The 66896-nt window shown below is 46.7% G+C and overlaps 2 protein-coding genes across 2 annotated transcripts; both read left to right on the top strand.

Annotated features, from left to right (window-relative positions):
• Positions 1–7977: 7977 nt before the first annotated feature.
• LOC142198461 (uncharacterized) lies at positions 7978–37486 on the top strand. The gene is made up of 16 exons (XM_075269497.1): positions 7978–8011; positions 11315–11392; positions 11870–12010; positions 12137–12316; positions 12394–12517; positions 12600–12691; positions 13679–13781; positions 14839–15721; positions 15961–16099; positions 22279–22381; positions 23549–23897; positions 24145–24442; positions 32313–32460; positions 32544–32635; positions 33328–33430; positions 36204–37486. Exons 3-16 carry the CDS (start codon positions 11897–11899, stop codon positions 37319–37321), a joined length of 3846 nt encoding a protein of 1281 aa, XP_075125598.1. The 5' UTR covers positions 7978–8011; positions 11315–11392; positions 11870–11896; the 3' UTR covers positions 37322–37486.
• A 6070-nt stretch (positions 37487–43556) lies between these two features.
• Positions 43557–47699, top strand: LOC142198460 (uncharacterized). Its single transcript, XM_075269496.1, has 3 exons — positions 43557–43608; positions 45900–46384; positions 46867–47699. Exons 1-3 carry the CDS (start codon positions 43557–43559, stop codon positions 47416–47418), a joined length of 1089 nt encoding a protein of 362 aa, XP_075125597.1. The 3' UTR covers positions 47419–47699.
• Positions 47700–66896: the final 19197 nt, after the last annotated feature.

The following is a 66896-nucleotide window of genomic DNA, read 5'->3' as shown; positions in this document are numbered from 1 at the left end:
CAGCCCCATTCACCTAATCCTATGTCCTAGTGGAATGCCAAAGCTCTGCTTTGCTTCGACTTTCCACCACGGGATGCCAGAGGGGCGGAAGTGAAGAGGTATTTGAGGCAGATGTCCACCCTAAATTCCTCTTCATTTTCAGTTGTGTGAACAGCCCCTTCCTTGACCCACCATAGAAGATCTTTGATCCTTTCTCAAAATGGGATCTTCTTGAAGACGAGAAAATGTTTGTTGACCGAGAGCTGTCTCACAACTAAAGACCACATCATATCCTGAATGCGGGAAAGGGCTTGCTGTGAAATCACGAAATATGTAACACCAATAAAATGGCAGCACCTCTATAAGTTAGAGAAAGGCGTCAATAACAACCAATTGTACCAACTGACTAAAGAAGTCCAAGGAGAAAAATGGACAGATTAAAATAACTTTATTAGAATTTTCCATTATAATTCTTATTTTTGCAATTTTGTTCTTCTTTGGTGAGTTGGTACCAAGTAGTCACATAAAAGACCAAAGCCAACATTGAAAAAAATAATTAAGAATATGGTAATAAAATTGGTTTTTTATTTTTTTATTTTTGCGGGTGAACTTTATATGTGTCAATGAGAGAATTCACATGAGACAGAAAGTTTATATTCAGAACGTGGGAAAAATCTTCTGCTTTTACTGAAGTAGAAGATTTGGGAACTTTTGAAGACTTGATCAAGATGGAAATATAATAATAATAAATTTTATTTATATAGCGCAACATATTCCACAGCACTGTTAAATTTATAGGGTTTAAATACAGACAGATACATTACAAAGAAAATCATTTCACACAATGGGACTGAGGGCCCTGCTCGCAAGAGCTTACAATCTATGAGGTAGAGGGGGTGACACAAGAGGTAGCAGGGGCAGCATTGCTTATACAGTATTCAGACAATTTTGTAATAGAGGTGACTGTCATTACACAAACAAAACTTTATGAGCCATCACTAGTGGTGTCCTGTAACATGTGGATGGAGCTTGGACATATAAAGTTAGCCTGAGATGGCATCATATCATGTGGGGTAATGTGGGAGCTGGGACAGAGGAAGGTTAAATTTTGGGGATTCTAATTACACTACGGAAGGGTTTACGTTAGAAATTGTGATAGGCCTGTCTGAAAAGATGCGTCTTTAGTTTGCGTTTGAAACTGTAGAAATTGGTAGTTAATCTGATTGTCCGGGGTAGAGCATGCCAGAGAAGTGGTGCAGCTCGGGAGAAGTCTTGTATACGAGCGTGGGAGGTTCTGATAACAGAGGATGTAAGTGTTAGGTCATTGGGTGAGCGGAGAACATGGGTTGGGCGGTAGACAGAGATGAGGGAGGAAATGTATGGAGGTGCCGCATTATGTAGAGCATTGTGGATGAGAGTGATAACTTTATATTTTATTCTATAATGAATAGGCAGCCAGTGTAGTGACTGGCACAGACCAGAGGCATCGCTGTAGCATCTAGCCTGATAGATTAGCCTGGCCGCTTCATTCAAAATAGATTGTAGAGGGGAGAGTTTAGTGAGGGGAAGACCGATTAGTAAGGAGTTACAGTAGTCAAGGCGAGAATGAATCAGAGAGACAATAAGTGTCTTTAGTGTATCTGGTAAGGAAAGGGTGTATTCTGGAGATGTTTTTGAGGTGGAGGTGACATGAACGTGGGAGTGATTCAATATGAGGGGTGAAGGAAAGGTCTGAGTCAAACATGACCCCGAGGCAGCGGGCATACTGCCTAGGAGTTATAGTAAGGCCTGAGACTGCAATGGATATATCAGGGACAGATCTATTAGATGGTGGAAACAGTAGTAGTTCAGTCTTAGAGAGATTTAGTTTCAGATAGAGCGAGGACATGATATTAGAAACAGCAGAAAGACAGTCACTGGTGTTCTGTATGAGTGCAGGGGTGATGTCACAGGAAGATGTGTATAATTGGGTGTCATCAGCATAAAGATGGTACCTGAAGCCAAATCTGGTGATAGTTTGTCCAATGGGGGCTGTGTAGAGAGAGAAGAGCAGGGGGCCGAGGACCGAGCCCTGAGGAACCCCAACAGCAAGGGAAAGAGGGGAGGAAACAGAGCCCGCAAATGATACACTGAAAGTGCGGTCTGAGATATAAGAGGAGAACCAGGAGAGCGCAGTGTCGTTGAGGCCGACTGAGCGGAGCATAGTGAGGAGGAGATGATGGTCAACAGTGTCAAAAGCTGCAGAGAGGTCCAGAAGAATAAGAAGAGAGAGAAGTCACCATTGGATTTAGCCATTAGGAGATCATTGGAGACTTTAGTGAGAGCCGTTTCAGCGCGGAAGCCAGATTGTAAGGGGTCAAGAAGAGTGTTAGAAGAGAGATAGCGGATTAAACGAGAATAGACCAGGCGTTCCAAAAGTTTAGAGATGAAGGGGAGGTTAGAGACGGGTCGAGAGTTAGCAGTACAGGATGGGTCCAGGGAGGGTTTTTTCAATAGCGGGGTTATAACAGCATGCTTGAAGGAGGATGGGAAGATTCCAGAAGAGAGAGAGAGGTTAAATATTTTAGTAAGGTAAGTCGTGACAGCAGGCGACAAAGATTGGAGAAGGTGCGAGGGGAAGGGGTCACTGCTGCAGGTTGTAGGGCGAGATGAAGAAAGTAGCTGAGAGACTTCTTCTGTAACAGGTTCAAAAGATGAGAAAAGACAGTCTGAAGTGCGGTTGGTGATGGTATCAGTACTATGGTAGGTGATGGGATCAATGTCACCTGGGGCTTGGGCAGTTACTGTATATTCGTGTCTCCTCCACCACGAGGGGCTCGGCCAATGACTGGAGGACATTGGGGCACATTTATCTATTTCTCTTTGTCTTACCCGATCAATCCCGTTCACATTGTAAGAAATATTTATGAATCTGTCGTACGAAGCTCCAAAATATCATCCGACTAAACGTGTTGAGCTTCACCCGGAGACAAATTTTGTGCCAACAATTTTAGGCACAATAAAATGTAGACAAACTCGTAGACCGTACAGACCAAATATTCGATTCATGTATCAAAAACCCTACAACATAAGTAAAACCAAATCCTCTCTCACTTATTGAGGAGACAAATATGGGGCACATGACGGGAATTTCTGGCACACAAAGTAAATCGATGTAAATTCCTAAGCTTACACCATTTTATACTCGGTCTACTTTACACCAGTCTCATAAATCTGCCGTATTTTTCTGCTCTTTCTTTCCCACACTGTTCATAAACATGTCGTTAATGTCGTGCACCATAAATTTTGGTGTAAATGTAGACAAATATGGGACTTCTATTAATGAATATGCCCAAACATGTTAGCAATGTGTAATAGAGGTCAGACTTGCCTGTAGTAGTCGTGAATTTGATGGGGTGAGTATTGGCAGAATTTAAGCCCTCCATTAAAAAGGATCAGGGGCTGCTCTATTGTCAAAGGCAAGATGTGGGGGATGCAGCAGTAGCAGTTGCCTGCAGAGACCTGAAGGATTCCCTGCCATCTTATGTATGCCGCAACCCAGAGGATGAGAGTGGTAGTGATGGATGATGTGCCACCTGCTAGGACAAGTACACTCCATCAAACACTCCAGAGCTACTCCTGGGCCAGACACTGCTGACTGTGTTCTGCAGCACTACCTGACTGTGGTGGTAGTAGTTCCCCCCGGGGCACTTCCAGTTGGGTAGGGGACCTCTCCTCTCTGAGCCGGTGGGAGGTTTGTTGGGAGGTATGGGATAGTAGTACAACACTATCCAATCCCCCAGCCTTGGTTATAGGGATGTGCCAGCTCTTTGGTATACTCCACCACTGCTCCTCCTCTTGTGCCTCCCCCAGATGCTGATGATGCTGATAATAGTGGTGCAGGAGACCTGACAGTGGTCTGGTTACCTATAGACTAAGCCTGAACTTGTTCCTCTTGTCAGGGTCCTCTCTTGTTCCTCCTGGTACGGCACAGATAACATCCAATATTCTAGACAGCAGCAACTCCCTGCTGAGGCCTGTCTATAGTTTAGCCTGGGGGCAGATTATCCTCCTTGAAGGCTGCAAGGCTAGGCATTGGGCCTCAGTCCAGCTTCTGGGTGCTCTGTACTCCGTACTGCACTAAATGCTAGACTGAACTCAACTCTGAGGACCAACAGTCACTGTAGAGCAGGGGTAGGGAACCTTGGCTCTCCAGCTGTTGCAAAACTACAACTACCAGCATGCATACTTGCTCTGCTGTTTTTGGAACTCCCATGGAAGTGAATGGAGCATGTTGGAAGTTGTAGTTTCACAGCGGCTGGAGAGCCAAAGGTTCCCTACCCAAGCTCACCGAAGTCATTACTCCGGCCCTAACTCATCCCTTCAACCTATCCCTAGCCAATGGATCCTTCCCCTCAGCCTTCAAACATGCCACTGTCACTCCTATACTTAAGAAACCGTCCCTCGACCCGTCCTCTCCAGCCAACTATTGTCCCATCTCACTGCTCCCGTTCGCCTCAAAACTGCTTGAGCAACACGTCCACTCTGAACTCTCCTCCTATCTCTCGTCCAACCTCCTCTTTGACAGACTTCAGTCAGGCTTCAGACCCCAGCACTCCACTGAATCTGCCCTAACAAAAGTCACCAATTACCTAACTGCCAAAGCCAAGCGCCATTACTCTGTCCTCCTCCTCCTTGACCTCTCCTCTGCCTTTGACACAGTTGACCACTCCCTCCTGTTAGAAATTCTCTCATCCCTTGGCATCTCAGACCTGGCCCTTTCCTGGATCTCCTCATACCTCATCAACCGCACATTCAGTGTCTCCCACTCACACACCACCTCCTCACCATGCCCTCTCTCCGTAGGTGTCCCCCAAGGCTCCGTCCTAGTGTAACACTCAGGAGGGCCAGGGCTGGTATCACGGGTAATATATCAGATGTGGCCGGCTTTCAGGGGGTCCCTGGGTCCCAAATGTGCACAAAATCTCCTTTTTGATGTCCCCGACTACCCACCCCCACGTGATATCTGACAATGACAACAGACAACCAGGTTTCGGGGGTAGCCGTTGCTCTTTTACTAGCAGGACAAGGTAATATAAATGTACATATGGAGTAATTCTTCACATACAATACAGCGATCTTTGTAGGTAGTGTCCAATTAAGCAGGTGATAGAGCTTGGAGCGGGAATGCTTTGGATAGTTTAATTAATAGTTGCTTGAGTAAAACTTGTATATACTTGTAAAGATGGCCTGTATCCAGGGGGTTAGTCCTCAACAAACTGGGTACACGTATGTAGAAGAGCAAATACAATTGTCAGCAGCGGGAAACCCTCAAATTCTGCCAGACTAGCTACGGGCTTCTTAAATATAGATTTGTCCCAAAGACTTACTTGAATAGAGAGATACTTGTAGAAGTCCCAGATGTATGTATAAGCAGGTCCGTAAACTTTAGTGCTTGTAGGCTTGGAGCTTCAGAGGAAAACACTCTCTGAGGAGAATCTTGAGTACAGCGGAAAAGACATCTCTGCTTGGAGTGCCCTGAGACTTGGCTGCCATTTTCAGCTTCCCATGTGTTCGATGGCTCCACACAAAGACCCAGACAAAAGGTTCCCAACCCCCCTAGAGGGGGCTGTAACTCCTCCTCCTCCAGGCCAGTCAAGGGAGCTTGATTGGTCCTGAAGGTCACCTGATCATAATGGACACACCTTCACATTGGCAACTTAAATTACAATGGCAAGTATAGGCAGGTGTAGTTCACAAAAACATCCACAAGATGGCACATTAATAGACCCCCTGTGTGCTGGCTCTGGTAATATATAGAAGGAATGAAGGGGGAGGAAACTCTTTACCTTATATGCAAATGTCCATACCATCTCGGTCTGCAAGGACTATTAAAGGGAATGGGACGAGCAGTACTGGGACATTACAGTAGGATCCCTCCTGTTCTCCATCTACACCCTTGGCCTGAGCCAACTCATAGAATCTCATGATTTTCAATGCCATTGCTATGCCGATGACACCCAAATCTACATCTCTGGACCAGACATTACCTCCCTGTTGGCCAGAGTTCCAGATTGCTTAGCGGCCGTAGCCTCCTTCCTCTCCTCCCGCTTTCTCAAACTGAACATGGAGAAAACGGAGTTCATCATCTTCACCCCACCCAGTATGGCCCCCCCATCTATCAAAGTTAACGGAACCCCACTTTCCCCTGTCCCACAGGCACGATGTCTTGGGGTTACCCTGGACTCCGACCTATCCTTCAAGTCACACATTCAAATCCTCAACACCTCCTGCCGCCTCCAGCTCAAGAACATCCATCGAATCCGCTCCTTCCTCACCCCGGAAACCACTAAGATGCTCGTCCAGGCCCTCATAATCTCCCGCTTAGACTACTGCAACACCCTTCTCCATGGACTCCCAGCAAACACCCTCGCCCCCCTCCAGTCCAACTTAGACTGTGCTGCCCGTTTAATTCACCTCACCCCCCGATCTTCATCGGCTGCTCCCCTCTGCCAGTCCCTCCACTGGCTACCTATAGCCCAGCAAATTGAGTTCAAGCTACTAACGCTAACATACAAAGCCATCCACACCCTGTCCCCTCCATATATCTCTGACCTCATCTCCCGCTACCGGCCCACACGTAACCTCAGATCCTCCAATGACCTCCTACTCCGCTCTGCTCTCATCCGCACCTCACACAACCGTCTCCAAGATTTCTCTCGTGCCTCTCCCATACTCTGGAACTCCTTACCAAGACACATAAGACTGACCCCCACAATCACAGGATTCAAGAAGGCCCTGAAGACTCCCCTATTCAGGAAGACCTACAACCTCCAATAACACTATCACCGCACCGCCATCTGTACAGTCTCCCCCTCTCCTTCTGTCTCTACCCCCCTTCCCTCATAGACTGTAAGCCCTCGCGGGCAGGGCCCTCTACCCCACTGTGCCAGCCGATCACTGTCAGTATTATATCTACCTGTATATTCTGTGTATTGTATGTAACCCCCAAATGTAAAGCACCGTGGAATTAATACAATAATGTACAACACCATGGAATTAATGGTGCTATAGAAATAAACAATAATAATGACTAGAGCCTCCGACAACCTGCCCAGTGGCCTTTGATTGACCAGGACTGAACCAAGGCTATGGTTTCAACAATGAGAAGAAATTAACAAGGGAAAACTGCAAACAATGACATAAGACAGAACATAAAGGAAGGGACATATCAACATAACCCAGAGGCACAATAGACAAACACATAAAGCAGTAGCGCCCTGGGATGCTGCATGTATACTACTATACTAAATAGCACAATACAAACTGCAACTTGTCCCAAAAAAATGAGCCCTCACAAAGCTCCGTCAACCAAAAAGGGGAAAAATAATAACCCCCAAACTAGCCTGCATCTGTAAAGGGTTGAAGCCTGTTCACACCCAGCAGCCTCCGTTTCTTCCCCCTGAATAGGTTTTGTTATTCACATGGATTTCTGCAAATCCTATTTAGAAACAACAACGACAAATCAGCTGCGTGTGAACATACACCTGTATCCACAGCTCCAACTGACGGCAGGAACAGCCCAAGTGGGCGATATCCCCGGCGACATCTTTATCTAATGCCCAAATAACCAAACCTTATGGAGAACTAAGAAAAATATTCCCCAGAAAGACTCAAGGATTACATGGATGTTACACACACAGCTCTGCTACATGAGCCTTACACACACAGCTCTGCTACATGGATGTTACACACACAGCTCTGCTACATGAGCCTTACACACACAGCTCTGCTACATGCACATTACACACACAGCTCTGCTATATGCACATTACACACACAGCTCTGCTACATGCACATTACACACACAGCTCAGCCCTACAGACACTGCACACACAGCTCCGCTGCATTCACACCTTCAGCCAACTACATGCACATAGCACACAGTGCTGATCATGTGATCACTCGCCTCCTCCTGTGTATGTGCCTGGTCACATGACCATGACATCACTGCAGGTCCTGTGCACACATAGATGCAGCTCAGCAGGTCGGGGTAAGTTGCACAGTCTGCGCGGTCACTGGCAGGGGTAGACAGACCTCACAGGACAGAAAGAGGGACACAATGCACCGCACATTATGCACATTTAGCTCCACCCAGGGGCCACATGGTGGTTCAGTAGTTAACACTGCAGCCTTACAGTGCTGGAGTCCTGGTGTTCAAATCCCACCAAAGGCAAAAAAACCATCTGCAAGGAGTTTGCATGGATTTCCATCCCATATTCCAAAAAAGACATACTGATAGGGAAAAATGTACATTGTGAGCTCTATGTGGGGCTCACTAGCTACATAAAAAAAAAAAAAAAAAAAAAAAAGAAGGCTCCACCCACTTCTGTGTTGACCCCGCCCATTATAGTTCTTCCAACCCTAATGTGCCCCCTCACAGTATAATCCTCCTCCAGTCACCCGTACACTATATGTCCCCACATTATAATGTTCCCTTACAGCTGCCCCACAGTATTACGTCCCTCTCCTGGTGCCCCAAATTAAACTGGCAGAAACTAGAGGGGACATGAAACTGGGGCAGCTGGAGGGGGCATTAACAGTGGGGGTAGTTGGAGGGGGCAATAAATTAATGGCACCTGCAGTGGGACATGAAACTGGGGGCAACTAGAGGCAAACAGATCCCCCTCCAGCTACTCCCACAGTTTAATGTCCTCCGCCAGATGTCCCCATTTTAATATCCCTCTTAATCCCGCGCAGTTTAATGTCCCCCTCCATCTCTGCCCCCAGTATAATGTTCCCCTTCCATCTCTGCCCCCAGTATAATGTCCCCCCTCCATCTCTGCTCCCAGTATAATGTCCCCCTTCCATATCTGCCCCCAGTATAATGTCCCCTCTCCATCTCTGCCCCCAGTATAACGTTCCCCCTCCATCTCTGCCCCCAGTATAACGTTCCCCTTCCATATCTGCCCCCAGTATAACGTTCCCCTTCCATCTCTGCCCCCAGTATAACGTTCCCCTTCCATCTCTGCCCCAGTATAATGTCCCCACTCCATCTCTGCCCCCAGTATAATGTTCCCCCTCCATCTCTGCCCCCAGTATAATGTTCCCCTTCCATCTCTGCCCCCAGTATAATGTCCCTCCTCCATCTCTGCCCCCAGTATAATGTCCCCCCTCCATCTCTGCCCCCAGTATAATGTTCCCCTTCCATCTCTGCCCCCAGTATAATGTTCCCCTTCCATCTCTGCCCCCAGTATAATGTTCCCCTTCCATCTCTGCCCCCAGTATAATGTTCCTCTTCCATCTATGCCCCCAGTATAATGTTTCCCCTCCATCTCTGCCCCCAGTATAATGTTCCCCTTCCATCTCTGCCCCCAGTATAATGTCCCCCTCCATCTCTGCCCCCAGTATAATGTTCCCCTTCCATCTCTGCCCCCAGTATAATGTTCCCCTTCCATCTCTGCCCCCAGTATAATGTCCTCCCTCCATCTCTGCCCCCAGTATAATGTCCTCCCTCCATCTCTGCCCCCAGTATAATGTCCTCCCTCCATCTCTGCCCCCAGTATAATGTCCCCCCTCCATCTCTGCTCCCAGTATAATGTTCCCCTTCCATTTCTGCCCCCAGTATAATGTCCCCCCCTCCATCTCTGCTCCCAGTATAATGTTCCCCTTCCATCTCTGCCCCCAGTATAATGTCCGCCCTCCATCTCTGCTCCCAGTATAATGTTCCCCTTCCATCTCTGCCCCCAGTATAATGTCCCCCCTCCATCTCTTCTCCCAGTATAATGTTCCCCTCCCATCTCTGCCCCCAGTATAATGTCCCCCCTCCATCTCTGCCCCCCAGTATAATGTCCCCCCTTCCATCTCTGCCCCCAGTATAATGTCCCCCCTCCATCTCTGCTCCCAGTATAATGTTCCCCTCCATCTCTGCCCCAGTATAATGTTCCCCCTCCATCTCTGCCCCCAGTATAATGTTCCCCCTCCATCTCTGCCCCAGTATAATGTTCCCCCTACATCTCTGCCCCCATTATAATGTCCCCCTTCCATCTCTGCCCCCAGTATAATGTTCCCCCTCCATCTCTGCCCCCAGTATAATGTTCCCCTTCCATCTCTGCCCCCAGTATAATGTCCCCCCTGCATCTCTGCCCCCAGTATAATGTCCCCCCTCCATCTCTGCCCCCAGTATAATGTTCCCCTTCCATCTCTGCCCCCAGTATAGTGTTCCCCTTCCATCTCTGCCCCCAGTATAATGTCCCCCTCCATCTCTGCCCCAGTATAATGTCCCCCCTCCATCTCTGCTCCCAGTATAATGTTCCCCTTCCATCTCTGCCCCCCAGTATAATGTCCCCCCTCCATCTCTGCCCCCAGTATAATATCCCCCTTCCATCTCTGCCCTAGTATAATGTTCCTCTTCCATCTCTGCCCCTAGTATAATGTCCCCCCTCCATCTCTGCCCCAGTATAATGTTCCCCTTCCATCTCTGCCTCAGTATAATGTTCCCCTTCCATCTCTGCCCCCAGTATAATGTTCCCCTTCCATCTCTGCCCCAGTATAATGTTCCCCCTCCATCTCTGCCCCCAGTATAATGTTCCCCCTCCATCTCTGCCCCAGTATAATGTTCCCCTTCCATCTCTGCCCCCAGTATAATGTCCCCCCTCCATCTCTGCCCCCAGTATAGTGTTCCTCTTCCATCTCTGCCCCCAGTATAATGTCCCTCTTCCATCTCTGCCCCAGTATAATGTTCCTCTTCCATCTCTGCCCCCAGTATAATGTCCCCCCTCCATCTCTGCCCCCAGTATAATGTTCCCCTTCCATCTCTGACCCCAGTATAATGTTCCCCTTCCATCTCTGCCCCAGTATAATGTTCCCCTTCCATCTCTGCCCCTAGTTTCATGTTCCCCCTCAATTTGTCATCAAAGTTTAACATAAAAACACTGATACTCGCCTTTCCTCGATCCCCTGCCGTTCTGTCTGCAGTCTCAGTCTGTTCTCGGTAGCTGCAGGCACGATGTGAGTGAAGTCATCACATCACGATTAGAACCTGAGCACAGCGGGGAAGCAGGAGCTGTGCCGACAACTCCTGCTTCATTCAACACTGTACTCCGGACACAGATGAGGGAAATGCCGACCGAGACTGCGGGACATGACCATGAATCCAGGAATGTCTCACAGAATTTGGGACGTATGGGTAGGGGACATTTATCAGTTTGGTTATATCTGTGAATGTGACGCCACTGGTGAAAGTTGGTGTATAGTGAAGCCTATTGGGTTGTTGCTGTGTCGTCTCCTTGTCTGGTCTTCTTTTGGGTGTGATATTTATCTGCTGTTCCATCTTATCGGGATGTGTTCACACAAGACGCAGAATTCTGTCATGGAATGTAAAGGTTGAAAATCCTCCAAAAGTAATCGCACCACTCTTCAATTTCCTCTGCAGGTGAGCGAGATTTCTTAAAAATTCATTCACTTTGTTGCTTACGTAATTTTCTGCCTGCAAATCCCATGAAAAATCCAACAGGTCTACACCCTGTGTGAACAGACACCAAGGCATGAGGGCAAGCAAAAGATTTATTATGAACAAGCATTATGGGATTGTGTTTTAGCAGCATTTCGCTATTCGTGGACTGTTTACAAATAATGGTTGTTCAGATCCTCGGGAACAGTTTTGTCTTATCCTTAAGAATCTAATCACAGGGACCCCAAGAGATCATGGGAATGTATAGGGGCAAAACAATCCAGACAAATTCAGCATGTCCAAATCCCAAAGAAGGGTATAACTTTCAAAAACAACTCTACCCAAAAGTGGACATCTACACCTACATGTCTCTAATCCATACATGTTGCTTAGTATGATAATTTTTTCCAGGGTATTTTCTGGTGTTTTTAGCATTTTTTCATCTTCTTCCCATTTTAGGTTCCTACAATATATTCTTATCTTTTGATGTCATCTTCCATGGTCCCGGCTGAACTGTCAAGGATGGACATGGACAGGAACAAGGTGGCGGAGGCCATATTTAACCTCACCCTAGAGATCCTGTACCAGCTTACTGGAGAGGTGAGAGACGCTGATGATGTCATCATTACATCATACTTATCTATAGTAATAACAGACAGACATGGCTGTAGAGGAGATGGACTCTGGACATTTATGTAGTGATCTGTAATTTCTCTCCATGAACAGGACTACACAGTAGTTAAGAAGACCTCTAGTGGGCGCTGTCAGGCTCCTGTGTCTGAAGATTGTAGAAGAAACCCTACATCAATCCCGGGGCCTCCACCTCACCCCCTGATACAGGAGGAGATCAATGGACAGAAGATCCTAGAACTCACCAATAAGATGCTGGAGCTGCTGACTGGAGAGGTGACACTGCTGGGAATGCTGGGACTTTATACAGTAACTGGAGGGCTCTGGTGATGACTGTATCATTGTGTTGTCAGGTTCCTATAAGGTGTCAGGATGTCGCTGTCTATCTCTCCATGGAGGAGTGGGAGTATGTAGAAGGACACAAGGATCGGTACAAGGAGGTCATGATGGAGGATCTGCAGCCCCTCACATCACCAGGTAATAGACATGACTATATACACATGGACTTCCATTATTTGTATGTACAGAATGAATCCAGCCCCGTCTGTGTTTCCTACAGGTAGATCCAGTAAGAGGACAACCCCGGAGAGATGTCCCAGTCCTCTTCTACCACAGGGTTGTAAGGAGGAAGAAGTCTCACCAGAAGATCAGGTAGATGGAGATATCGCTAAGATGAGTAGATGGGGTTTAAGGCCGGTTTCTCACGACCATGATGGGGCTGTGTGTCGTCCACATGGTCCAGCCATGGTTCATATGATCAGGACTCTCAGTCTCGTAGTCATCTGTTGCCACAGTCTCAGTCCCCTATCACAGTTCTGTGGTGAGGCAGAGACTCCTCGCATCATACAGTACCGTGTAAAAGTTTTAGACAGGTGTGGGAAAATGCTGCAAAGTAAGAATGCTTTCAGAAATAGAAGGGTTAATAGTTTCTGAAATATAAATCCTATCAGTATTTGGTGTGACCTTTACCCTTTGCCTTCCATCAGTTCTTCTGGTATTTGCAAACAGTTTTTGGCAGAACTCGGCAGGGAGGTTGTTCCCGCCGCCATCTTGTTGAACTAAGCACAGATCTTCTGTGGATGTAGATTTGCTCCAATCCGTCTCTCTCTTTATGTCATCCCAGACAGACTGGATGATGTTGAGATCAGGGCTATATCTGTGGGGGCCGGATCATATGTCACAGAAATAACCTATTAATTCTTCTATTTCTGGGGTATTCTTACTGCGCAGCATTTTTCCACACTTGCTGAAGACTTTTGCACAGTGCTGTAGATGACTCTGATGCTGTGAGTCCTGTCCTTATGAGCTGTGGTCCAGCCAACACATGGGCCGCATTTCTTGGCCTGATTTTGGTTGTGTGAAATATGGCCTTAATGCCCTCTGTTCAGTCTTGTATACATAGCCACAATCTGTATACAGTGTGCAGAGATGTACGTGGTGGAGCTGGAGAACTGCCGCTCCACTCCCATTACATTACCTTGTATGCAGCTTCTGGCGTAAAATCCGCTGGTTGGTGCGGGGTCTGGATGTCTCATCAATCAGATATTGATGATCTGGACAATCCCTTTAAAACCTTTTTTGGTTATGTAAAACTCTCTCAGGGAATTCTCCGCCATCTTCACCTGATTTATTTCTCAGGATATAGAGCTGAACAGTAACGATCTGATGGACCTGGTGGTAAAAGAAGAATCGGCGACAGATGTGAGTGAAGATGAGGAGTCTAAAGAAGACGTATATACAGGTGAGCAGAAAACCCTTCCTGCTACTTCACCTGCTGCACTGTGTATATTCTCCTTTTAGTTCTTACCATCTGTTAATAGCCACCCCTTCACTGATTCCAGCTCAGTTGGAATTTTCTCTCTAGCCCCCAGCATTCCTGAGCAACAAGTGCAGTTAGTTTTGATGCCTGATGTGCTATTTAAGCTCTGTACTGTCAGGTGGACAGTGTCAGGCAGGGGGCCTGATTCAGAGCTCCAATCAGAGGCAGCCAGTGTCAGAGCTCAGAATCACACCCCCTTGTCTGTTCCTGCCTGACCCTACCCTCTTGACAGTAAAGAGTCTAAATAGCAGATCAGGCACGAAAACAAACAGCATTGATTGCTCAGGACTGATGGGGGCGAGTGAGAAAAAATTCCAACTGTGGACGGACGGGTATTAATTCATGTAAAGAGCTGAACTTGTTGGAAGTGGTGAATGTTCTTTCAATATGGCTGAAAATGGGATAATGTTATAGGTAATAACGCGCACTGGGCCTTTAAAGTAGGGATGTGAAAATACAACTTAGAGGGGTTGTCTGAGCCCCACGAAGGTTTGTTGCTAATGACCTGTCCACAGGATTGTCAGAGTCTGACACCCGGACTGTGCACTGATAAGCAGTTTTGGCTGCCGAAAGTATATGACTGGATTAAAGCTGTAGTTCTTCATCTCCACCACTACAGTGCACAGGGTAGGAAGCAGTATACAGTGTACAGTGCTCCATACAGTGCTGCATCAGGGAACTGCAACCCCGGAGAGCTGCTGCCGGCCGCTGAAACAGCTTGTCAGTGCAGGGTCCGGATGTTGGATCCCGACCTATCTGATACTGATGAGAAACTAAACTGCAATGACTCTGTTCTGCCACTACACATAGAACAGCGCTATCTGCTTCCTGTTCCATTCTCTGTGTATCAGTTGTGGAGAACAGATCGATAGGGGTGCTGGATGTCGGACCCTCACTCTTTAGGATAGGTCATCAATATTTTTAGCTGCAAAACCACTTTAACATTTGAAAATAATAAAATGAGTTTTATATTTGTCAGATTTCTGTCACGGGAGCTCGGAGGGACAGCAGATATCTTCAGATGTTAAAGTTGAAGACTGTGATATCAAGAAAGAGCCATCTGAAGAGCGCAACAACACCCCAGAGATACCCGAAACTTCTCTCCACAAAGACCTGCCGTCTGATCTTCCTGAAAAAGACCAATCTTCAGTTTCCTTGAAAAATATTCCACAAGGCAAAAATAACATAAAGGGCGGTAAAAATCAAAAAGGTCACAAGGGGAAGAAGATAATTTCATGTTCTGAATGTGGGAAGCATCTTCGTAATAAAAAATATCTCATGGAACATCTGAGATGCCACACAGGAGAGAAGCCATATTCATGTTCAGAATGCGGCAAGTCTTTTACCCTGAAATCAAGTTTGTACTTACATAGTAGAATTCACACAGGAGAGCGGCCGTACTCGTGCACAGAATGTGAGAAGAGCTTTAGGCAAAAGATAGGTCTTATCATACATCAGAGAATTCACACGGGGGAGAAGCCATTTACATGTTCAGAATGCGGGAAAAGTTTCACCAAGAAAGCGGACCTTATCCCACATGAGAGAATTCACACAGGAGAGCGGCCGTACTCATGCACAGAATGTGAGAAGAGCTTTAGGCAAAAGATAGGTCTTATCATACATCAGAGAATTCACACGGGGGAGAAGCCATTTACATGTTCAGAATGCGGGAAAAGTTTCACCAAGAAAGCGGACCTTGTCACACATGAGAGAATTCACACGGGAGAGAAGCCATTTATATGTTCAGAATGCGGGAAAAAGTTTACGGTGCAGTCACATCTTGTCAGACATAGGAGAATTCACACAGAATTGTCTCAGGGACAAAGTCCTTTTCATATCCTGAATGTGGGAAATGTTTTGCAGTAAAATCACAAAAAGTACACCAAAAACAAAGATGGCAAATTGTACCAAATATCTAAGAAGTCCAAGAATATACATAAAGAGTGCAGTCCCAAAAGTCATAATAATAACTAATAAAATTTCAGGTTTTCTTTTTTGGGTGTGTACTTTTTTTGTTTGTCTGCTTGGACTTGTATAAGGAAGAATTCACACAGGAGACATTGTAGAATGTTGTAAGTCTGCTTGGGGACCCGAAAAACAGAAACCCAAATCGCTTAGAAAGTGGTTACCGGCCAAAACCAGAAGACCCCATAGACAATAGGCGGATTCAGGGGACAGAATTCCAGAATGGAAACCAAGCAATAGTGAGAACCCAGCCTGACTCAGCCACAGAGTCTGCGGTGCGAGACGCCCCCGATCAGCCCCATTTACCTAATCCTATGTCCTAGTGGAATGCCAAAGCTCTGCTTCGACTTTCCACCACAGGATGCCACAGGGGCGGAAGTGAAGAGGTATTTGAGGCAGATGTCCACCCTAAATTCCTCTTAATTTTCAGTTGTGTGAACAGCCCCTTCCTTGATCCACCATAGAAGATCTTTGATCCTTTCTCAAAATGGGATCTCCTTGAAGACGAGAAAATGTTTATTGACCGAAAGCTGTCTCACGACCAAAGATCACGTCATATCCTGAAGGCGGGAAAGGGCCTGCCGTGAATCACGAAATGTGCAACACCAATAAAATGGCGGCACCTCTATAAGTTAGAGAAAGGCGTCAATAACAACCAATTGTACCAACTGTCTAAAGAAGTCCAAGGAGAAACATGGACAGATTAAAATAACTTCATTAGAATTTTCCATTATAATTCTTATTTTTGCAATTTTGGACTTCTTTGGTGAATTGGGACAAAGAATATGGTAATAAAATTAAATTTTTTTGCTAGTGCATGTTATATGTGTAAATGAGAGAATTCACACAGGAGATAGAATGTGAAGAAAATGGGAAAACTTTTACCCATAATTCTGTTTCCAGTTTAAAAAACAAAAATTAAAATACAATTAATCAGAATGTTTTTGTCGTCTTTTCGTGGCTTTCACAACTTTCCCCTTATTTGTATATAAATTCATGGCGGTTGCTTTTACTGAAGTAGAAGATTTGGGAACTTTTGAAGACTTGATCAAAATGGAAATATTTGTGTCTCCTCCACCACGAGGGGCTCGGCCAATGACTGGAGGACATTGGGGCACATTTATCTATTTCTCTTTGTCTTACCCGATCAATCCCGTTCACAGTGTAAGAAACATTTCTGAATCTGTCGTACGAAGCTCCAAAATTCTGACTCAAATATCATCCGACTAAACGTGTCGAGCTTCACCAGGAGACAAATTTTGTACAAACAATTTTGGCACAATAAAATGTAGACAAACTCGTAGACCGTACAGACCAAATATTCGGTTCACGTATCAAAAACCCTACAACATAAGCAAAACCAAATCCTCTCTCACTTATTGAGGAGACAAATATGGGGCACATGATGGGAATTTCTGGCACACAAAGTAAATCGACGTAAATTCCGTAAGTTTACGCCATTTTATATTTGGGAACTTCACACCAGTCTCATAAATCTGCCGTATTTCTCTGCTCTTTCTGTCCCGCACTGTACATAAACATGTTGTAACTTTCCATAAATTTTGGCGTAAATGTAAACAAGTATTGGACTTCTATTGACGAATATGCCCAAATATGTTAGCAACGTGTAATAGAGGTCAGACCTGCCTGTAGTAGTCGTGGCTTTGATGGGGTGAGTATTGGCAGAATTTAAGCCCTCCTTTAAAAAGGATCAGGGGCTGCTCTATTGTCAAGGGCAAGATATGGGGGGTGCAGTAGTAGCAGTTGCCTGCAGAGTCCTGAAGGATTTCCTGCCATCTTATGTATGCCACAGCTCAGAGGATGGGAGTGGTAGTGATGGATGATGTGCCACCTGCTAGGCCGAGTACACTCCATCAAACACTCCAGAGCTCTTCCTGGGCCAGACACTGTCAAGGGGGTTCTGCAGCACTACCTGATGGTGGTGGTAGTAGTTCCCCCGGGGCGCTTCCATTTGGGTAGTGGACCTCTCCTCTCTGAGGCAGTCTGCTGTTAGTCAGAAGGGCCCTGAGGGTGAGGCGGGGACAGCTCAGAAGTCCAGAGATGCAGTGAAACAGGTAACAGTTTATTTTGGCAACTGGAACAGAAGTAAACGGCAGCTATCATATGGGGGTAGTAATACAACATTATCCAATCCTCCAGCCTTGGTTATAGGGATGTGCCAGCTCTATGGTATACTCCACCACTGCTCCTCCTCTTGTGCCTCCACCAGATGCTGATAATAGTGGTGCAGGAGACCTGGCAGGGGTCTGGTTACCTATAGACTGAGCCTGTTCCTCCTGTCAGGGTCCTCTCTTGTTCCTCCTGGCACAGCACAGATAACATCCAATATTCCAGACAGCATCAACTCCCTGCTTAGGCCTGTCTATAGTTGAGCCTGGGGCAGAAGATCCTCCTTGATGGCTGCAAGGCTAGCCATTGGGCCTCTGTCCAGCTGCTGGGTGCTCTGCACTCTGTACTGCACTAAATGCTAGACTGAACTCAACTCTGAGGACCAATGGTCACTGTGGAGATTAGAGTCTCCTACAACCCGCCCAGTGGCCTTTGATTGACCAGGACTGAACCAAGGCTATGGTTTGAAGAACGAGGGGGAAATTAACAAGAGAAAACTGCAAACAATGACATAAGACAGAACATAAAGGACGGGACATATCAACATAACCCAGAGGCACAATAGACAAACACATAAAGAAGTAGCGCTCTGGGATGCTGCATGTATACTACTATTCCCTGTCGTCCTACCAGCAGCACAATACGGGGGAATTTTATGCCCGTGTGCTGGTAGAACAGGCAGAATTTTTAATCAGCCAATTTAAACATGCATGGCTTGACCCTTTCAGAGGGCACAGAGACCTCACCCCGCATGTGTTTTTTTTCTGTCCTGTGTGACTGGACAGGTGGTGGAGACCTTGTGGCCTCCTGTATGGTTTGGAAGACGGTGTCTGTAGACCCTTCTTCTTTCCCTTTAGGTTTATATTGCAGTCTTTTGTCTTCCCTGATTTGCAGGGTGTTACTGTTTGTTTCAGCTGTGTTACAGCTCATTCACTGCCGGCAGTAAGGTAGGCCGAGTCCTCTCCAGTGTTTCCTCTCTGTTTAGTGCAGAAACTAAAAGCCCTAATACCTATTGCTATGGGCGCTCCATCAACTTCCTTTCATTCTGTTACTTCTAGAGGATAAAAGTCTGACCACAGTCATGTGATTTTTTACGGTCCATGGTCATGTGATTTTTACGGTCCATGGTCATGTGATGAGTACACAGGTGCCGCTCGTTACAGACACAGCCTCCCCTGCCAGTGTCCGGAGATGACTCTCAGCCTGCACTGTGAAGAAGCAGCACCCCAGCCCCCTCCATCCCTAAGAGCGGGGAGCGCGTCATCCCCTGGAGCTGCTGCTGCCCGGCCTGCAAGTGTCCGGAGTGCTTGTTCACAGCGCAGGCTGAGAGTCGACTCTCAGCCTGCACTGTGAACAAGCAGACAGCGGGGATCCCTGGCTGCATCCCGCGATTGACCCATATGTACATTGCGATCGACCGGTAGATCGCGATTGACGTATTGGGCACCCCTGCTCTAGAAGGAACAGAATGTATGACAGCAAGCCGAAATCTAGAAAACCGTGAGGAATTGATACAGAAAGTATATTGGAAAATTGTTTATCTTTTTATGGTACATTTGCTTGTCAAACTTGGTCTGAAAGTGGCCAACCCCTTTAAAGCCTCCTTCTCGCGTTGGGTTATGGAGGCTATAAAAATCTGTTTTGCAGCCGAAGATTTATCTCCGCCAACCCTCCTAAGAGCAGTCTCCACTTCCTGGGCGGAGAACAGGGCTCTGCCCTTGGACCAAATCTGTGCTGTTGCCTCCTGGGCTTCCGAACCAACCTTCATGAGTCACTACTGTCTGAGTACGTGTACCCCAGGAGCCACCGATTTTGGGCGAGCTGTATTAAGCTCTGTATGAGGAGAGGTCCCACCCTAGGAGATTACTTGCTATCTCCCCATATTGTGCTGCTGGTAGGACAACAGGGAATCAAGGATTATGTAGATAATCTGTTTTCCCTTAGTCCTAACAGCAGCACAAGGCTTCCCGCCCTATTATCATTATTATTATACTACCCTTGCATTTACACGCAGGGGGGAGGTCTCTGTGCCCTCTTAAAGGGTCAAGTCATGCATATTTAAATTGGCTGATTAAGAATTCCGCCGGCAGAAAATACCCCTATTGTGCTGCTATTGGGACTAAGGGAAAACAGATTATCTACATAATCCTCGGTTCTAAATAGCACAATACAAACTGCAACTTGTCCCAAAAAAATGAGCCCTCACAAAGCTCCGTCAAAAAAAATGGGAAAAATATTAACCCCCAAACTAGCCTGCGTCTGTATAGGGTTGAAGCCTGTTCACACCCAGCAGCCTCCGTTTCTTCCCCCTGAATAGTTTTTGTTATTCACATGGATTTCTGCAAATCCTATTTAGAAACAACTACGACAAATCTGCTGCGTGTGAACATACACCTGTATCCACAGCTCCAACTGACGGCAGGCACAGCCCAAGTGGGCGATATCCCCGGCGACATCTTTATCTAATGCCCAAATAACCAAACCTTATGGAAAACTAAGAAAAATATTCCCCGGGAAGACTCAAGGATTACAAGGGTTTTACACACACAGCTCTGCTATATGCACATTACAAAGACACAGCTCAGCCCTCCAGACACTGCACACACAGCTCTGCTGCATTCACACCTTCAGTACAACTACATGCACATAGCGCACAGTACTGATCATGTGATCACTCGCCTCCTCCTGTGTATGTGCCTGGTCACATGACCATGACATCACTGCAGGTCCTGTGCACACATAGATGCAGCTCAGCAGGTCGGGGTAAGTTGCACAGTCTGCGCGGTCACTGGCAGGGGTAGACAGACCTCACAGGACAGAAAGAGGGACACAATGCACCGCACATTATGCACATTTAGCTCCACCCACTTCTGTGTTGACCCCGCCCATTATAATCCATTCCCCCCCCCATGTGCCCCCACACAGTATAATCCTCCTACAGACACTCGTACATTATATGTCACAGAATGCAAAGGTTAAAAATCCTCCAAAGAAAATCGCACCACTCTTCAATTTCCGCTGCAGGCGAGTGAGATTTCATAAAAATTCATTCACTTTGTTGCTGCCGTATTTTTCTACCTGTAAATCCCATGGAAAATCCAACAGGTCTACACATGTGTAAACAGACACCAAGGCATGAGGGCAAGCAAAAGATCTATTAAAAGCAAGCATTTTGGGATTGTGTTTTAGTAGCATTTCGCTATTCATGGACTGTTTACGAATAATGGTTGTTCAGATTCTCAGGACCGGTTTTGGCTTATCTTTAGGAATCTAATCACAGGGACACCGAGAGATCAGCGGAATTTATAGGTGCCAAGCACACCAAATTTTCAGAAACAATCCAGACAAATTCAGCATGTCCAAATCTCAAAGAAGGGCATAACTTACAAGAACTACTCTTATTTAGAAGGACACAAGGAGGTCATGATGGAGGATCAGCAGCCCCTCATATCACCAGGTAATAGACATAACTATATACACATGGACTTCCATTATTTGTATGTACAGAATGAATTCAGTCCCTGTCTGTGTTTCCTACAGGTAGATCCAGTAAGAGGACAACCCCGGAGAGATGTCCCAGTCCTCTTCTACCACAGGGTTGTAAGGAGGAAGAAGTCTCACCAGAAGATCAGGTAGATGGAGATATCGTTAAGATGAGTAGATGGGGTTTAAGGCCAGTTTCTCACGACCATGATGGGGCTGTGTGTCGTCCACATGGTCCAGCCATGGTTCATATGATCAGGACTCTCAGTCTCGTAGTCATCTGTTGCCACAGTCTCTGTCCCCTATCACAGTCCTGTGGTGAGGCAGAGACTCCTCGCATCATACAGTACCGTGTAAAAGTTTTAGGCAGGTGTGGGAAAATGCTGCAAAGTAAGAATGCTTTCAGAAATAGAAGGGTTAATAGTTCATGAAATATAAATCCCATCAGTATTTGGTGTGACCTTTACCCTTTGCCTTCCATCAGTTCTTCTCGGTACTTGCAAACAGTTTTTAGCAGAACTCGGCAGGGAGGTTGTTCCCGCCGCCATCTTGTTGAACTAAGCACAGATCTTCTGTGGATGTAGACTTGCTCCAATCCGTCTCTCTTTTTCTCATTCCAGACAGACTGGTTGATGTTGAGATCAGGGCTATATCTGTGGGGGCCGGATCATCTTTCACTGAAATAACCTATTAATTCTTCTTTTTCTGGGGTATTGGGTATGGGTCTGGATGTCTCATCGATCAGATATTGATGATCTGGACAATCCCTTTAAAACCTGTTTTGGTTATGTAAAACTCTCTCAGAGAATTCTCCGCCAACTTCACCTGATTTATTTCTCAGGATATAGAGCTGAACAGTAACAATCTGATGGACCTGGTGGTAAAAGAAGAATCGGTGACAGATGGGAGTGAAGATGAGGAGTCTAAAGAAGATGTACATACAGGTGAGCAGAAAACCCTTCCTGCTACTTCACCTGTTGTACTGTGTATATTCCTTTTTTAGTTCTTACCATCTGTTAATAGCCACCCCTCCACTGATTCCAGCTCAGGTGTAATTTTCTCTCTAGCCCCCACCATTCCTGAGCAACAAGCGCAGTTAGTTTTGATGCCTCTTGACAGTAAAGAGTCTAAATAGCAGATCAGGCACGAAAACTAACAGCACTGATTGCTCAGGACTGATGGGGGCGAGTGAGAAGAAATTCCAACTGTGGAGGGATGGGTATTAATTCATGTTCAAGAGCTGGACTTGTTGAAGGTGGTGAATGTTCTTTCAATATGGCTGAAAATGGGATAATGTTATAGGTAATAACGTGCACTGGGCCTTTAAAGTAGGGATGTGAAAATACAACTTACAGGGGTTGTCCGAGCCCCACGTTGGTTTGTTGCTAATGACCTGTCCACAGGAGAGTCGGAGTCTGACACCAGGACCAGGGGCGTAACTACCGTAGAGGCAGCGGAGGCGGCTGCCACAGGGCCCGGGCCATTAGGGGGCCCGGTGACAGCCGCTACTGCTGCATTTTTTTTTCAATAGGCTGTTACGGGCCCTATTCACTTGCCGATCCTGGCTGGGGATGGGATCGGCAAGTGACACCGCGGGCCCCACAAAGACTATCATTATACTCGGGGGTCTGTTGTTTATATCAGTGTAAAAACTTTGTCTTATTGTTTAAAAGGCTCTAAATCGACTTTTGCACATATTTAGCGCCGAAAAGGGAGGCAGGTAATTATTATTCTTCATCGTTTAATAATTTTTACGGTATATTTGACGATATTAGCATAAGATTGCACTTAAGCCGACTGCTGCGGCAACCATAAAGATACGTGTGCTGTAGCGCCTTCGATGTGTAAGTCATATTTAAGATGTGCCTTTATTTCTGTTATGCAATTTTTGTATAAAATTTTGGAACTTATACAGCTTTGAAGGTACTCCTGTTAGATGTCGTGCAACTTTTGTTATAAGCGTGCTCGCTTAGTCCCGGTCAGAATTTGTACACCCATGTTATTGACCCGGATAAAGCAGTGACAGGCAGTGTCTAATTTGCGCTGCTAGTGCTTGGTTAATGTAAACTTTATCTCTACTGATGTAAATAGTTATGTTTTGTTATTAACAGCCATTGTTTCAGAAATGTCAGAATCGGCGGTGGAAACCGAAATGGGTGAAACACCTGACATTACAGACAAACCTCGCAAACGACAACGTCTTGATGGCAAACGGGAACTGGCAAAGAAACTCCGTATTAAAAGTCACTCATCCGGGCCACCTTGTAATTGCAATAAACTGAAATGTTACAGTAAAATTCCAGCTCAGTGTCAAGAAGAGTTGATTTTGAAGTTCACCGCTTATCAGACACGCAAAGACCAGGATGCATTCCTTTCTACACTTCTGAAGGCCGTGTCCATAAAACGCCGCAGGCCACGGAATGATCCCCTGGAAGCTAGAGTGCGTCAGCGTTCATTCCAGTTTTACTTACCTGTTCAATCAGAAGATGGTTCATATGTTCAAGAGATGGTTTGCTGCAGTATGTTCATGGCCACTTTCGGAATAACTCGACGCAGAGTCCGCTTCATTCAGGGTAGTTTGATTAAGAATGACCTCCCACCAGTTGACAGAAGAGGAACACACAAATCACGCCCACACGCGCTGACTAATGGTGACCTAGAAACGGTTCATGCCCACATAAAGTCATTACGTGGCCGAAAATCACAGACATAGGAGAATTCACACGGGGGAGAAGCCGTTCTCCTGTTCGGAATGCGGGAAAAGTTTCATTCAGAAATCAGAATGTGTCAAACATCAGCAATCACACTTTAAGCGGGTGGCGTGTCCCATATGTAACGAGGAGTTTCCCCAGCGCGCAGATCTGGTCCAGCATCAGAGACTTGTTCACCGAGTGGAGAAAGTGCTTTCGTGTCCACAATGTGAGAAATGTTTCACCCTGAAATCTCAACTTCTGGAACACCAGAGAATTCACACAGGAGACAAGTCCTACATTTATGTTCAGAACGTGGGGAACATTTTTCCGGCCACTCAGATTGTATTAAACATCACAGAATTGTCTCAGGGACAAAGTCATTTTCATGTCCTGAATGTGGGAAATGTTTTGCAGTAAAATCACAAAAAGTACACCAAAAACAAAGATGGCAGGTGCTGCGATAAGTTAGAACAAATTGTACCAAATATCTAAGAAGTCCAAGAATATACATAGAGTACAGCCCCAAAAGTCGTAATAAAAGTAATAACTAATTGTGATGAATCGCAGTCTCGCCCAGAACCACTTTGGCGCAGAAACCGCGATCACCTTCTTATCTATACCGTCCACTCTCACAGCCAGAGAGAGGACCGGGCCTTATAGGATAATACGAGAAGAGCCTTCTAAAGTTTTACAGTTTTATTAACCCAAGATGGTCGACACTAGTCAGCCAGAGATATATATAAAGATATACTCTGGCGGTTACAAGCTTATACGGTTACAGAAAGGTATGTGCAGTAAGATAAAAAGAATAAAAGATTAGAAACAGGGATATAATACCAGATTCGGTCTCCGGAATTCCACTCATGAAATCCAGGGCACATAGCTTTAGAGTATTTTTAGGTAGTCCACAGATGGAAAGGAGTTGATGACCCCATTAACAGAATAGTCCAGGGTGCATGGTATTTCCATAGGCGTTAGTCAATAGTCCAAGGGAACATGTTCCGCAGCACCTAGTGACACATGCCAGCAGACCAGGAAGAACACAGCCAAACAACAAAAGACGCCGGGTCCTGGCATGGGTGACAATATATCTCCCCTCAGCCCCCTCCCACAATGAGGTCAGCAAGGTGGGCAACTCAGCCCCCTCACCTTATACCAGAATAACTATAAATGGCCATAACTCTTTACCAGGTGAACCCACTGTTTGGCTAGGGGCATGATGGGGTTCCTCACAAAATCCCCATCAGGTAGAGACCAAGGACGATTTCCCAATTCCCTATGGGTAACGAGTTCAGCACTGGAACCCCTCCTAGGCCTCTGATTGGATCGTGCTTGGGCTCGAAACGTGCGGCCTGGTACTGTGCACAGGAGGAAGTTATTGTCATGACTGTATCATTTTTCCTGTGACCATAACTTCATAAATCCCATAACTGACTGAAGTTTTAACGGAGTCGAGCAGTCTACTACTAGGTGTTAGAACTTTCAGAGCCAGGATGGCCCCCTGCTAGGATTAACGAAGTTCGCACAGACATGCTAATGCCATGCCCAGGGTGAAACACAGGGATGATCAAAGCCACTTCCAGGGGGTAATCGTGGACACTATCTCTCACATCCTGCTAATCAGGTAGAGGGAATCCATCTGAGGCAAATGGGGAATATATCTGAGAAAATGGGAAAAAATCATAACTCTGGGCCATTCATCACACTAATAAAAGTTTATGGTTTTCTTTTTTGGAAATTTTGGGTGTCTACTTTTTTTTGTTTGTCTGCTTGGACTTGTATAAGGAAGAATTCACACAGGAGACATTGTAGGATGTTGTAGGTCCGCTTGGGGACCCAAAAAACATAAAGACAAATTGCTAAGAAAGTGGTTACCCGCCAAAACCAGAAGACCCAATAGACAATAGGCGGATTCAGGGGACAGAATTCCAGAATGGAAACCAAGCAATAGTGAGAACCCAGCCTGACTCAGCCACAGAGTCTGTGGTGCGAGACGCCCCCGATCAGCCCCATTTACCTAATCCTATGTCCTAGTGGAATGCCAAAGCTCTGCTCTGCTTCGACTTTCCACCACAGGATGCCAGAGGGGCGGAAGTGAAGAGGTATTTGAGGCAGATGTTCACCCTAAATTCCTCTTCATTTTCAGTTGTGTGAACAGCCCCTTCCTTGATCCACCATAGAAGATCTTTGATCCTTTCTCAAAATGGGATCTCCTTGAAGACGAGAAAATGTTTATATCCTGAATGCGGGAAAGGGCTTGCCGTGAAATCACGAAATGTGCAACACCAATAAAATGGCGGCACCTCTATAAGTTAGAGAAAGGCGTCAATAACAACCAATTGTACCAACTCACTAAAGAAGTTCAAGGAGAAACATGGCCAGATTAAAATAACTTCATTAGAATTTTCCATTCTAATTCTTATTTTTGCAATTTTGGACTTCTTTGGTGAATTGGGACAAAGAATATGGTAATAAAATTAAATTTTTTTGCTTAGTGCATGTTATATGTGTGAATGAGAGAATTCACACAGGAGATAGAATGTGAAGAAAATGGGAAAACTTTTACCCATAATTCTGTTTCCAGTTTAAAAAACAAAAAATAAAATACAATTATTCAGAATGTTTTTGTCGTCTTTTCGTGGCTTTCACAACTTTCCCCTTATTTATATATAAATTCATGGCGGTTGCTTTTACTGAAGTAGAAGATTTGGGAACTTTTGAAGACTTGATCAAAATGGAAATATTTGTGTCTCCTCCACCACGAGGGGCTCGGCCAATGACTGGAGGACATTGGGGCACATTTATCTATTTCTCTTTGTCTTACCCGATCAATCCCGTTCACAGTGTAAGAAACATTTCTGAATCTGTCGTACGAAGCTCCAAAATTCTGACTCAAATATCATCCGACTAAACGTGTCGAGCTTCACCCGGAGACAAATTGTGTACAAACAATTTTGGCACAATAAAATGTAGACAAACTCGTAGACCGTACAGACCAAATATTCGGTTCATGTATCAAAAACCCTACAACATAAGCAAAACCAAATCCTCTCTCACTTATTGAGGAGACAAATATGGGGCACATGACGGGAATTTCTGGCACACAAAGTAAATCGATGTAAATTCCTAAGTTTACACCATTTTATATTTGGGAACTTCACACCAGTCTCATACATGTGCCGTATTCTTCTGCTCTTTCTGTCCCGCACTGTTCATAAACATGTCGTAAATGTCGTTCACCATAAATTTTGGCGTAAATGTAAAACAAGTATTGGACTTCTATTAACGAATATGCCCAAATATGTTAGCAACGTATAATAGAGGTCAGACCTGCCTGTAGTAGTCGTGGCTTTGATGGGGTGAGTACTGGCAGAATTTAAGCCCTCCATTAAAAAGGATCAGGGGCTGCTCTATTGTCAAGGGCAAGATATGGGGGGTGCAGTAGTAGCAGTTGCCTGCAGAGTCCTGAAGGATTTCCTGCCATCTTATGTATGCCACAACCCAGAGGATGGGAGTGGTAGTGATGGATGATGTGCCACCTGCTAGGCCGAGTACACTCCATCAACCACTCCAGAGCTCTTCCTGGGCCAGACACTGTCAGGGGGTGTCCTGCAGCACTACCTGACGGTGGTGGTAGTAGTTCCCCCGGGGCGCTTCCAGTTGGAGAGGGGACCTCTTCTCTCTGAGGCAGTGTGCTGTTAGTCGGAAGGGCCCTGATGGTGAGGCGGGGACAACTCAGAAGTCCAGAGATGCAGTGAAACAGGTAACAGTTTATTTTGGCAACTGGAACAGAAGTAAACGGCAGCTTCCATATGGGGGTAATAATACAACATTATCCAATCCTCCAGCCTTGGTTATAGGGATGTGCCAGCTCTTTGGTATAATCCACCACTGCTCCTCCTCTTGTGCCTCCACCAGATGATGATGCTGATAATAGTGGTGCAGGAGACCTGGCAGGGGTCTGGTTACCTATAGACTGAGCCTGTTCCTCCTGTCAGGGTCCTCTCTTGTTCCTCCTGGCACAGCACAGATAACATCCAATATTCCAGACAGCAGCAACTCCCTGCTTAGTCCTGTCTATAGTTGAACCTGGGGCAGAAGATGATCCTCCTTGAAGGCTGCAAGGCTAGCTATTGGGCCTCAGTCCAGCTGCTGGGTGCTCTGCACTCTGTACTGCACTAAATGCTAGACTGAACTCAACTCTGAGGACCAATGGTCACTGTGGAGATTAGAGTCTCCTACAACCCGCCCAGTGGCCTTTGATTGACCAGGACTGAACCAAGGCTATGGTTTGAACAATGAGGGGGAAATTAACAAGGGAAAACTGCAAACAATGACATAAGACAGAACATAAAGGACGGGACATATCAACATAACCCAGAGGCACAATAGACAAACACATAAAGCAGTAGCGCTCTGGGATGCTGCATGTATACTACTATTCCCTGTCGTCCTACCAGCAGCACAATACGGGGGGGTTTTCTGCCCGTGTGCTGGTAGAACAGGCAGAATTTTTAATCAGCCAATTTAAACATGCATGGCTTGACCCTTTCAGAGGGCACAGAGACCTCACCCCGCATGTGTTTTTTTTCTGTCCTGTGTGACTGGACAGGTGGTGGAGACCCTGTGGCCTCCTGTATGGTTTGGAAGACGGTGCCTGTAGACCCTTTTTCTTCTTTTTTCCTTTTAGGTTTATATTGCAGTCTTTTGTCTTACCTGCTTTGCAGGGTGTTACTGTTTGTTTCAGCTGTGTTACAGCTCATTTACTGCCGGCAGTAAGGTAGGCCAAGTCCTCTACAGTGTTTCCTCTCTGTTTAGTGCAGAAACTAAAAGCCCTAATACCTATTGCTATGGGCGCTCCATCAACTTCCTTCATTCTGTTACTTCTAGAGCAGGGATAGGGAACCTTCGGCTCTCCAGCTGCTGTGAAACTACAACTCCTATCATGCTCTAGTCACTTCCATGGGAGTTCCAAGAACAGCAGAGCAAGTATGCATGCTGCGAGTTGTAGTTTTGCAACAGCTGGAGAGCCATACGTTCCCTATCCCTGTTCTAGAGGATAAAAGTCTGACCACGGTCATGTGATTTTTTATGGTCCATGGTCATGTGATGAGGACACAGGTGCCACTCGTTACAGTCACAGCACAATATTCAGACAGCTGCCTGGTAATCAGCTGTGCACCTGTGTCCTCATCACATGACCATGGACCGTAAATCACATGACCATAGTCAGAGTTTTATCCTCTAGACCAGGGGTGCTCACACTTTTTCAGCATGTGAGCTACTTTATAACATGACCAAGTCCAAAGATCTACTACCCACTTCTTGTGGGCGGGGCCAGGACAGGCTGTGGGCGGGGCTGGGCGGAGCGTGAGAGCAGGAGACAGCGGCGTTCTGTGGCCACCCAGGGATCCCCGCGGTCTGCTTGTTCACAGCGCAGGATGAGAGTTATCTCTGGACACTGGCAGGCTGGGGCTGCGGCAGCCTCCGCTGCCAGTGTCCGGAGATGACTCTCAGCCTGCACTGTGAAGAAGCAGCACCCCAGCCCCCTCCATCCCTAAGAGCGGGGAGCGCGTCATCCCCCGGAGCTGCTGCTGCCCGGCCTGCAAGTGTCCGGAGTGCTTGTTCACAGCGCAGGCTGAGAGTCGACTCTCAGCCTGCACTGTGAACAAGCAGACAGCGGGGATCCCTGGCTGCAACCCGCGATTGACCCATATGTACATTGCGATCGACCGGTAGATCGCGATTGACGTATTGGGCACCCCTGCTCTAGAAGGAACAGAATGTATGACAGCAAGCCGAAATCTAGAAAACCGTGAGGAATTGATACAGAAAGTATATTGGAAAATTGTATATCTTTTTATGGTACATTTGCTTGTCAAAATTGGTCTGAAAGTGGCCAACCCCTTTAAAGCCTCCATCTCGCGTTGGGTTATGGAGGCTATAAAAATCTGTTTTGCAGCCGAAGATTTATCTCCGCCAACCCTCCTAAGAGCAGTCTCCACTTCCTGGGCGGAGAATAGGGCTCTGCCCTTGGACCAAATCTGTGCTGTTGCCTCCTGGGCTTCCGAACCAACCTTCATGAGTCACTACTGTCTGAGTACGTGTACCCCAGGAGCCACCGATTTTGGGCGAGCTGTATTAAGCTCTGTATGAGGAGAGGTCCCACCCTAGGAGATTACTTGCTATCTCCCTGTATTGTGCTGCTGGTAGGACAACAGGGAATCAAGGATTATGTAGATAATCTGTTTTCCCTTAGTCCTAACAGCAGCACAAGGCTTCCCGCCCTATTATCATTATTATTATACTACCCTTGCATTTACACGCAGGGGGGAGGTCTCTATGCCCTCTTAAAGGGTCAAGCCATGCATATTTAAATTGGCTGATTAAGAATTCCGTCGGCAGAAAATACCCCTATTGTGCTGCTATTGGGACTAAGGGAAAACAGATTATCTACATAATCCTCGGTTCTAAATAGCACAATACAAACTGCAACTTGTCCCAAAAAAATGAGCCCTCACAAAGCTCCGTCAAAAAAAATGGGAAAAATATTAACCCCCAAACTAGCCTGCGTCTGTATAGGGTTGAAGCCTGTTCACACCCAGCAGCCTCCGTTTCTTCCCCCTGAATAGTTTTTGTTATTCACATGGATTTCTGCAAATCCTATTTAGAAACAACAACGACAAATCTGCTGCGTGTGAACATACACCTGTATCCACAGCTCCGACTGACGGCAGGCACAGCCCAAGTGGGCGATATCCCCGGCGACATCTTTATCTAATGCCCAAATAACCAAACCTTATGAAAAACTAAGAAAAATATTCCCCGGGAAGACTCAAGGATAAGGATTACATGGGTTTTACACACACAGCTCTGCTACATGCACATTACACACACAGCTCTGCTACGTTCACATTACACGCATACCTCTGCTACATGGATGTTACACACACAACACTACTACATGCACTTACACACACAGCTCTGCTACATGTACATTACATGCACACGGCTCTGCTACATGAGCCTTACACACACAGCTCTGCTACATGCACATTACAAAGACACAGCTCAGCCCTACAGACACTGCACACACAGCTCTGCTGCATTCACACCTTCCGCACAACTACATGCACATAGCACACAGTGCTGATCATGTGATCACTCGCCTCCTCCTGTGTATGTGCCTGGTCACATGACCATGACATCACTGCAGGTCCTGTGCACACATAGATGCAGCTCAGCAGGTCGGGGTAAGTTGCACAGTCTGCGCGGTCACTGGCAGGGGTAGACAGACCTCACAGGACAGAAAGAGGGACACAATGCACCGCACATTATGCACATTTAGCTCCACCCACTTCTGTGTTGACCCCGCCCATTATCCTTTTTTTCCATGTGCCCCCACACAGTATAATCCTCCTACAGACACTCGTACATTATATGTCCCCACAATATTAAAGGGATCCTCTCATTAAAACTCAATTTTTTCTGCCTGTTGCATAGGAATAGCCTTAAGAAAGCCTATTCTTCTCCTACCTTTAGATGTCTTCTCGGGGCCGCCGTTCGGTACATAGTCCGGGTTTTCGTCGGTATGCAAATGAGTTCTCTCGCAGCACTGGGGCCGTCCCGTAATGCTGCGAGAGAACTCTCCATCTTCTTCAGAAACGGGTCTTCCTTGCGTCTTCTTCTGGTGCTGGCATCAAACTTCTAGACCTCGAGCAGCCAACTGTGCATGCCTGCCAGCCTCAATACTGTGCAAGTGGCCATTTTCTTCTGCATGCGCAGTCGGCTTTTCCCTAGGCCTAGAAGAAACACAAGACACACAAATCTGTCACAGAATGCAAAGGTTAAAAATCCTCCAAAGAAAATCGCACCACTCTTCAATTTCCTCTGCAGGCGAGTGAGATTTCATAAAAATTCATTCACTTTGTTGCTGCCGTATTTTTCTACCTGTAAATCCCATGGAAAATCCAACAGGTCTACACCATGTGTGAACAGACACCAAGGCATGAAGGCAAGCAAAAGATCTATTAAAAGCAAGCATTTTGGGATTGTGTTTTAGTAGCATTTCGCTATTCATGGACTGTTTACGAATAATGGTTGTTCAGATCCTCAGGACCGGTTTTGGCTTATCTTTAGGAATCTAATCACAGGGACACCGAGAGATCAGCGGAATTTATAGGTGCCAAGCACACCAAATTTTCAGAAACAATCCAGACAAATTCAGCATGTCCAAATCTCAAAGAAGGGCATAACTTACAAGAACTACTCTTATTTAGAAGGACACAAGGAGGTCATGATGGAGGATCAGCAGCCCCTCATATCACCAGGTAATAGACATGACTATATACACATGGACTTCCATTATTTGTATGTACAGAATTAATTCAGTCCCTGTCTGTGTTTCCTACAGGTAGATCCAGTAAGAGGACAACCCCGGAGAGATGTCCCAGTCCTCTTCTACCACAGGGTTGTAAGAAGGAAGAAGTCTCACCAGAAGATCAGGTAGATGGAGATATCGCTAAGATGAGTAGATGGGGTTTAAGGCCGGTTTCTCACGACCATGATGGGGCTGTGTGTCGTCCACATGGTCCAGCCATGGTTCATATGATCAGGACTCTCAGTCTCGTAGTCATCTGTTGCCACAGTCTCTGTCCCCTATTACAGTCCTGTGGTGAGGCAGAGACTCCTCGCATCATGCAGTACCGTGTAAAAGTTTTAGGCAGGTGTGGGAAAATGCTGCACAGTAAGAATGCTTTCAGAAATAGAAGGGTTAATAGTTCATGAAATATAAATCCCATCAGTATTTGGTGTGACCTTTACCCTTTGCCTTCCATCAGTTCTTCTCGGTACTTGCAAACAGTTTTTAGCAGAACTCGGCAGGTAGGTTGTTCCCGCCGCCATCTTGTTGAACTAAGCACAGATCTTCTGTGGATGTAGACTTGCTCCAATCCGTCTCTCTCTTTCTCATCCCAGACAGACTGGTTGATGTTGAGATCAGGGCTATATCTATTGGGGCCGGATCATCTTTCACTGAAATAACCTATTAATTCTTCTATTTTTGGGGTATTGGGTATGGGTCTGGATGTCTCATCAATCAGATATTGATGATCTGGACAATCCCTTTAAAACCTTTTTTGGTTATGTAAAACTCTCTCAGAGAATTCTCCGCCAACTTCACCTGATTTATTTCTCAGGATATAGAGCTGAACAGTAACAATCTGATGGACCTGGTGGTAAAAGAAGAATCGGTGACAGATGGGAGTGAAGATGAGGAGTCTAAAGAAGATGTATATACGGGTGAGCAGAAAACCCTTCCTGCTACTTCACCTGTTGTACTGTGTATATTCCCCTTTTAGTTCTTACCATCTGTTAATAGCCGCCCCTCCACTGATTCCAGCTCAGGTGTAATTTTCTCTCTAGCCCCCACCATTCCTGAGCAACAAGCGCAGTTAGTTTTGATGCCTCTTGACAGTAAAGAGTCTAAATAGCAGATCAGGCACGAAAACTAACAGCACTGATTGCTCAGGACTGATGGGGGCGAGTGAGAAGAAATTCCAACTGTGGAGGGACGGGTATTAATTCATGTAAAGAGCTGGACTTGTTGAAGGTGGTGAATGTTCTTTCAATATGGCTGAAAATGGGATAATGTTATAGGTAATAACGTGCTCTGGGCCTTTAAAGTAGGGATGTGAAAATACAACTTAGAGGGGTTGTCCGAGCCCCACGATGGTTTGTTGCTAATGACCTGTCCACAGGAGAGTCGGAGTCTGACACCAGGACCAGGGGCGTAACTACCGTAGAGGCAGCGGAGGCGGCTGCCACAGGGCCCGGGCCATTAGGGGGCCCAGTGACAGCCGCTACCGCTGCAGTTTTTTTTCAATAGGCTGTTACGGGCCCTATTCACTTGCCGATCCTGGCTGGGCTGGGATCGGCAAGTGATACCGTGGGCCCCACAAAGACTATCATTATACTCGGGGGTCTTTGCAGACCCCCGAGTATAATGATTGGCGGACCGGGAGAGGTAAGGGAACATAACAAACAGCGTTACTTACCTCTCCATGATCCTGCCAGGCCTCCGTCCTACTTTTTTTTAATTTTTTTATGTAGATTGTGAGCCCCACATAGAGCTCACGATGTACATTTTTCCCTATCAGTATGTCTTTTTGGAATATGGGATGAAAATCCATGCAAACACGGGGAGAACATACAAACTCCTTGCAGATGGTTTTTTGCCCTTGGCGGGATTTGAACACCAGGGCTCCAGCGCTGCAAGGCTGCAGTGTTAACCACTGAGCCACCGTGTGGCCCCTGCCTCCGTCCTACTTTGTCTGACGTCACATGAACCCAGCATGCTTCCAGGGTCATGTGACATCCGACGTCATTAAAGAAGGACGTGAGCGGCGGTCGACAGCGTAGGAGCCGGGAGACAGGTAAGCAACAGTGTTTTTTTAAAAAATGTTTTTATTCCCCGGGTCTCCGATTATTATACTTTTATATAATATACTATTATACTATATTATTATTATCTTTTCAGACCCCAGAGTATAATAATTGTTTATGGGTGTCCACAGAGGGACATACTGTAATACTGTGTACAGGGGCCACTATTGGGGTTAATAGTGTGTGCAGGGGCCACTATTGGGGTTAATACTGTGTGCAGGGGACACTATTGGGGATAATACTGTGTGCAGGGGCCACTATTGGGGTTAATACTGTGTGCAGGGGAAACTATTGGGGATAATACTGTGTGCAGGGGCCACTATTGGGTTAATACTGTGTGCAGGGGCCACTATTGGGGTTAATACTGTGTGCAGGGGCCACTATTGGGGTTAATACTGTGTGCAGGGGCCACTATTGGGGTTAATACTGTATGCAGGGGACACTATTGGGCATAATACTGTGTGCAGGGGCCACTATGGGGGATAATACTGTGTGCAGGGGCCACTATGGGGGATAATACTGTGTGCAGGGGCCAGTAAGGGACATAATACTGTATGCAGGGGCCACTATGGGGGATAATATAGTGTGCAGGGGTCACTACACTATGGGGGATAATACTGTGTGCGGGGGCCAGTAAGGGACATAATACTGTGTGCAGGGGCCAGTAAGGGACATAATACTGTATGCAGGGGCCACTATGGGGGATAATATAGTGTGCAGGGGTCACTACACTATGGGGGATAATACTGTGTGCGGGGGCCAGTAAGGGACATAATACTGTGTGCAGGGGCCACTATTGGGGTTAATACTGTGTGCAGGGGCCACTATTGGGGTTAATACTGTGTGCAGGGGACACTATTGGGGATAATACTGTGTGCAGGGGCCACTATGGGGGATAATACTGTGTGCAGGGGCCACTATGGGGGATAATACTGTGTGCAGGGGCCAGTAAGGGACATAATACTGTATGCAGGGGCCACTATGGGGGATAATACCGTGTGCAGGGGCCAGTAAGGGACATAATACTGTGTGCAGGGGCCACTAACGGACATAATACTGTGTTCTGGGCTTACTAAGGGACATAATAGAGTGCGGAGGAGGGGGTCGTTCGAGGTCTTCAGCGTCAGTTGGGTTGGGGGGGGGGCCCATGTCAAAAGTTCGCCACGGGGCCCTGCCATTCCTAGTTACGCCACTGACCAGGACTGTGTGCTGATCAGCAGTTTCGGCTGCTGAAAGTATATGACTGGTTTAAAGCTGTAGTTCTTCATCTCCACCACTACAGTGCACAGGGTAGGAAGCAGTATACAGTCTACAGTGCTGTATCAGGGAACTGCAACCCCGGAGAGCTGCTGCCGGACGCTGAAACAGCTTGTCAGTGCAGGTTCCGGATGTCAGATCCCGACCTATCTGATACTGATGAAAAACTAAACTGCAATGACTCCGTTCTGCCACTACACATAGAACAGCGCTATCTGCTTCCTGTTCCATTCTCTGTGTATCAGTTGTGGAGAACACATCGATAGGGGTGCTGGATGTCGGACCCTCACTCTTTAGATTAGGTCATCAATATTTTTAGCTGCAAAGCCACTTTAACATTTGAAAATAATAAAATGAGTTTTATATTTGTCAGATTTCTGTCACGGGAGCTCGGAGGGACAACAGATATCTTCAGATGTTAAAGTTGAAGACTGTGATATCAAGAAAGAGCCATCTGAAGAGCGCATCGATATCCCAGAGATACCCGCAACTTCTCCCCACAAAGACCTGCCGTCTGATCCTCCTGAAAAAGCCCAATCTTCAGTTTCCTTGAAAAATATTCCACAAGGCAAAAATAACATAAAGGGCGGTAAAAATCAAAAAGGTCACAAGGGGAAGAAGATAATTTCATGTTCTGAATGTGGGAAGCATCTTAGTAATAAAACATATCTCATGGAACATCTGAGATGCCACACAGGAGAGAAGCCATTTTCGTGTTCAGAATGCGGCAAGTCTTTTAGCGTGAAATCACGTTTGTCCTCACATATTAGAATTCACACAGGAGAGCGGCCGTACTCGTGCACAGAATGTGACAAGAGCTTTAAGGTAAAGAAAGATCTTACCAGACATCAGAGAACTCACACGGGGGAGAGGCCATTTACATGTTCAGAATGCGGGAAAAGTTTCACCATGAAAGCGGACCTTGTCACACATGAGAGAATTCACACGGGAGAGAAGCCATTTCGATGTTCAGTCTGCGGGAAAGGTTTTGCAATGAAAATAGCCGTTGTCGCACATGAGAGAATTCACACGGGGGAGAGGCCATTTTCATGTTCAGAATGCGGGAAAAAGTTTACGGTGCAGTCACATCTTGTCAGACATAGGAGAATTCACACGGGGGAGAAGCCGTTCTCCTGTTCGGAATGCGGGAAAAGTTTCATTCAGAAATCAGAATGTGTCAAACATCAGCAATCACACTTTAAGCGGGTGGCGTGTCCCATATGTAACAAGGAGTTTCCCCAGCGCGCAGATCTGGTCCGGCATCAAAGACTTGTTCACAAAGTGCTTTCGTGTCCACAATGTGAGAAATGTTTCACCCTGAAATCTCAACTTCTGGAACACCAGAGAATTCACACAGGAGACAAGTCCTACATTTATGTTCAGAACGTGGGGAACGTTTTTCCGGCCACTCAGATTGTATTAAACATCACAGAATTGTCTCAGGGACAAAGTCATTTTCATGTCCTGAATGTGGGAAATGTTTTGCAGTAAAATCACAAAAAGTACACCAAAAACAAAGATGGCAGGCGCTGCGATAAGTTAGAACAAATTGTACCAAATATCTAAGAAGTCCAAGAATATACATAAAGAGTGCTGCCCCAAAAGTCATAAGAAAAATAATAACTAATAAAAGTTTATGGTTTTCTTTTTTGGAAATTTTGGGTGTGTACTTTTTTTGTTTGTCTGCTTGGACTTGTATAAGGAAGAATTCACACAGGAGACATTGTAGGATGTTTGTCCGCTTGGGGACCCGAAAAACATAAACCCAAATCGCTTAGAAAGTGGTTACCCACCAAAACCAGAAGACCCCATAGACAATAGGCGGATTCAGGGGACAGGATTCCAGAATGGAAACCAAGCAATAGTGAGAACCCAGCCTGACTCGGCCACAGAGTCTGCGGTGCGAGACGCCCCCGATCAGCCCCATTTACCTAATCCTATGTCCTAGTGGAATGCCAAAGCTCTGCTCTGCTTCGACTTTCCACCACAGGATGCCAGAGGGGCGGAAGTGAAGAGGTATTTGAGGCCGATGTTCACCCTAAATTTCTCTTCATTTTCAGTTGTGTGAACAGCCCCTTCCTTTACCCACCATAGAAGATCTTTGATCCTTTCTCAAAATGGGATCTTCTTGAAGACGAGAAAATGTTCATTGACCGAGAGCTGTCTCACGACCAAAGACCACGTCATATCCTGAAGGCGGGAAAGGGCTTGTCGTGAAATCATGAAATGTGCAACACCAATAAAATGGCGGCACCTCTATAAGTTAGAGAAAGGCGTCAATAACAACCAATTGTACCAACTGTCTAAAGAAGTCCAAGGAGAAACATGGACAGATTAAAATAACTTTATTAGAATTTTCCATTCTAATTCTTATTTTTGCAATTTTGGACTTCTTTGGTGAATTGGGACAAAGAATATGGTAATAAAATTAAATTTTTTTGCTAGTGCATTTTATATGTGTGAATGAGAGAATTCACACAGGAGATAGAATGTGAAGAAAATGGGAAAACTTTTACCCATAATTCTGTTTCCAGTTTAAAAAACAAAAAATAAAATACAATTATTCAGAATGTTTTTGTCGTCTTTTCGTGGCTTTCACAACTTTCCCCTTATTTGTATATAAATTCATGGCGGTCGCTTTCACTGAAGTAGAAGATTTGGGAACTTTTGAAGACTTGATCAAAATGGAAATATTTGTGTCTCCTCCACCACGAGGGGCTCGGCCAATGACTGGAGGACATTGGGGCACATTTATCTATTTCTCTTTGTCTTACCCGATCAATCCCGTTCACAGTGTAAGAAATATTTCTGAATCTGTCGTACGAAGCTCCAAAATTCTGACTCAAATATCATCTGACTAAACGTGTCGAGCTTCACCCGGAGACAAATTTTGTACAAACAATTTTGGCACAATAAAATGTAGACAAACTCGTAGACCGTACAGACCAAATATTCGGTTCACGTATCAAAAACCCTACAACATAAGCAAAACCAAATCCTCTCTCACTTATTGAGGAGACAAATATGGGGCATATGACGGGAATTTCTGGCACACAAAGTAAATCGATGTAAATTCCTAAGTTTACACCATTTTATATTTGGGAACTTCACACCAGTCTCATACATGTGCCGTATTCTTCTGCTCTTTCTGTCCCGCACTGTTCATAAACATGTCGTAAATGTCGTTCACCATAAATTTTGGCGTAAATGTAAAACAAGTATTGGACTTCTATTAACGAATATGCCCAAATATGTTAGCAACGTGTAATAGAGGTCGGAGCTGCTTGTAGTAGTCGTGGCTTTGATGGGGTGAGTATTGGCAGAATTTAAGCCCTCCATTAAAAAGGATCAGGGGCTGCTCTATTGTCAAGGGCAAGATATGGGGGGTGCAGTAGTAGCAGTTGCCTGCAGAGTCCTGAAGGATTTCCTGCCATCTTATGTATGCCACAACCCAGAGGATGGGAGTGGTAGTGATGGATGATGTGCCACCTGCTAGGCCGAGTACACTCCATCAACCACTCCAGAGCTCTTCCTGGGCCAGACACTGTCAGGGGGTGTCCTGCAGCACTACCTGACGGTGGTGGTAGTAGTTCCCCCGGGGCGCTTCCAGTTGGAGAGGGGACCTCTTCTCTCTGAGGCAGTGTGCTGTTAGTCGGAAGGGCCCTGATGGTGAGGCGGGGACAACTCAGAAGTCCAGAGATGCAGTGAAACAGGTAACAGTTTATTTTGGCAACTGGAACAGAAGTAAACGGCAGCTTCCATATGGGGGTAGTAATACAACATTATCCAATCCTCCAGCCTTGGTTATAGGGATGTGCCAGCTCTTTGGTATAATCCACCACTGCTCCTCCTCTTGTGCCTCCACCAGATGCTGATAATAGTGGTGCAGGAGACCTGGCAGGGGTCTGGTTACCTATAGACTGATCCTGTTCCTCCTGTCAGGGTCCTCTCTTGTTCCTCCTGGCACAGCACAGATAACATCCAATATTCCAGACAGCAGCAACTCCCTGCTTAGTCCTGTCTATAGTTGAACCTGGGGCAGAAGATGATCCTCCTTGAAGGCTGCAAGGCTAGCTATTGGGCCTCAGTCCAGCTGCTGGGTGCTCTGCACTCTGTACTGCACTAAATGCTAGACTGAACTCAACTCTGAGGACCAATGGTCACTGTGGAGATTAGAGTCTCCTACAACCCACCCAGTGGCCTTTGATTGACCAGGACTGAACCAAGGCTATGGTTTGAACAATGAGGGGGAAATTAACAAGGGAAAACTGCAAACAATGACATAAGACAGAACATAAAGGACGGGACATATCAACATAACCCAGAGGCACAATAGACAAACACATAAAGCAGTAGCGCTCTGGGATGCTGCATGTATACTACTATTCCCTGTCGTCCTACCAGCAGCACAATACGGGAGGATTTTCTGCCCGTGTGCTGGTAGAACAGGCAGAATTTTTAATCAGCCAATTTAAACATGCATGGCTTGACCCTTTCAGAGGGCACAGAGACCTCACCCCGCATGTGTTTTTTTTTCTGTCCTGTGTGACTGGACAGGTGGTGGAGACCCTGTGGCCTCCTGTATGGTTTGGAAGACGGTGCCTGTAGACCCTTTTTCTTCTTTTTTCCTTTTAGGTTTATATTGCAGTCTTTTGTCTTACCTGCTTTGCAGGGTGTTACAGCTCATTTACTGCCGGCAGTAAGGTAGGCCAAGTCCTCTACAGTGTTTCCTCTCTGTTTAGTGCAGAAACTAAAAGCCCTAATACCTATTGCTATGGGCGCTCCATCAACTTCCTTCATTCTGTTACTTCTAGAGCAGGGGTAGGGAACCTTCGGCTCTCAAGCTGCTGTGAAACTACAACTCCCATCATGCTCTAGTCACTTCCATGGGAGTTGCAAGAACAGCAGAGCAAGTATGCATGCTGCGAGTTGTAGTTTTGCAACAGCTGGAGAGCCGTACGTTCCCTATCCCTGTTCTAGAGGATAAAAGTCTGACCACGGTCATGTGATTTTTTATGGTCCATGGTCATGTGATGAGGACACAGGTGCCACTCGTTACAGTCACAGCACAATATTCAGACAGCTGCCTGGTAATCAGCTGTGCACCTGTGTCCTCATCACATGACCATGGACCGTAAATCACATGACCATAGTCAGAGTTTTATCCTCTAGACCAGGGGTGCTCACACTTTTTCAGCATGTGAGCTACTTTATAACATGACCAAGTCCAAAGATCTACTACCCACTTCTTGTGGGCGGGGCCAGGACAGGCTGTGGGCGGGGCTGGGCGGAGCGTGAGAGCAGGAGACAGCGGCGTTCTGTGGCCACCCAGGGATCCCCGCGGTCTGCTTGTTCACAGCGCAGGATGAGAGTTATCTCTGGACACTGGCAGGCTGGGGCTGCGGCAGCCTCCGCTGCCAGTGTCCGGAGATGACTCTCAGCCTGCGCTGTGAAGAAGCAGCACCCCGGCCCCCTCCATCCCTAAGAGCGGGGAGCGCGTCATCCCCCGGAGCTGCTGCTGCCCGGCCTGCAAGTGTCCCAAGTGCTTGTTCACAGCGCAGGCTGAGAGTTGACTCTCAGCCTGCACTGTGGACAAGCAGACACCGGGGAACCCTGGCTGCATCCCGCGATCGACCCATACGTCCATTGCGATCGACCGGTCGAACGCGATCGACGTTTTGGGCACCCCTGCTCTAGAAGGAACAGAATGTATGACAGCAAGCCGGAATCTAGAAAACCGTGAGGAATTGATACAGAAAGTATATTGGAAAATTGTATATCTTTTTATGGTACATTTGTTTGTCAAAATTGGTCTGAAAGTGGCCAACCCCTTTAAAGCCTCCATCTCGCGTTGGGATATGGAGACTATAAAAATCTGTTTTGCAGCCCAAGATTTATCTCCGCCAACCCTCCTAAGAGCAGTCTCCACTTCCTGGGCGGAGAACAGGGCTCTACCCTTGGACCAAATCTGCTGTTGCCTCCTGGGCTTCCGAACCAACCTTTGTGAGTCACTACTGTCTGAGTACATGTACCCCAGAAGCCACCGATTTTGGGCGAGCTGTATTAAGCTCTGTATGAGGAGAGGTCCCACCCTAGGAGATTACTTGCTATCTCCCTGTATTGTGCTGCTGGTAGGACAACCGGGAATCAAGGAATATGTAGATAATCTGTTTTCCCTTACTCCTAACAGCAGAACAAGGCTTCCCGCCCTATTATCATTATTATTATACTACCCTTGCATTTACACGCAGGGGGGAGGTCTCTGTGCCCTCTTAAAGGGTCAAGCCATGCATATTTAAATTGGCTGATTAAGAATTCCGCTGGCAGAAAATACCCCTATTGTGCTGCTATTGGGAATAAGGGAAAACAGATTATCTACATAATAGCACAATACAAACTCCAATTTGCCCCAAAAAATGAGCCCTCACAAAGCTCCGTCAACAAAAAATGGGAAAAATATTAACCCCCAAACTAGCCTGCGTCTGTATAGGGTTGAAGCCTGTTCACACCCAGCAGCCTCCGTTTCTTCCCCCTGAATAGTTTTTGTTATTCACATGGTGTAGGGGACGTCAAATGGTCCTCAATATGTTGCAGGGTTCCAAATTAAATAATTAATTAACAGGCCTAGATGGGCTACCACCCATTGGGCCTGGAGAAGCCACACACACACGCAGCTGATAGTGTATCAAGTGAGTTCTGATTTATTGTTACAGAGAGTCAATATTTATACAGACAAAAGCAGGTTGGACTATTCTAATGACATAAGCTGTGGCACATGACTATTGGATAAGGTCTGCATCACATTATTACACTCCAACCTGGGATGACCTTTCTCATGACATGAAGAATCTAAGATATTTATGTGTAAACCAACATCTTACACTAATTCTAGATGTATATCACAGCAAGAGAGATAATGATCACATACTGGTCCGCTCCGGCCTTGGGGATAACGATCAACAGGTTATTTGAACCGGTTTCTACACCCACCCTCAAAGATGAATAGTCTTAGCACAAACAGATAAGGAGTTATAACCCAACCATCAACATTCCACACGCCTTATCCCCTAAAGGGGTCTCTTAGACTCTAAACAGACATCCTTATGAAGCTTATATAAGAAAAAGGTTACAAAATGCCTGACAGAATACAAGATGGAAGATGTGATCCTAACACATGGATTTCTGCAAATCCTATTTAGAAACAACTACGACAAATCTGCTGCGTGTGAACATACACCTGTATCCACAGCTCCGACTGATGGCAGGAACAGCCTAAGTGGGCGATATCCCCGGTGACATCTTTATCTAATGCCCAAATAACCAAACCTTATGGAGAACTAAGAAAAATATTCCCTGGGAAGACTCAAGGGCTACATGGGTTTTACACACACAGCTCTGCTACATGAGCCTTACACACACAGCTCTGCTACATGCACATTACACACACAGCTCTGCTACATGCACATTACACACACAGCTCTGCTACATGAGCCTTACACACACAGTTCTGCTACATGCACATTACACACACACAGCTCTCCTACATGCACATTACACACACACAGCTCTGCTACATGCACATTACAAAGACACAGCTCAGCCCTACAGACACTGCACACACAGCTCTGCTGCATTCACACCTTCAGTACAACTACATGCACATAGCACACAGTGCTGATCATGTGATCACTCGCCTCCTCCTGTGTATGTGCCTGGTCACATGACCATGACATCACTGCAGGTCCTGTGCACACATAGATGCAGCTCAGCAGGTCGGGGTAAGTTGCACAGTCTGCGCGGTCACTGGCAGGGGTAGACAGACCTCACAGGACAGAAAGAGGGACACAATGCACCGCACATTATGCACATTTAGCTCCACCCACTTCTGTGTTGACCCCGCCCATTATCCTTTTTTTTCCATGTGCCCCCACACAGTATAATCCTCCTACAGACACTCGTACATTATATGTCCCCACAATATTAAAGGGATCCCATTAGAGATGAGCGAACACTGTTCGGATCAGCCAATCCGAACAGCACGCACCCATAGAAATGAATGGAAGCAGCTGTGACGCTGACTTTGACATTAAAACTCAATTTTTTCTGCCTGTTGCTAGGAATAGCCTTAAGAAAGTCTATTCTTCTCCTACCTTTAGATGTCTTCTCAGGGCCGCCGGGTTTTCGTCGGTATGCAAATGAGTTCTCTCGCAGCACTGGGGCCGTCCCGTAATGCTGCGAGAAAACTCTCCAGCGCCGCCTCCATCTTCTTCAGAAACGGGTCTTTCTTGCATCTTCTTCTGGCGCTGGCTTCAAACTTCTAGGCCTTGAGCAGCCAACTGTGCATGCCTGCCAGCCTCAATACTGTGTAAGCGGCCATTTTCTTTTGCATGCGACGTCGGCTTTGCCCTAGGCCTAGAAGAAACACAAGACACACAAATCTGTCACAGAATGCAAAATCCTCCAAAGAAAATCGCACCACTCTTCAATTTCCGCTGCAGGCGAGTGAGATTTCATAAAAATTCATTCACTTTGTTGCTGCCGTAGACCCCCGAGTATAATGATCGGCGGACCGGGAGAGGTAAGGGAACATAACAAACACTGTTACTTACCTCTCCACGATCCTACTTTGTCTGACGTCTCTGACGTCACATGAACCCGGCCTGCTTCCCGGGTCATGTGACATCCGATGTCATTAAAGAAGGACGTGAGCGGCGATCGACAGCATAGGAGCCGGGAGACAGGTAAGCAACAGTGTTTTTTTAAAAAAATGTTTTTATTCCCCGGGTCTCCGATTATTATACTCTGGGGTCTGAAAAGACCCCAGAGTATAATAATTGTTTATGGGTGACCACAGAGGGACATAATACTGTTTGCAGGGGCCACTATTGGGGTTAATACTGTGTGCAGGGGCCATTATTGGGGTTAATACTGTGTGCAGGGGACACTATTGGGGATAATACTGTGTGCAGGGGCCACTATTAGGTTAATACTGTGTGCAGGGGCCACTATTGGGGTTAATACTGTGTGCAGGGGCCACTATTGGGGTTAATACTGTGTGCAGGGGCCACTATTGGGGTTAATACTGTGTGCAGGGGCCACTATTGGGGTTAATACTGTGTGCAGGGGCCACTATTGAGGTTAATACTGTGTGCAGGGGCCACTATGGGGGATAATACTGTATGCAGGGGCCACTATGAGGGATAATACGGTGTGCAGGGGCCAGTAAGGGACATAATACTGTATGCAGGCGCCACTATGGGGGATAATACTGTGTGCAGGGGACACTATGGGGCATAATACTGTGTACAGGGGCCACTATGGAGGATAATACGGTGTGCAGGGGCCAGTAAGGCACATAATTCTGTATGCAGGGGCCACTATGGGGGATAATACTGTATACAGGGGCCACTATGGGGGATAATACTGTGTGCAGGGGCCACTATGGGGCATAATACTGTGTGCAGGGGCCACTAAGGGACATAATACTGTGTGCTGGGCTTACTAAGGGACATAATAGAGTGCGGAGGAGGGGGTCGTTCGAGGTCTTCAGCGTCAGTTGGGTTGGGGGGGCCCCATGTCAAATGTTCGCCACGGGGCCCCGCCATTCCTAGTTACGCCACTGACCAGAACTGTGCGCTGATCAGCAGTTTCGGCTGCTGAAAGTATATGACTGGTTTAAAGCTGTAGTTCTTCATCTCCACCACTACAGTGCACAGGGTAGGAAGCAGTATACAGTGTACAGTTCTCCATACAGTGCTGCATCAGGGAACTGCAACCCTGGAGAGCTGCTGCCGGCCGCTGAAACAGCTTGTCAGTGCAGGGTCCGGATGTCAGATCCCGACCTATCTGATACTGATGAGAAACTAAACTGCAATGACTCCGTTCTGCCAATACACATAGAACAGCGCTATCTGCTTCCTGTTCCATTCTCTGTGTATCAGTTGTGGAGAACAGATCGATAGGGGTGCTGGATGTCGGACCCTCACTCTTTAGGATAGGTCATCAATATTTTTAGCTGCAAAACCACTTTAACATTTGAAAATAATAAAATGAGTTTTATATTTGTCAGATTTCTGTCACGGGAGCTCGGAGGGACAACAGATATCTTCAGATGTTAAAGTTGAAGACTGTGATATCAAGAAAGAGCCATCTGAAGAGCGCATCGATATCCCAGAGATACCCGCAACTTCTCCCCACAAAGACCTGCCGTCTGATCCTCCTGAAAAAGCCCAATCTTCAGTTTCCTTGAAAAGTATTCCACAAGGCAAAAATAACATAAAGGGCGGTAAAAATCAAAAAGGTCACAAGGGGAGGAAGATATTTACATGTTCTGAATGTGGGAAGCATCTTAGTAATAAAACATATCTCATGGAACATCTGAGATGCCACACAGGAGAGAAGCCATATTCATGTTCAGAATGCGGCAAGTCTTTTACCGTCAAATCAAGTTTGTACTTACATAGTAGAATTCACACAGGAGAGTGGCCGTACTATTGCACAGAATGTGAGAAGAGCTTTAAAGAGGACCTTTCACCATATCCGGGCACAGGCAGTGTTATATACTGCCGGAAAGCTGACAGTGCCGCTGAATTCAGCACACTGTCGGCTTTCCCGATCTGTGCCCGGTGTGAAGTGCTTACGGTCCGGTACTGTAGCTATTCTATGGTCAGAAGGGCGTTTCTGACCATTAGCCAGAGACGTCCTTCTGCTTCGCGGCGCCAATCGTGCTGTGCTGTGGAGCGGGGAGGAACGCCCCCTCCCTCTGCTCACACAGCTCGTCCATAGACGAGTATTATTAGGAGAGGGAGGGGGCGTTCCTCCCCGCTCCACAGCACAGCGCTATTGGCGCCGCGAGGCAGAAGGACGTCTCTGGCTAATGGTCAGAAACGCCCTTCTGACCATAGAAGAGCTACGGTACCGGACCATAAGCTCTTCACACCGGGCACAGATCGGGAAAGCCGACAGTGTGCTGAATTCAGCGCACTGTCAGCTTTCCGGCAGTATATAACACTGCATGTGCCCAGATATGGTGAAAGGTCCTCTTTAAGCTAAAGCAAACTCTTTACAGACATCAGAGAACTCAGACGGGGGAGAGGCCATTTACACGTTCAGAATGCGGCAAGTCTTTTAGCGTGAAATCACGTTTGTCCTCACATATTAGAATTCACACAGGAGAGCGGCCGTACTCGTGCACAGAATGTGAGAAGAGCTTTAAGCTAAAGCAAACTCTTTACAGTTCAGTCTGCGGGAAAGGCTTTGCAATGAAAATAGACGTTGCCGCACATGAGAGAATTCACACTGGGGAGAGGCCATTTATATGTTCAGAATGCGGGAAAAAGTTTACGGTGCAGTCACATCTTGTCAGACATAGGAGAATTCACACGGGGGAGAAGCCGTTCTCCTGTTCGGAATGCGGGAAAAGTTTCATTCAGAAATCAGAATGTGTCAAACATCAGCAATCACACTTTAAGCAGGTGGCGTGTCCCATATGTAACGAGGAGTTTCCTCAGCGCGCAGATCTGGTCCGGCATCAAAGACTTGTTCACAAAGTGCTTTCGTGTCCACAATGTGAGAATGTTTCACCCTGAAATCTCAACTTCTGGAACACCAGAGAATTCACACAGGAGACAAGTCCTACATTTATGTTCAGAACGTGGGGAACGTTTTTCCGGCCACTCAGATTGTATTAAACATCACAGAATTGTCTGAGGGACAAAGTCCTTTTCATGTCCTGAATGTGGGAAACGTTTTGCTGTAAAATGACAAAAAGTACACCAAAAACAAAGATGGCAGGCGCTGTGATAAGTTAGAACAAATTGTACCAAATATCTAAGAAGTCCAAGAATATACATAAAGAGTGCAGCCCCAAAAGTCGTAATAAAAGTAATAACTAATAAAAGTTCATGGTTTTCTTTTTTGGAAATTTTGGGTGTCTACTTTTTTTGTTTGTCTGCTTGGACTTGTCGTATAAGGGAGAATTCACACAGGAGACATTGTAGGATGTTGTAGTTCCGCTTGGGGACCTGAAAAACAGAAACCCAAATCGCTTAAAAAGTGGTTACCGGCCAAAACCAGAAGACCCCATAGACAATAGGCGGATTCAGGTGACAGAATTACAGAATGGAAACCAAGCAATAGTGAGAACCCAGCCTGACTCGGCCACAGAGTCTGCGGTGCGAGACGCCCCCGATGAGCCCCATTTACCTAATCCTATGTCCTAGTGGAATGCCAAAGCTCTGCTCTGCTTCGACTTTCCACCACAGGATGCCAGAGGGGCGGAAGTGAAGAGGTATTTGAGGCAGATGTTCACCCTAAATTCCTCTTATTTTCAGTTGTGTGAACAGCCCCTTCCTTGACCCACCATAGAAGATCTTTGATCCTTTCTCAAAATGGGATCTTCTTGAAGACGAGAAAATGTCTGTTGACCGAGAGCTGTCTCACGACTAAAGATCACGTCATATCCTGAAGGCGGGAAAGGGCTTGCTGTGAAATCACAAAATATGTAACACCAATAAAAAGGCGGCACCTCTATAAGTGTTAGGATTGGGTCCCGCAGGTTGCTATCATAGCGCACAGCACCACTTGCGGATCAGTCTAACCATCCAACTTTCACCTTACTGAGTATGCTCAGACGTATTGGAGCTGCTCACAAGCTAAGTGCCATTTCTCCCCTATTGAGCATGAGCGGTGAGGTCATCACCACCGCCCCTATTGGGTGGGGACTCCCTTTAAATAGTGTGAGCCGACACCCACAGGGGGCTCATACTTTGTCTAAAATTTCCTCAAAGTCCACAGAGTGAAAGACAGTAGTCAGGGATATGCTCCAGTATTCAGGCAGGTTGTCAGACTAGGCCTCTGTGTGGGGTTTCTCTGCTTCTATCTGGGTGCTGTTAGTTTGGACCTGTAAGCCCTGAACTGTCAGCTCTACACCAGGGCTAGGAGTGGTAGACGCCATTCCAGCTTGTGGAGCTGCAGCAGGCTTGGTCTCTGAGATAGCCTATGTGTTACTGTCTGACTTCATGTATGGCTCCTAGCTGTGTGCGGGAACATGGGTGTTTAATGGCTCCAAGCTGTGTGCAGGTGTTAGGACTGTGCGGCAACTGCGGCCGAGGGGTCGGGTCGCAGCCCGTCTCTCTGCGGTAGCGTATTGCCGCCTGTCACTTCACCCTTGTGCCGGCAGTCAGGTTTATCAAGGGTTAAACCCTCTTGCAGCCGGAGGGTGTGGTCAGGCTGTGATTGACAGTTGTATCAACTAATCACCTCCGCCTTGGGCAGCTGGCTTGGCCGAAAGTGGACTGCCCTTTCCCTTTATAAGGAGGGAGGTTCCTCAGCCCGCTGCCTTAATGTCAATTCACAAATGCACTGCGTGTGCTCAGGATAGCTAGCTAGCTAGTTAGAAACTTTGTTAGGCAGTATTGCAGTTCAGGTAGAACTCTATTTCCTAAAAAAGGAAAAATACTTTAGTTGTTAGCTGCTTGATGTGCATCAGGAAGCCACTGTGTGCACACTAGCTAATTGTGGACAGTCTAGCACCAAAGTGCTGTCTAGACTGAGTCCTTGTGCGGCTGCTCGGACCTACACAGGCCGCTGTGATTGTACAGAGCGAACTAGGGTGTGTAGAGGGCTGGCAGTGACGTCTAACTGTCAGACCCAGTTCACACCAGGGCGCTTCTGTGGTCCAGAGCCCAGCGGGCTCCTTTGGGTTTCTTTTGTTAGTTTTTTTTAATAAACCCAGCAAACCATAACAGTACATTAAGGCCAGAGCCCCGCCGCATAATGGATTCCCATGCTCATTTGCCGAATCTGGTGAGCAGCCTGAATACTCGCCTAGCCACAGTTGAGCGTCTGCTGCAGCAGTCTCCACCAGCTGCCTCCACTGACATTTCCACACTGTCATAAACTTTAGTTCAGGCTAAGGCTCAACTAGTGTGTAATCTGCCGACTCCTGCGGCGTTACCGTGTCCTCTCTTACCGCCGGAACGGTATGCAGGTGATCTGAGCGGTTGTAGGGGATTTATTCACCAGTGCACCACATATATTGAGGCATGTCCCAGCCTCTTCCCTGAAGAGAAAGCTAAGGTGGCCTTTGTAGTTTCGCTGCTTACCGGAAGAGCTTTGACCTGGGTCACCCCCTTGAAGGAACGGGGCGCGGCAGAGTTGGCGACACTAACCTCTCTGCTTGAAGCACTTCGTTTGGTGTTTCATGGCCCTGTGCCCCAGTCCACCTATGCATCTCAGCTCTTGCGGTTGCGACAAGGGAAAAACTCGGTCGCTAATTTTGCCATCGAGTTTCGAACCTTAGCTTCCGAACTGGATTGGCCAGACAAAGTTTTATTGGCTATTTTTCGAGAAGGTTTGTCCTCACACATAAAGGACGAATTAGCAGGCAGGGAACCGTCTGCCTCTCTCGCCTCCCTTATCAACACGGCAACACGTGTTGATATACAATTATCTGATAGAAGAGTGGAACGGGAGGTTGAATATAACCTAGGGCCCAAGGGGGGGGTCTCTAAGCCCGTTGTTGCCCTGCCAGTTGAGGGGTTCACGGAACCCATGGACACTTCTCAAGTTTTCCCTTCTGGTGGCAGCAGAAGAAGGAAAGCTAAGGGAGTGGTCTGTTTCCGTTGTAACCAACCAGGGCACATTGCCCCTCAATGCTCTAAACCACCGGGAAACGAGTCTGTCCAGTACCCATCAAGGGGGGGTTACTGGGCACGCTAAAACCCCTTACTCGTATCCGGTTCCCAGTAGCCCTTAGGCTTGAGAATGGGTGGGTCAATACTAGGGCATTTGTTGATTCTGGGGCCATGGGGAACTTTATTTCAGAAAAATTCGCCCAGGAACATGCCATTCCTATGAGGGCACTTGAGATCCCCATTGACATAACAGTGGTCGACGGGTCACAAATCCACTCACGGATCCGTTTTGAGACTCCGCCTATTTTTCTACAAAGCGGCGCACTACATACCGAGCAGTTCTCCTTTCACGTTATAGAGGGTTTAGCTGATGCGGTATTGTTAGGTCTCCCCTGGCTTCGCTGGCATTCCCCAGTTATAGACTGGAGGCAGGGGGAGATCATTAGTTGGAGTCCGGAGTGCCAGGAGAGATGTATGATACCAGTACAGCCAGCCGTCTCTCCAGTGTTGCCTCCGGAACTGGAAGGCTTGCCCCCTCAATATGCAGGGTTTGCAGACGTTTTTTCCAAAAAAGCAGCTGAAACTCTGCCAGAACACAGATCTTACGACTGCGCCATAGATCTGTTGCCAGGGGCTACGCCACCTCGGGGCAGGGTTTACCCTCTCTCCCTTCCCGAGACTCAGGTGATGTCTGATTATATTAAGGAGAATCTTGAAAGGGGATTCATACGAAAATCCTCGTCTCCGCAGGTGCGGGCTTCTTCTTTGTAGAGAAAAAAGATGGCTCCCTTCGCCCGTGCATAGATTACCGGGGTCTAAATGCCATCACAGTGAAAAATAGGTACCCCCTGCCCCTCATTGCTGAACTATTTGATCGGTTCAAGGGGGCCACCATTTTTACCAAATTAGACCTACGGGGGGCGTATAATTTGATACGTATACGCAAGGGAGATGAATGGAAGACTGCGTTCAACACCAGGGACGGTCATTACGAATACCTAGTCATGCCTTTCGGCCTGGCCAATGCCCCCGCAGTTTTCCAGTCATTTGTAAACGACATCTTCCGTGACCTCCTGCTGACCTCAGTGGTGGTATACTTGGATGATATTCTTATTTTTTCATCTAATATGACTGACCACCGGCGAACAGTGCGCATGGTCCTTTCGCGCCTGCGTGACAATCGGCTTTACGCAAAACTAGAAAAATGTCTGTTTGAGCAGGAGAGACTGCCATTTCTGGGGTATATTGTGTCAGGCGAAGGCCTCCAAATGGATCCTCAGAAGCATGAGGCAATCCTCAAATGGCCGAAGCCTCAAACTCTAAAGGCAGTTCAGAGGTTCTTGGGTTTTGCAAACTATTACAGACAGTTCATTCCACACTTCTCCACACTAGTAGCCCCTCTTTCGGCTCTCACCAAAAAGGGAGCTAACCCTAATAATTGGACTTCCGCAGTAGAACAGGCATTCTGCACGCTAAAGCAGCGATTTGTAGAAGCGCCCGTTTTACACCGACCAGACATGTCTAGACCTTTCTGTCTAGAAGTGGATGCGTCTTCCGTGGGAGCGGGGGCTATGCTGTTCCAGAGGAACAGCGTTGGGAAAAAGGTCACATGTGCCTTCTTTTCCAAACTCTTTTCCTCAGCAGAGAGGAATTATTCAATTGGTGACCGTGAACTCCTAGCAATAAAATTGGCGTTAGAGGAGTGGCGACATCTTCTGGAGGGGGCTGCACATCCTGTGCACATTTTCACAGATCACAAAAACCTTACCTATATTCAGTCTGCACAGAGACTGAATGCTCGCCAAGCGCGATGGGCACTTTTCTTTTCTCGCTTTAATTTTGTGTTACATTATGTACCTGGGGAGAAAAATGTGCGGGCAGATGCTCTGTCCCGCTCCTTTGTCAAACCTGATGAGGAGGAATCTGAGGCCAGACTAATCATTCCCTCTGAAAAACAACTGGTGGTCAACCCAGTGAATCTAACTCGGGTGCCACCTGGGAAGACTGGTTCCTCTCTCACAGCGTCAAGAAGTGTTGTCGTGGGGACATGCGTCCCGTGTCGGAGGACACTTTGGTCTCCGGCGCACCAGGGAGTTGATCTCCCGGCACTACTATTGGCCCTCTCTTTCTAAAGATGTGCAGGCCTTTGTGCGAGCTTGTGACATTTGCGCTCGCAACAAGCCCTCACGCCAGCATCCAGCTGGCCTACTGCACCCTCTCCCTATACCAGAATCACCTTGGCAAATCGTGGGTATGGATTTTGTCACAGACCTGCCAACGTCATCGGGCAGGAAGGTAATTTGGGTGGTGACTGATCATTTTACCAAAATAACTATCTTAGTGGCGTTACCAGGGCTGCTTTCTGCCAAGGAGTTGGCACGTCTTTTTATTAGGCATGTCTTTCGGATTCACGGTATGCCAGAAAAGATAGTTTCTGATCGAGGGTCGCAGTTCACGGCACATTTTTGGAGGGCACTGTGCCAGTTGATGCGCGTGGAGTTATGCCTGTCGTCGTCCTACCATCCCCAGTCTAATGGTCTGGTGGAGAGGATGAACCAGACTATGGAGACCTACTTGCGTCACTTTGTCTCCTCCCGCCATGACGATTGGGTGGAGCTGTTGCCATGGGCAGAGTTTGCACTTAACAATGCGGTGGCTGACTCCACGGAGAAAACGCCTTTCTTTATGCTGTATGGTCGTCATCCGCGCATCCCTCTGCCCATCCCAGTGATCTCTGACGTGCCGGCTGTGGTCGATTGGGCCGCGCGTGCCAGAGAGGTGTGGGATCAGGCGCAGGTCTCCATGAGTCGAGCCAAGGACAGAATGAGGGCGACAGCTAACGTTAGACGCAGGCCTGGGACGGAATTGTCCTTGGGGGATCGTGTCTGGCTCTCTTCCCGCCATCTCCGTCTCCGGGTTCCTTCACTGCGGTTTGCCCCGCGGTTTGTGGGTCCGTTTAAAGTCCTGTCCCAGGTAAATCAGGTGACATACAAACTGCAGCTACCCAGGTCTTGGCGAATCAACAACTCCTTCCATATCTCTCTCTTGAAACCTCTGGTCCTAACACAGTATTCTAGGCGCCTTCCGGAGGAGTCGGAATCGCCTCAGGATGATTTTGAGGTCAAAGAGAGAATGGATGCCAAGACTATTCGTGGTAGACTGTTTTACCTGATTGACTGGGCAGGTTATGGTCCAGAGGACCGCACTTGGGAACCTGCAGATCAGGTTCACGCTCCACGACTTGTGGCGCAATTTGAATGGAACCGGAGACGCATGGCGTCGATGCGCCGTGGAGGGGGGGGGTAGTGTTAGGACTGTGCGGCAACTGCGGCCGAGGGGTCGGGTCGCAGCCCGTCTCTCTGCGGTAGCGTATTGCCGCCTGTCACTTCACCCTTGTGCCGGCAGTCAGGTTTATCAAGGGTTAAACCCTCTTGCAGCCGGAGGGTGTGGTCAGGCTGTGATTGACAGTTGTATCAACTAATCACCTCCGCCTTGGGCAGCTGGCTTGGCCAAAAGTGGACCGCCCTTTCCCTTTATAAGGAGGGAGGTTCCTCAGCCCGCTGCCTTAATGTCAATTCACAAATGCACTGCGTGTGCTCAGGATAGCTAGCTAGCTAGTTAGAAACTTTGTTAGGCAGTATTGCAGTTCAGGTAGAACTCTATTTCCTAAAAAAGGAAAAATACTTTAGTTGTTAGCTGCTTGATGTGCATCAGGAAGCCACTGTGTGCACACTAGCTAATTGTGGACAGTCTAGCACCAAAGTGCTGTCTAGACTGAGTCCTTGTGCGGCTGCTCGGACCTACACAGGCCGCTGTGATTGTACAGAGCGAACTAGGGTGTGTAGAGGGCTGGCAGTGACGTCTAACTGTCAGACCCAGTTCACACCAGGGCGCTTCTGTGGTCCAGAGCCCAGCAGGCTCCTTTGGGTTTCTTTTGTTAGTTTTTTTTAATAAACCCAGCAAACCATAACAGCAGGAGCATGCAAACTCCCCTGGTAACTCCAAGCTGTGTGCAGGAAAATGTTCTAAACTTCTGTGGTGGCTCCTAGGTGTCGCAGGGGTAAGTGTGTGTGTTTTCTGGCCTGGGGTGAGTGTTAACCCTTGGTAGCCGTGTGTGGTTCACTTGTACTTGTGCACCTGGCCAGTGAGCTAAACTGGCAGGGTTTTAGTTGCACTTTGTTCACATGGAGTGTCGCACAGTACACGCTGTTCAAATTGAGTTCAGGCTGCAGTGTCTTTGCAGTAGTTCACATTGATTTTTACGCTGCAGTGTCTTTGCAGTAGTTCACATTGAGTTCAGACATACAGTCGCCCACCATTGGCCTCTGACCTCTCAGTCTAATTCTGGCTCTGACCTCTCAGTCTAATTCTGGCTCTGACCTCTCAGTCTAATTCTGGCTCTGACCTCTGTCTAATTCTGGCTCTGACCTCTCAGTCTAATTCTGGCTCTGACCTTTCAGTCTAATTCTGGCTCTGACCTCTCTGTCTAATTCTGGCTCTGACCGCTCAGTCGACTTCTGGCTCTGACCTCTCAGTCTAATTCTGGCTTTGATCTCTCATACTGATTCTGGCTCTGACCTCTCTGTCTAATACTGGCTCTGATCTTTCATACTGATTCTGGCTCTGACCTCTCCGTCTAATTCTGGCTCTGACCTCTCTGTCTAATTCTGGCTCTGACCTCTCTGTCTAATTCTGGCTCTGACCTCTCTGTCTAATTCTGGCTCTGACCTCTCTGTCTAATTCTGGCTCTGACCTCTCTGTCTAATTCTGGCTCTGACCTCTCTGTCTAATTCTGGCTCTGACCTCTCTGTCTAATTCTGGCTCTGACCTCTCTGTCTAATTCTGGCTCTGACCTCTCTGTCTAATTCTGGCTCTGACCTCTCTGTCTAATTCTGGCTCTGACCTCTCTGTCTAATTCTGGCTCTGACCTCTCTGTCTAATTCTGGCTCTGACCTCTCTGTCTAATTCTGGCTCTGACCTCTCTGTCTAATTCTGGCTCTGACCTCTCTGTCTAATTCTGGCTCTGACCTCTCTGTCTAATTCTGGCTCTGACCTCTCTGTCTAATTCTGGCTCTGACCTCTCAGTCTAATTCTGGCTCTGACCTCTCATACTGATTCGGGCTCTGATCTCTCATACTTATTCTGGCTCTAACCTCTCAGTCGAATTCTGGCTCTGACCATTCAGTTGAATTCTGGCTCTGACCTCTCTGTCTATTTCTGGCTCTGGCCTCTGGGTCTAATTCTAGCTCTGATCTCTCATACTGATTCGGGCTCTGATCTCTCATACTGATTCGGGCTCTGATCTCTCAGTCTAATTCTGGCTCTGATCTCTCATACTGATTCTGGCTCTGATCTCTCATACTGATTTTGGCTCTGACCTCTCTGTCTAATTCTGGCTCTGACCTCTCTGTCTAATTCTGGCTCTGACCTCTCTGTCTAATTCTGGCTCTGACCTCTCTGTCTAATTCTGGCTCTGACCTCTCTGTCTAATTCTGGCTCTGACCTCTCATACTGATTCGGGCTCTGATCTCTCATACTTATTCTAGCTCTAACCTCTCAGTCGAATTCTGGCTCTGACCTTTCAGTTGAATTCTTGCTCTGACCTCTCAGTCTATTTCTGGCTCTGGCCTCTCAGTCTAATTCTAGCTCTGATCTCTCATACTGATTCGGGCTCTGATCTCTCATACTGATTCGGGCTCTGATCTCAGTCTAATTCTGGCTCTGATCTCTCATACTGATTCTGGCTCTGATCTCTCATACTGATTTTGGCTCTGATCTCTCAGTCTAATTCTGGCTTTGACCTCTCTGTCTAATTCTGGCTCTGATCTCTCATACTGATTCTGGCTCTGACCTCTCTGTCTAATTCTGGCTCTGATCTCTCATACTGATTCCGGCTCTGATCTCTCATACTGATTCTGGCTCTGATCTCTCTGTCTAATTCTGGCTCTGACCTCTCATACTGATTCTTGCTCTAATCTCTCATACTGATTCTGGCTCTGACCTCTCAGTCGAATTCTGGCTCTGATCTCTCAGTTGAATTCTGGCTCTGGCCTCTCAGTCTAATTCTGGCTCTAATCTCTCATACTGATTCTGGCTCTGACCTCTCAGTCTAATTCTGGCTCTGATCTCTCATACTGATTCTGGCTCTGACCTCTCAGTCTAATTCTGGCTCTGATCGAGAGATCATACTGATACTCATACTGATTCTGGCTCTTACCTTTCAGTCGAATTCTGGCTCTGATCTCTCATACTGATTCTGGCTCTGATCTCTGTCTAATTCTGGCTCTGATCTCTCATATTGATTCTGGCTCTGACCTCTCAGTTGAATTCTGGCTCTGACCTCTCAGTCTAATTCTGGCTCTGATCTCTAACACTGATTCTGGCTCTGACCACTCAGTCTAATTCTGGCTCTGATCTCTCATATTGATTCTGGCTCTGACCTCTCAGTCTAATTCTGGCTCTGATCTCTGTCTGATTCTGGCTCTGACCTCTCAGTCTAATTCTGGCTCTAATCTCTCATACTGATTCTGGCTCTGATCTCTCATACTGATTCTGGCTCTGATCTCTCAGTCTAATTCTGGCTCTGATCTCTCATACTGATTCTGGCTTTTACCTCTTAGTCGAATTCTGGCTCTGACCTCTCAGTCGAATTCTGGCTCTGACCTCTCAGTCGAATTCTGGCTCTGACCTCTCATACTGATTCTGGCTCTGATCTCTCATACTGATTCTGGCTCTGATCTCTCAGTCTAATTCTGGCTCTGACCTCTCATACTGATTCTGGCTCTGATCTCTCATACTGATTCTGGCTCTGATCTCTCAGTCTAATTCTGGCTCTGACCTCTCAGTCAAATTCTGGCTCTGACCTCTCAGTCGAATTCTGGCTCTGACCTCTCAGTCGAATTCTGGCTCTAACCTCTCAGTCGAATTCTGGCTCTGACCTCTCAGTCGAATTCTGGCTCTGACCTCTCATACTGATTCTGGCTCTTACCTCTCAGTCGAATTCTGGCTCTGACCTCTCAGTCTATTTCTGGCTCTGATCGCTCATAATGATTCTGGCTCTGACCTCTCAGTCGAATTCTGGCTCTGACCTCTCAGTCGAATTCTGGCCCTGACCTCTCAGTCTATTTCTGGCTCTGATCTCTCAGTTGAATTCTGGCTCTGATCTCTCATACTGATTCTGGCTCTGATCTCTCATACTGATTCTGGCTCTGATCTCTCATACTGATTCTGGCTCTGACCTCTCAGTCGAATTCTGGCTCTGATCTCTCATACTGATTCTGGCTCTGATCTCTCATACTGATTCTGGCTCTGACCTCTCAGTCGAATTCTGGCTCTGATCTCTCATACTGATTCTGGCTCTGATCTCTCAGTCTAATTCTGGATCTGATCTCTCATACTGATTCTGGCTCTGATCTCTCATACTGATTCTGGCTCTGATCTCTCATACTGATTCTGGCTCTGATCTCTCATACTGATTCTGGCTCTGATCTCTCAGTCTAATTCTGGCTCTAATCTCTCATACTGATTCTGGCTCTTACCTTTCAGTCGAATTCTGGCTCTGATCTCTCATACTGATTCTGGCTCTGATCTCTCAGTCTAATTCTAGCTCTGATCTCTCATATTAATTCTGGCTCTAACCTCTCAGTTGAATTCTGGCTCTGACCTCTCAGTCTATTTCTGGCTCTGGTCTCTCAGTCTAATTCTGGCTCTGATCTCTAACACTGATTCTGGCTCTGACCACTCAGTCTAATTCTTGCTCTGATCTCTCTTACTGATTCTGGCTCTTACCTTTCAGTCGAATTATGGCTTTGATCTCTCATACTGATTCTGGCTCTGATCTCTCAGTCTAATTCTGGCTCTGGTCTCTGTCTAATTCTGGCAGTGATCTCTAACACTGATTCTGGCTCTGATCTCTCATACTGATTTTGGCTCTGACCTCTCTGTCTAATTCTGGCTCTGACCTCTCTGTCTAATTCTGGCTCTGACCTCTCTGTCTAATTCTGGCTCTGACCTCTCTGTCTAATTCTGGCTCTGACCTCTCATACTGATTCGGGCTCTGATCTCTCATACTTATTCTGGCTCTAACCTCTCAGTCGAATTCTGGCTCTGACCTTTCAGTTGAATTCTTGCTCTGACCTCTCAGTCTATTTCTGGCTCTGGCCTCTCAGTCTAATTCTAGCTCTGATCTCTCATACTGATTCTTGCTCTTACCTTTCAGTCGAATTCTGGCTCTGATCTCTCATACTGATTCTGGCTCTGATCTCTGTCTAATTCTGGCTCTGATCTCTCATACTTATTCTGGCTCTAACCTCTCAGTTGAATTCTGGCTCTGACCTCTCAGTCTAATTCTGGCTCTGATCTCTAACACTGATTCTGGCTCTGACCACTCAGTCTAATTCTGGCTCTGATCTCTCATATTGATTCTGGCTCTGACCTCTCAGTCTAATTCTTGCTCTGATCTCTGTCTGATTCTGGCTCTGACCTCTCAGTCGAATTCTGGCTCTAACCACTCAGTCGAACTTTGGCTCTGACCTCTCAGTCTAATTCTGGCTCTGATCTCTGTCTGATTCTGGCTCTGACCTCTCAGTCTAATTCTGGCTCTAATCTCTCATACTGATTCTGGCTCTGATCTCTCATACTGATTCTGGCTCTGATCTCTCAGTCTAATTCTGGCTCTGATCTCTCATACTGATTCTGGCTTTTACCTCTTAGTCGAATTCTGGCTCTGACCTCTCAGTCGAATTCTGGCTCTGACCTCTCAGTCGAATTCTGGCTCTGACCTCTCAGTCGAATTCTGGCTCTGACCTCTCAGTCGAATTCTGGCTCTGACCTCTCAGTCGAATTCTGGCTCTGATCTCTCATACTGATTCTGGCTCTGATCTCTGTCTAATTCTGGCTCTGATCTCTCATACTTATTTTGGCTCTAACCTCTCAGTTGAATTCTGGCTCTGACCTCTCAGTCTAATTCTGGCTCTGATCTCTAACACTGATTCTGGCTCTGACCACTCAGTCTAATTCTGGCTCTGATCTCTCATATTGATTCTGGCTCTGACCTCTCAGTCTAATTCTGGCTCTGATCTCTGTCTGATTCTGGCTCTGACCTCTCAGTCGAATTCTGGCTCTAACCACTCAGTCGAACTTTGGCTCTGACCTCTCTGTCTGATTCTGGCTCTGACCTCTCAGTCTAATTCTGGCTCTAATCTCTCATACTGATTCTGGCTCTGATCTCTCATACTGATTCTGGCTCTGATCTCTCAGTCTAATTCTGGCTCTGATCTCTCATACTGATTCTGGCTTTTACCTCTTAGTCGAATTCTGGCTCTGACCTCTCAGTCGAATTCTGGCTCTGACCTCTCAGTCGAATTCTGGCTCTGACCTCTCAGTCGAATTCTGGCTCTGACCTCTCAGTCGAATTCTGGCTCTGACCTCTCAGTCGAATTCTGGCTCTGACCTCTCAGTCGAATTCTGGCTCTGACCTCTCAGTCGAATTCTGGCTCTAACCTCTCAGTCGAATTCTGGCTCTGACCTCTCAGTCGAATTCTGGCTCTGACCTCTCATACTGATTCTGGCTCTTACCTCTCAGTCGAATTCTGGCTCTGACCTCTCAGTCTATTTCTGCCTCTGATCGCTCATAATGATTCTGGCTCTGACCTCTCAGTCGAATTCTGGCTCTGACCTCTCAGTCGAATTCTGGCTCTGACCTCTCAGTCGAATTCTGGCTCTGACCTCTCAGTCGAATTCTGGCTCTGACCTCTCAGTCGAATTCTGGCTCTGACCTCTCAGTCTATTTCTGGCTCTGATCTCTCAGTTGAATTCTGGCTCTGATCTCTCATACTGATTCTGGCTCTGATCTCTCATACTGACTCTGGCTCTGACCTCTCAGTCGAATTCTGGCTCTGATCTCTCATACTGATTCTGGCTCTGATCTCTCATACTGATTCTGGCTCTGACCTCTCAGTCGAATTCTGGCTCTGATCTCTCATACTGATTCTGGCTCTGATCTCTCAGTCTAATTCTGGATCTGATCTCTCATACTGATTCTGGCTCTGATCTCTCATACTGATTCTGGCTCTGATCTCTCATACTGATTCTGGCTCTGATCTCTCATACTGATTCTGGCTCTGATCTCTCATACTGATTCTGGCTCTGATCTCTCAGTCTAATTATGGCTCTGATCTCTCATACTGATTCTGGCTGTTACCTTTCAGTCGAATTCTGGCTCTGATCTCTCATACTGATTCTGGCTCTGATCTCTCAATCTAATTCTGGCTCTGATCTCTCATATTAATTCTGGCTCTAACCTCTCAGTTGAATTCTGGCTCTGACCTCTCAGTCTATTTCTGGCTCTGGTCTCTCAGTCTAATTCTGGCTCTGATCTCTAACACTGATTCTGGCTCTGACCACTCAGTCGAATTCTGGCTCTGATCTCTCATACTGATTCTGGCTCTGATCTCTCAGTCTAATTCTGGCTCTGGTCTCTCAGTCTAATTCTGGCTGTGATCTCTAACACTCATTCTGGCTCTGACCTCTCAGTCGAATTCTGGCTCTCACCTCTCAGTCTATTTCTGGCTCTGATCTCTCAGTTGAATTCTGGCTCTGATCTCTCATACTGATTCTGGCTCTGATCTCTCATACTGATTCTGGCTCTGATCTCTCATACTGATTCTGGCTCTGACCTCTCAGTCTATTTCTGGCTCTGATCTCTGTCTGATTCTGGCTCTGACCTTTCAGTCGAATTCTGGCTCTGACCTCTCATACTGATTCTGGCTCTGATCTCTCATACTGATTCTGGCTCTGATCTCTCATACTGATTCTGGCTCTGACCTCTCAGTCTAATTCTGGCTCTAATCTCTCATACTGATTCTGGCTCTGACCTCTCAGTCTAATTCTGGCTCTGATCTCTCATACTGATTCTGGCTCTGATCTCTCATACTGATTCTGGCTCTGATCTCTGTCTATTTCTGGCTCTGATCTCTCAGTTGAATTCTGGCTCTGATCTCTCAGTCGAATTCTGGCTCTGATCTCTCATACTGATTCTGGCTCTGACCTCTCAGTCTAATTCTGGCTCTGATTTCTCATACTGATTCTTGCTCTTACCTTTCAGTCGAATTCTGGCTCTGATCTCTCATACTGATTCTGGCTCTGATCTCTGTCTAATTCTGGCTCTGATCTCTCATACTTATTCTGGCTCTAACCTCTCAGTTGAATTCTGGCTCTGACCTCTCAGTCTAATTCTGGCTCTGATCTCTAACACTGATTCTGGCTCTGACCACTCAGTCTAATTCTGGCTCTGATCTCTCATATTGATTCTGGCTCTGACCTCTAAGTCTAATTCTGGCTCTGATCTCTGTCTGATTCTGGCTCTGTCCTCTTAGTCGAATTCTGGCTCTAACCACTCAGTCGATTTTTGGCTCTGACCTCTCAGTCTGATTCTGGCTCTGATCTCTCAGTCTAATTCTGGCTCTAATCTCTCATACTGATTCTGGCTCTGATCTCTCATACTGATTCTGGCTCTGATCTCTCAGTCTAATTCTGGCTCTGATCTCTCATACTGATTCTGGCTTTTACCTCTTAGTCGAATTCTGGCTCTGACCTCTCAGTCGAATTCTGGCTCTGACCTCTCAGTCGAATTCTGGCTCTGACCTCTCAATCGAATTCTGGCTCTGACCTCTCAGTCGAATTCTGGCTCTGACCTCTCAGTCGAATTCTGGCTCTAACCTCTCAGTCGAATTCTGGCTCTGACCTCTCAGTCGAATTCTGGCTCTGACCTCTCATACTGATTCTGGCTCTTACCTCTCAGTCGAATTCTGGCTCTGACCTCTCAGTCTATTTCTGGCTCTGATCATTCATAATGATTCTGGCTCTGACCTCTCAGTCGAATTCTGGCTCTGACCTCTCAGTCGAATTCTGGCTCTGACCTCTCAGTCTATTTCTGGCTCTGATCTCTCAGTTGAATTCTGGCTCTAATCTCTCATACTGATTCTGGCTCTGATCTCTCATACTGATTCTGGCTCTGACCTCTCAGTCGAATTCTGGCTCTGATCTCTCATACTGATTCTGGCTCTGATCTCTCATACTGATTCTGGCTCTGACCTCTCAGTCGAATTCTGGCTCTGATCTCTCATACTGATTCTGGCTCTGATCTCTCAGTCTAAATCTGGATCTGATCTCTCATACTGATTCTGGCTCTGATCTCTCATACTGATTCTGGCTCTGATCTCTCATACTGATTCTGGCTCTGATCTCTCATACTGATTCTGGCTCTGATCTCTCAGTCTAATTCTGGCTCTGATCTCTCATACTGATTCTGGCTCTTACCTTTCAGTCGAATTCTGGCTCTGATCTCTCATACTGATTCTGGCTCTGATCTCTCAGTCTAATTCTGGCTCTGATCTCTCATATTAATTCTGGCTCTAACCTCTCAGTTGAATTCTGGCTCTGACCTCTCAGTCTATTTCTGGCTCTGGTCTCTCAGTCTAATTCTGGCTCTGATCTCTAACACTGATTCTGGCTCTGACCACTCAGTCTAATTCTTGCTCTGATCTCTCATACTGATTCTGGCTCTAACCTTTCAGTCGAATTCTGGCTCTGATCTCTCATACTGATTTTGGCTCTGACCTCTCTGTCTAATTCTGACTCTGACCTCTCTGTCTAATTCTGGCTCTGACCTCTCATACTGATTCGGGCTCTGATCTCTCATACTTATTCTGGCTCTAACCTCTCAGTCGAATTCTGGCTCTGACCTTTCAGTTGAATTCTTGCTCTGACCTCTCAGTCTATTTCTGGCTCTGGCCTCTCAGTCTAATTCTAGCTCTGATCTCTCATACTGATTCGGGCTCTGATCTCAGTCTAATTCTGGCTCTGATCTCTCATACTGATTCTGGCTCTGATCTCTCATACTGATTTTGGCTCTGATCTCTCAGTCTAATTCTGGCTCTGACCTCTCTGTCTAATTCTGGCTTTGACCTCTCTGTCTAATTCTGGCTCTGATCTCTCATACTGATTCTGGCTCTGACCTCTCTGTCTAATTCTGGCTCTGATCTTTCATATTGATTCCGGCTCTAATCTCTCATACAGATTCTGGCTCTGACCTCTCAGTCTATTTCTGGCTCTGATCTCTCAGTTGAATTCTGGCTCTGATCTCTCATACTGATTCTGGCTCTGATCTCTCATACTGATTCTGGCTCTGATCTCTCATACTGATTCTGGCTCTGACCTCTCAGTCGAATTCTGGCTCTAACCTCTCAGTCGAATTCCGGCTCTGACCTCTCAGTCGAATTCTGGCTCTGACCTCTCATACTGATTCTGGCTCTTACCTCTCAGTCGAATTCTGGCTCTGACCTCTCAGTCTATTTCTGGCTCTGATCGCTCATAATGATTCTGGCTCTGACCTCTCAGTCGAATTCTGGCTCTGACCTCTCAGTCGAATTCTGGCTCTGATCTCTCAGTTGAATTCTGGCTCCGATCTCTCATACTGATTCTGGCTCTGATCTCTCATACTGATTCTGGCTCTGACCTCTCAGTCGAATTCTGGCTCTTATCTCTCATACTGATTCTGGCTCTGATCTCTCATACTGATTCTGGCTCTGACCTCTCAGTCGAATTCTGGCTCTGATCTCTCATACTGATTCTGGCTCTGATCTCTCAGTCTAATTCTGGATCTGATCTCTCATACTGATTCTGGCTCTGATCTCTCATACTGATTCTGGCTCTGATCTCTCATACTGATTCTGGCTCTGATCTCTCATACTTATTCTGGCTCTGATCTCTCTGTCTAATTCTGGCTCTGATCTCTCATACTGATTCTGGCTCTTACCTTTCAGTCGAATTCTGGCTCTGATCTCTCATACTGATTCTGGCTCTGATCTCTCAGTCTAATTCTGGCTGTGATCTCTAACACTCATTCTGGCTCTGACCACTCAGTCTAATTCTTGCTCTGATCTCTCTGTCTAATTCTGGCTCTGATCTCTCATACTGATTCTGGCTCTTACCTTTCAGTCGAATTCTAGCTCTGATCTCTCATACTGATTCTGGCTCTGATCTCTCAGTCTAATTCTGGCTCTGGTCTCTCAGTCTAATTCTGGCTCTGATCTCTCAGTCTAATTCTGGCTCTGATCTCTCAGTCTAATTCTGGCTCTGATCTCTCAAACTTATTCTGGCTCTAACCTCTCAGTTGAATTCTGGCTCTGACCTCTCTGTCTATTTCTGGCTCTGGTCTCTCAGTCTATTTCTGGCTGTGATCTCTAACACTCATTCTGGCTCTGACCTCTCAGTCGAGTTCTGGCTTTGACCTCTCAGTCGAGTTCTGGCTCTGACCTCTCAGTCGAATTCTGGCTCTGACCTCTCAGTCGAATTCTGGCTCTGACCTCTCAGTCGAATTCTGGTTCTGACCTCTCAGTCGAATTCTGGCTCTGATCTCTCATACTGATTCTGGCTCTGATCTCTCATACTGATTCTGGCTCTGATCTCTCATACTGATTCTGGCTCTGACATCTCATACTGATTCTCGCTCTGATCTCTCATACTGATTCTGGCTCTGATCTCTCAGTCTAATTCTGGCTCTGACCTCTCGGTCGAATTTTGACTCTGACCTCTCAGTCTAATTCTGGCTCTGACCTCTCAGTCTAATTCTGGCTCTGACCTCTCAGTCTAATTCTGGCTCTGATCTCTCATACTGATTCTTGCTCTGACCTCTCAGTCTAATTCTGGCTCTGATCTCTCATACTGATTCTGGCTATGACCTCTCAGTCTAATTCTGGCTCTGACCTCTCAGTCGAATTTTGACTCTGACCTCTGTCTAATTCTGGCTCTGACCTCTCAGTCGAATTCTGGCTCTGACCTCTCAGTCGAATTCTGGCTCTGACCTCTCAGTCGAATTCTGGCTCTGACCTCTCAGACGAATTCTGGCTCTGACCTCTCAGTCGAATTCTGGCTCTGACCTCTCAGTCGAATTCTGGCTCTGATCTCTCATAATGATTCTTGCTCTGACCTCTCAGTCGAATTCTGGCTCTGATCTCTCATACTGATTCTGGCTCTGACCTCTCAGTCGAGTTTTGGCTCTGACCTCTCAGTCGTGTTTTGGCTCTGACCTCTCAGTCGAGTTTTGGCTCTGACCTCTCAGTCTAATTCTGGCTCTGATCTCTGTCTGATTCTGGCTCTGACCTCTCAGTCGAATTCTGGCTCTGACCTCTCAGTCTAATTCTGGCTCTGATCTCTGTCTGATTCTGGCTCTGACCTCTCAGTCGAATTCTGGCTCTGACCTCTCAGTCTAATTCTGGCTCTGATCTCTCATACTTATTCTGGCTCTAACCTCTCAGTCAAATTCTGTCTTACCTCTCAGTTGAATTCTGGCTCTGACCTCTCAGTCTATTTCTGGCTCTAACCTCTCAGTCGAATTTTGGCTCTGACCTCAGTCGAATTTTGGCTCTGACCTCAGTAGAATTTTGGCTCTGACCTCTCAGTCGAATTTTGGCTCTGATCTCTCAGTTGAATTCTGGATCTGGCCTCACAGTCTAATTCTGGCTCAAATCTCTCATACTGATTCTGGCTCTGACCTCTCAGTCTAATTCTGGCTCTGATCTCTCATACTGATTCTGGCTCTGACCTCTCAGTCTAATTTTGGCTCTGATCTCTCATACTGATTCTGGCTCTCACCTTTGTCTAATTCTGGCTCTGATCTCTCATACTGATTCTGGCTCTGACCTCTCAGTCTAATTCTGGCTCTGATCTCTGTCTGATTCTGGCTCTAAACTCTCAGTCGAATTCTGGCTCTGATCTCTCATACTGATTCTGGCTCTGATCTCTGTCTAATTCTGGCTCTGATCTCTCATACTTATTCTGGCTCTAACCTCTCAGTTGAATTCTGGCTCTGACCTCTCAGTCTATTTCTGGCTCTGGTCTCTCAGTCTAATTCTGGCTCTGAATTCTAACACTAATTCTGGCTCTGACCACTCAGTCTATTTCTGGCTCTGATCTCTCATACTGATTCTGGCTCTGATATCTTATACTGATTCTGGCTCTGATCTCTCATACTTTTTCTGGCTCTAACCTCTCAGTTGAATTCTGGCTCTGACCTCTCAGTCTTTTTCTGGCTCTGGTCTCTCAGTCTAATTCTGGCTCTGATCTCTGTCTGATTCTGGCTCTGACCTCTCAGTCGAATTCTGGCTCTGATCTCTCATACTGATTCTGGCTCTGATCTCTCATACTGATTCTGGCTCTGATCTCTCAGTCTAATTCTGGCTCTGATCTCTCATACTGATTCTGGCTCTGACCTCTTAGTCGAATTCTGGCTCTGACCTCTCAGTCTAATTCTGGCTCTGACCTCTCAGTCGAATTCTGGCTCTGACCTCTCAGTCGAATTCTGGCTCTGACCTCTCAGTCGAATTCTGGCTCTGACCTCTCAGTCGAATTCTGGCTCTGACCTCTCAGTC

Source organism: Leptodactylus fuscus, chromosome 3, assembly GCF_031893055.1.
Source record: "Leptodactylus fuscus isolate aLepFus1 chromosome 3, aLepFus1.hap2, whole genome shotgun sequence".
Lineage (NCBI taxonomy): Eukaryota > Metazoa > Chordata > Amphibia > Anura > Leptodactylidae > Leptodactylus > Leptodactylus fuscus.
This window is presented reverse-complemented; position numbering and strand designations above follow the sequence as displayed.

Coding starts and splice junctions, on each gene's coding strand:
- LOC142198460 (XM_075269496.1), top strand. CDS start 43,557: ATGACATCACTGCAGGTCCTGTGCACACATAGATGCAGCTCAGCAGGT. Junction 43,609..45,899: donor ATGCAGCTCAGCAGGTCGGG/GTAAGTTGCACA, acceptor TATATTTGTCAG/ATTTCTGTCACGGGAGCTCG. Junction 46,385..46,866: donor CATATCCGGGCACAGGCAGT/GTTATATACTGC, acceptor ATATGGTGAAAG/GTCCTCTTTAAGCTAAAGCA.
- LOC142198461 (XM_075269497.1), top strand. CDS start 11,897: ATGTCATCTTCCATGGTCCCGGCTGAACTGTCAAGGATGGACATGGAC. Junction 23,898..24,144: donor GTGCGTCAGCGTTCATTCCA/GTTTTACTTACC, acceptor CGAAAATCACAG/ACATAGGAGAATTCACACGG. Junction 33,431..36,203: donor TAAAGAAGATGTATATACGG/GTGAGCAGAAAA, acceptor TATATTTGTCAG/ATTTCTGTCACGGGAGCTCG.